This window comes from Amborella trichopoda, chromosome 9 (assembly GCF_054954075.1).
Source record: "Amborella trichopoda isolate Santa Cruz 75 chromosome 9, AtrichopodaSantaCruz75HAP2 v2.0, whole genome shotgun sequence".
Classification (NCBI taxonomy): Eukaryota; Viridiplantae; Streptophyta; class Magnoliopsida; order Amborellales; family Amborellaceae; genus Amborella; species Amborella trichopoda.
This window is the reverse complement of record NC_142344.1, coordinates 49,467,548-49,539,636: the sequence shown is the minus strand read 5'-3', so window position 1 is coordinate 49,539,636 and position 72,089 is coordinate 49,467,548. Positions and strand designations below refer to the sequence as shown.

Genomic DNA, 72,089 nt, shown 5'->3' with positions numbered 1-72,089 from the left:
TAGGTATGTTGTTTGGGGGGATTAAAAGTTGAGACATCATATTAAGTGTGATATATTTTTAGCCCAGTAATGGTAATCAAAGTAGTGCTTGCAAAATTGCCCGATCTAACCGCTAACCCTCCTGTTAGATTGGAATCAACCAGCAGTTTCGGTTTTGGACGGTTATGGTGGTCAACTGGTATTTTAGAAAAAAAGTTAAAAAAAAATGTATATAAATTTTTAAAAATAAAGAATTTTTTTTGTAGTATTTTTTTAAATATTTTTTACATTATGGTAAAGATTAAAAATTGTTTTGGTAATTAATACTCACTTTTCCCATCCCTTTCAGAAAAATTTTAAAATAGTCCTTGGAAAATATAAAATGGGTTAAAATTCATTTTTTTTTTATTAATTTTCAACTTCATTTGAATGAGTTTTGTTTTTATATTTATTTATATGTTTTTCATATTTTGGTAGGTATTTTTTGTATTTTTTTCAACATAATTTTGACAGCCTGGGATTGGGATTTGTACGGTTAGAACGGTTGAATTGGTCGCTTTACCGGTTAAACTGTTTCGGGCCCATGTTCGATTAACTGTTTGCGAACACTGAATCAAAGAGCCAGCTTAGCATTGCTGATTGTCTTAAGTTAGAGACAGGGTCAATATAGCGATGAATCACATAAAATTTAGAGATGGTATACAATAATTATTTTAATCATTTAATATGATATCTGATAGCTTGGGTGTGTCACAAAGTTTGACACCATCCAATTTCACTCCTAATAGTCAAAATTACAGTCCTAATGGTCAAAATTACAAAATTAACTGCGACCGCTCATTATATACTTTTCTTAAATTTTAATATGCTTCCATCCTATTCTATCTACCTTATGTTACTACTGTTGGTTGTTTTCCCTCATTTTTCACGTGGTGGTCGATACCTCGTGCTGAGGTATTTGGCACAACATTTTAACTCACCTCTCTACTTTTTTTTTTTTTAATATATATATCACGCTTAAAACACATATTTAGCACCTCACATTCATCATAACACTCATCGGTCAAGCTTTCACAACGCACAATTCACCCCAATCAATTAAAGAAAAATATGCAAAAAATCATTTACTTTTGGTACGAAATGTCATAAGCACTTTTGTTTTTTAGAATTCAAATTAGGTTGATTAGACTCAAATTTTTTTAATTTTTTTTTTTAAAAAACCTTGTGACACAATCCAGGCCATCTAATTTGATATTGGCTAAAAATAATTATGACTTCATTGTAAGAAAGATAAATAGTCCCATAGTATACAATCCTTTTCTTACTATGACAATCATTGGTGTCTGATCCAAAAGGTTTTAAAAAAAACGGATTGGTAACCCGAATTGGTGTCACCTATACCTGTATTGGGTTGGTGAATTTGTGGATCGGTTTGGAAAATCGGCTGAATTGGCAATTTTTGTCGTAATTTTTTTTCAAAAAATCACTATAAATCTCTAAAAATAGTATTTTTTTAGTTTATGAAAGAAATTACGAGTGATGCATTATGTTCTTTCTAAAAATAAGGTTATTTTATTTTATTTTTTAATAATTTTATAGTTTAAAGAATTACTTTTAATTTATAAAAATCCAGCCTAATCGGTTGGAGATATGACCAATTTTTTAGGGATTAGACTCCTCATGGATACAGTGTCCTGTCTAATTTTGATAACTATGTGACCTTAATAGGAGTTTTGTTCAGATAATGTCTGAATTTCTCTAGAACAGATCAAAAACATCAGAAAACCTCAGATCATACCCCCAAGAACATTGCCTGAAATGTTGCGACCACCACCAAATAGGTCGGGACGGATGTCTAGTGCTATCCTTGAAAAAATTTGAGCTAGGATTGGCTCAGTAATGCAAAGAGCGTCGGTAGAACCTTGACCCCAGCAATGCATATCTGGATGTTCCACTCTCTGGTTTTTTGGAAACCCTAGGAACCCTAGAGTTCATGTCATCCCTAACCTTTGCCGCTTCAAATCCTAGAAACCCTAGGTCCTTAACACCTAGTTCTCTACAATTCTTTTAGCTATGAAACCCAAAACAAAGCCTTAGAATGAAGATTGCCCAAGTAAAAATCTAAATCATCAAAACTATTGGAGGAACATGCTCTACTAACTTCTCAAATTCAAGCAAATAATTAATTTGGCTGTCAGGCTAGAGGGATCAATTTCCAAATAAGTATTCGATTATTTAATCTTAAGTTTGCCTTTCTTTTTGTATGTTTCTTTTCAGTTTTTCCTGATTTCTTTATAGTCGGATGTGATTTCAAGCTAGCTTCGGCGAAGGTGTATAAGAAGAGGAGTTGTTCCTGGAGGTCTAATCCGAGCTAGCAGCTTTGGGTGTTAGGCTAGAGGGACCAGTTTCCAAGTAGATATAATATTATTTATTTTTTAATTTACTTCTTTTTTGTTTTGTGCGTGTTTCTTTTCAAAATTTCTTGGTTTCTTTATGGTCTTACGAGATTTCAAACTGGCTTTGCAAAAGGTGTATGAGAAGAGATTTTGTTCCTTGAAATCTGTCTTTCCATATATTCTAATTTAATGGACCCATTTTTTTTCAATTGAATTTTAATTAATTAAGTTCCAAGTATAAATTTAAAAGTATTTCATCTGAGATGTTCCCAATTTTAGCTGTAAAAAACATATATATATTAGGTTTATGTGGTTTTTAAAGATCTTATAAGAGTTTGTATGAGCATTGTATATAGTGAAACATAAACTCAGTGGGAGTGTGGTTCTTTTGTAGACCATACTAGGCAAATGCTATTTGCCGATACTTGGACTAGACTCAACGTATTAGGCCGAGTTTAAAAAAACCAAGATACCTGGCCATAGGGATCTACTGAGAAGGGTTTACTGGATTAGCCCTTGATGAGGTCAGAGTATGCTCAGATGAGAACCGAAGGATTGTGTGGCTCTTGTGTGTAATGAATAGCTATTAGATACATGGCTAAAACTTCATCATTATATCATCACACAACATGTACATAGATAGTCGTATTGAGATTCACCAATGAGGATGAAGCGTGTACATGTACGAGAGATTACCCTTATATACCATAGAGTCATGATTGCATTATGGTATGGAGAACCATGATTTTTTTTTCATCTCTAGGGGAGAACCTGCAATCCATAAACTGAGATTGTATTCTCTAGTCTATTGGCTGACTGTGGCGGTCCAATCATAAGCCCCTGTAGTAGATTCTGGGTTATGGGAACTGCTGGGTCGGTTTAAGAATGCTAGGTGGATCGTGGTCCGTAGTTGAAGGTGGAGCGCTCCCGTATATTGATAAATTTCTAAATCGAATGGATTCGATTTCTATCAAAATTAATTAATTTTATGTTATATGATTTTTAGAATGTTTATTTGAATTTTTTAATATTTTATTTTTGTCATTTGGATTTATAAATTAAAGTAAATTAAATTTTCAATGTTTTAAATGTAATATGAAATTTAAAGTTATAAAAATTCAAAATAAAATATTTTTAAAATTATGTGAGACCCTCCATAAATATGGGCCCAATTTAGAATATGAGGAAATTGGGTGGGGCCCAAGTGTGGCCACTAAAGGGTAGCACGCCGTAGCCATAGGGACTAACTTGATCACCAAAGTGATAGTTATCCCCTTATTGGTTGGTTTTTTTTTTTGGATATAACCAACTTACATGATAGATTCAAATATTTGAAATATTTAATAAATCGTATAATTAAATATTACCTGGTTGGGTTTGATGTTTTCGAGTTACATTTCATGAACGAGAGAGAAAGCTTCTTTATGTCCACCCATCTGAACATAACTAGAAATCATGGCACTCCAAGAAATAACATCTCTCCACCATTTCTCAAGAGCAGGGCTCTGAATCTTTAAGGATTGACCCGCTGGAAAATGTTCCAGCCGCCATAAAACTGAGACTGTTTTTTAAGAGGTTCAGGGCCTTGAGGTTTTCACAGATGTTTACCGGGACCTCGTCGGAATCGAGGAGTTAAGAAAGTGAACAGTCTAGAGAGAGAAACATGTGAGGAGATATATTGAAACACGTGAGGAAAGAAAAAATGTCTTTTTTAATTTGTTTGGGTTAAAAGTTGGAGTAAAAATAGAAAAGTTTATTTGGGGGTTAGAAGATGTTTGAAATTTTGAATTTAAGAAGAAATGAAAGTTGAAAATGAGGTTTATGGAGATATTTTTCCAATTTTTTTTATTTAAAGATTTCATGAGAATATATTTAAAAAATTGAGAATAAGTCTTTAGCACATCCATTTGAATATTGATAGTGGATCAAAGGGATGGATGACTTACCTATCTCACCCCAAAAGTCTCTTTAGAACGACAATCAAGATTTGGTCTTACGAATTATGGTAACACCTAAGACATATAAAATCTATAAAAAGAGGCTCTCTCACCTCATAAATCTCTACACCTATTTTTTTTTTCTCTCTAAGCGATCTGTCCTCCAAGATTTCTTTATAGGACCTTGGGCTTCAAGATCTCTCCTATGTTTTTTGAAAAGGACACCCCTAGCATCTGTCTCCATAAATTTTCATGCTCCAACCACTTATCTCTCTTGGGTTTACAAGAAGGGACATGCCCCAACAAGCAACATCTCTCTCTTACTTTGATTTCTCTATAGGACCTTGGGCTTCAAGATCTCTCCTATGTTTTTTGAAAAGGACACCCCTAGCATCTCTCTCCATAAGTTTTCATGTTCCAACCACTTATCTCTCTTGGGTTTACAGGAAGGGACATGCCCCAACCAGCAACATCTCTCTCTTACTTTGTTGTTGGGATGCACAAGGCTAAGGTGGTGGTTTTGATATTAGGTGGCAAAGGGGAGGATCCCCTTCATAGTAGATCTTTCCCTCTCTCTTTGATTTCTTTTTCACATCTCTCTAAAGATCGAGGAGGCCTTAGGTAGTTGGAGGCCGTAGGTAGTTGGTTATCCACATGCCATTGAGAGAGTTTTGTCATAAATAGGAGAATCAAGAGACCGATCATAGATCCGAGTACCATCAGAAAAAAGAGATTTAGTGTGAGGTGTATTAAGCCCGGTTGAAGTAATTTTCAGCAATTTTACTTTTTAAAATTTTATTTTTATATTAAGCTCGTCTATTCCCATAAAGTAATGAGTTAATCTATTCTCATAAATGAATGAGTTAATGTTTTGATTTAACGAGTTGTATTCGGTAGCAAGTGAAAAACTGCAGTTCTTTGTTGTTTTATTTATTCGTTTCAAGAGTTATTTATTTGTAATTGGATATTGTACGTGATCTTGAGCACATAGTCCAACTTTTAATATACATATATATCGTATATAAAATCTTGACCTTCATTTGATCTAACTCAATTAGGTCCAGAATAGACCTAGAACCAAATCTGACCCAAGTCTTGGTCATCTGGACTCAGACCAGATCCACGGGGTCCAAAATTTAGGTCTAAATCCAAACTCGTTTTAAGTCAAGCCATCGGGTCTGTGGGTGGACCCAACCCAATTGCCACTTTGCCAAATCCCATTTCACTTGAAACCCTCTTCCCTTATTTGTAAGTTCTAAACAGGTCCTAAATCTAACCATATAAGATCCTTGGCCCTTTTCCTTATCCAATGTGTCTTTTAGCTCCAAAAATTAAGCCCTAGACAGCTCCACCAAGTGAATCAAGAATTCCAACAAACTGGACACGCTGGGCCCTCCCCTGAACTCCCCTGATGGTATGTATACAGCTCAAACAAGCTTTACGCACTTCTTCTCTCTAACTTACAAACCAACCAATTGGTAGACCAACCATTTAATAAGAGACCCTTTAAATAATAGTCCCTTATTTGAAGTACTAAAAAAGGCATTCCATTATATTTTTAGAGCGCGACTAAAATAGAAACTTATTGTACGATGGCTTCTATAGTAATCCTGTTTAATGTTATGGGAAAGCCTTCTATGCTCTCCCTACAGTATAGAAGTTCCATCCTCCTTTTATTATCCAGTCGTCCATTTTTTATCAAAAGTGCCACTCATTGTTTGATCTTAGATCCAATATCTCAAAGTATTTTATTTTTAATTTTTTTAATATAAAATTTGTGATAAGTCAATTAATTTAGATGCCTCATGACTCTTATCCAATCATCCAATATTCAATACATAATTAACTAGTATATACCAAAAAATGTATCATATAAAATCTACCCATAAAATACTTTTAAGAGAGATCACACCTACTTATTACATACAAAAAACAAATATGCTATCTAAATTTATTCAAAAAATACTTTATCTATGGTATAGTGACAAATATATTATATAAACTTATTCATTAAATACTTAAACATCACACCTACTTAGTAGGTGCCAAGAAAATACACGATTTCTGTTTTCTCATTACAATGATATAACTATGGTATGGTGACCATGGTCACTTGGTTAAAGTTTTATAAATTTCTTTAATTGGAAAAAGGATCATAGAAATTTGGGTTTCACATCTCAGCGTTTACAGTATAGAGAGAAGAAGCAAGAATGAAGAGAAGAAAAAAGGGCTGGGCTTATAATCATTAGGGTTTATAGAAAGAGAAGGAAGAAGGAAGAAGGAATTGATCATCGATTTCACAAACCCTAATAGAAGAAGCCCTAACTGATTTTTAGAGAGAGAAAAGGAGAGAAAAGGAAGATGGGATGTTGATTTGAGATATTTTGAAAAAGGTTTTTCTATCTGATTTGGGATGTTGTTTGAGAGAAAGCCCTAACTATAAGATGCCCTAACTTACTAACTGATTTTTAGAGAGACCTATATGTACAATTGCTTGCTCATGTAAGTCTATAGTTTGCATTATATTGTTTATCTTTGTTATCACATAATAAAAAACAAATTATTGATTAATTGGTCCTATAGACACACTAAAAGACTATGTTTTGAGCTCTAATTTGTGCAATAAACAGTATTTTTGTAAAAACAGTTATCACAAATAATCCCAGAAATCTGCATGTATTTGATTTTCTTTACACAATGATTTTTTTTACGAAATGATTTGCTATAAACAGTATTTCATTTACACAATGATTTTTCATAATAACAATTGAAATCTGCATCTATTTGTTTAAGGTTTTTTTAAAAAAGGGAAAAAAAATATTCATACTTCAAATCTGCAATTGTGGTTTTGAGGAACACAGTGGGGACACAAATTTCTATTTTAGGTTTTTTTTTGAAACTAGAATTATTTTTTTCAAAAGCATGAAAGTGGCAATGGCTGCAATATACAAGACAGGGAAAAAAAAAAAATCTTTCAAAAAACAAATTATAGGTAAAAAAAGATACAATTTTTTGCCCTAATTTAAATCGTATTATGAACAAAAATGCATTTTAAATGTTGTTATGAAAACTACACGATTTGTTGCCGACCTTTTCAAAAAGTCGTCGTTTCAAACTGTTTCCATAAAATCGTCGATTTTTTGAAAAATATTGCCGATTAAACAACGATTTCCTAACTATGTTCTCAACTAAAGAAGATTTTGAGACTGCTGATTCCTGAGAGAAAAGTTTGAAGGAAAGGTGATAAGCTGCTTTGAGATCTTTAGAAAAAATTTATATAAAGTTGCAACGTTAAAAGGTAGAATTAAAGATACATCTCAAAAATCTATCGAAAAAGGTTATTTTAATGTTAAAAAACCCTCTAATTGATCATCTCAACATCGAGATGTATGAATATGAAAAAAAAAAAATTTTGAATAAAAAAATACTGCATCCTGCAACACTACATTATCCAGACCATCCATTTTCAAGATTTTGCAACACCACAGTATCTAGATCATCTATTTTCAAGATTTTTATATGTTTATAGATACTTAATTTTAACCATTTTTTAAGTTTAAAATTTTATAAATAGATATGAAAAATAGATTTTGAGATAATCCTGGAGTTTTTTACACCAAAATTACACGTTACAATAAATTTTGGAGGTGCGCCGTAATTCGATTATTTAAAGTTTCAACCTTAAATTTGGGAGCATGCATCAGAGTCATGGAAGATGAACAACACTGCTCGCAGGCTGCAAAAGCAGGCAAGCTTCTAATGCTCATATCATTCATCATTGCACGCATCACAATACTTCCAAAGATTTTAAAACAATAAATCAAGAGTAAATAGAGAATGGAAAAATATAATCAGCAGAAGGATCAAGTGGGCAATAATTAAAGAATAGAAAAACCTAATCACATAATAAAAACCACTAGATCAAAATATTTGTAAAGAGAGAGGGAGGAAAGTACCCAATGACATAATAATAAAAGCGATGAAACCATTTAGAGGAAATAAAATATTTGCACAGAGAGACGCTCTATTTGCAAGTTGAAACAAGAGCAATGCCGCAAGGGGTGAAGAAGATAATTAAATAGGGAAAACCTAGGGTTTGACTAACTACAAAATACCCTTGTTTCTCCTCCTAATGGCAATAGTGTCCTTCCTTTTGCTCGAATGTACTTTTGGGGCACATTTGATTATATGAAAATATGAATGTATTTTTTAGTCACGTTTGGTTCTATGAAAATATTTTGGAAAAATAGTTTAAAATCTCTAAATATGGATTTTCTAGGTACTTTGTCCAGCCTAAGATTTTTTAACATATTTTCCCTTTGAAACCAACTTTTTCTAACTAATACCCCCAATACAAAAAAGTTCTCAATTTTATTTTTTTTATTTTTTATGAAAATACCCTTCCCATATAATTCGTTTTCAGATCCCAATAAAAGGAAACGCCGGACTGCACTTGTACAATGCTGAACTGCTCATTTCAAAACGTCGGACCGCCACTTTAAAATGCTGGACTGCCCTTCAAAATTTTATACTGCGACTTTAAAATGCCAGATTGCCCATTCAGTCGGACCACTATTTCAAATTCCCGGAATGCCCATTAAAAATGTCGAACAACTATTTCAAAACAACAGACTACCTGTTTCTCCAATAGCATAATCCACAGACTGTCACAATGAAATTTGGACCGCTATATCAAACCTCGGACCGTCACAATGAAACATCCGACCACTCTTTCAAAATGCCGGACCGCTATTTCAAAATCGTTAGACCGCCATTGCCCTCTCCAGCGAAAACAAAATGCCGGACCGCTATTTCAAATAGTTGGACAGCCACCGCCCTATCTAGCGAAAATGATTGTTATGCAAGGGAAGAGTATTTTTTGTCAAAAAAAAAAGAAAAAGAAGTGAACTATATGTATTGGGGGTATTAGCTACAAAAATTGGTTTTGGAGAAAAATATGTTAGAAAAAGTTAGGTTGGATAAAGTGCCTAGAAAGTCCATACCTAGGGATTTTTAACAATTTTCTCAAATATTTTTAAGTCCCCTATGTGATATATAGCACGTTTGGCACGTTTGGTTCTATGAAAATATTTTTAAGTCCCCTATGTGATTTGGTATAGGAATTTATTTTCACATTATCCATTTGGCTATGTACCAATTATCATATCCTATCGCACGCCAAATTTTCCTTTTTATGGGGGCTCTTTTGATGGGGCACTCCAAATCCTCTAGTTTGCCTTTTCCTTTCTTCGTCTTGCCACAAAAGCTACCATGGGAGTCCATAGGTTCACCATCCATGAAACCCTGCCAAGGGACCCTGATCTTCCTCAAGGGACAGTGAAGATGGCCTATTCGCAACGGGAGAAGATGACCTTACCATCAAACCCCCTCCATGGCTGCTAATGCGGAACACAAAGCCAAGTGCCTTATCCTTGCTAATACCTCTTACGGCCCCTCCTTTCACTGAGTCTTACTCATCAAGGGATGATATCTCTCCTTACTAAGTGGTTGCGTAACGCTACGAGGATGGAGGAGGTATGTAGCAAAGCGGGGGAGATACCGGAGGACGTCAATGTCAAATTCCATGGGGTCCATGATGGCGATTGAGGAGGTCATTATTATGCTCTGATTTGCGTCTCATCCCAGAGATAGACGTGCTCAAATCTTAGCAAAACCCGAGTTGTTTTCAAAAATGTAAAAAAAGTGGGGTCGTTTGAATTATGTGTTCAGAAAAGTACTAGTATTTTGATATAAAAAAAAGTTTCTAAATTTAATTAAATCTAACAATAAATTAATTTTCAGAAAAAATAAAATAAAACAGAGAATTAAATGAAGAAAAACAAAATAAATTAAACAAAGAAAGATATACTTACCTCTAGGAACACGAAATTCAGAGTTTTGGGCTTGGATCAGGCTACTCTTCTGATTTGTACAACCATATCCTTTTTTGGATGTGCTTTGCTTACTGGAATTGGAAGATCTAAAGAGAAAAACTACGAATTTTAGGTACGTTTACCTAGGCTTTTCTAGGGAGTAGAAGATTTTTCTTAGCTTTTTTAATGATTTTAGAATCTCCAAAGGTTGAATATGAATCTTGGGATATTATGTGATTTTTTTAAGATTTTTATTAACTTATTAAGAATTTTCTAAGGGTTTTTCTATTTTTAGGTATTTTTAGGTTATTTTTCTAATTCCAGGAATTTCTAAGGTATTTTTTGATATTTTTCTTCTCTTCTTCTGATTTTCTTTTGGGTTATGGAAGGGGTATTTATAAGATTCAATTGGTGATTTTTTTTTTTTTTTTTTTTTTAAATTTTTTGGATTCATCTTGAAGTTTATGCCTTATCTAATTAAAGAAAATGCCTTTTACTACGTCATCAAGCCGCGTTTGGGCCCACGGTCCGCACAGGAACTAAAATGTCATTTGTTGGATCTTTTTATCCGTAGGTTCGATTCAGACAATTCTCTGACAATTGGAAAGCTCTCAGGGTCTACTTCAAAATGGAATAGATTTTGGGCCGTTTTGGAGCAATTATGTTGAGTATACATTGCCTATGATCAACTTGGGTTTTTGTAGTCCTTTAAGCTCAGAATCGAGGTTTTTAGGAGTTCCCTTAGCCAGAATTTCGAAGGGGGTATCTACAATTGCCCTTCTTTGGCATTCATCTGGGGCATCAGGTGAATGACAAAGAAGTAGACACTTGAGACATGGAGGGAGAGAAAATATTTTTCGAGGGATCATTCTTTTAAATGACCAATACCATTTGGATAGGCAGTACGCCGATGAATGATTTTGATCGATAGGACATCGAACTGACACTGCTATCTTTGAGTCAGTGCGGTTGAGAGATCTCCGACAATCAGCATCTGAAGTGCTAGTCAACAAGAACCGTGTTATCTTTGAGCCGGTTATACTCAATGTTGTACTCACTCCAATGCTACCAGAGAAGCTGTCAGTGTAGTCATCTTCGACTTTAGACTTTCTTTTTTGGTCTGGTTCTCTAATCGAATGAAACTTTGATGTATAAGAAATGATGGGACGATGAATTTCTGGTTAATTGAACTTCTTGTTCGCCTTTGATTCTAATTCTTGAGGTCCACAAGTTCAGGCATTTGGGTTTGGGAACCTATATGTTGGCCTCTATTTTTCTAATGGTTTGCAAGCATGGCAATCCAAGATTTGGTGGCGGCAGATGCATCATATCCAAGCCTCTATGAAACTCTTTCGTTTTTTAAAACATTTCAGATGGTTTTGAAGATAGATTAAATTTTGAAACAGAAACAGAGTTTCGGGCTACCTTTTCAACAAATAAATTAAGGTTTTTAAAAACTCGTGAAACACAGGGAAAATTTTGAAGATGGATGATAAATTTTGAATAACAAGTTTGGAAAGCAATTACGCTCATGCTACCATGGAACTCTCTCTTCTTTTGTCTTTTTTTAATTTTTTTATTTTTTTCTCTTCTTTTTTTATTTTTTTCGACATGAGCTTGTCGAGCCTCTACGTGGGACTCTCAGGACAAGGAATCACCAATTACTTCATCTTCTTCCAATATTGTCTCTTATGTCACAATTCAAGGGAGAATTTTTCTTGTTTTCTGATCAAACAGGTGTCTTAGATAATATAAGATGTTCCCCTAGAGTGCTCATAATATCCTTTGACTTCCAATTTTGTTCATCCACTATCACTCCTTTGAAGTTCAGATAGTCGAGGCTCTTTAAGTTTACTTAGACTGATGCCTTCAATCCTTCAATTTACTTTACTTTCCAACGCCTTTCTAACTTGAGAAGAGAATAATTTCTAGAGATTTTTGGAGAAGAAATGAAAAGATAGAGAAGTTACTATTTTTCTGTCGCCCCATGGTCCCTTTCGAGTTTTCAGCCCAATAGCCATTTTTCCAACGCTTGGGTTTCCTTTTAGATTGTCTTTTTTTTTATATTTTATTTATCGCTACCAAGGTCCCTTTCTGGTGTTCATCCTGGTGGCCTTTATATTTAATTTATTCACTACCACTCCTTTGAAGTTCAGATAGTCGAGGCTCTTTAAGTTTACTTGGACTGATGCTTTCAATTCTTCAATTTACTTTACTTTCCAACGCTTTCAATTCTTCAATTTGCTTTACTTTCCAACGCCTTCTAACTTGATAAGAGAATAATTTCTGGAGATTTTTGGAGAAGAAATGAAAAGATAGAGAAGTTCTATTTTTCTATCGCCCTAGGGTCCCTTTCGAGTTTTTCAGCCCGATAGCCATTTTTCCAACGCTTGGGGTTCTTTTCATATTTTCAGCTCCTTGGATTTTTTTTTATATTTTATTTACCGTTGCCAAGGTCCCTTTCGGGTGTTCATCCTGGTGGCCTTTATATTTTATTTATCCACTACCACTCCTTTGAAGTTCAGATAGTTGAGGCTCTTTAAGTTTACCTGGACTGATGCCTTCAATCCTTCAATTTACTTTACTTTCCAACGCCTTTTTAACTTGAGAAGAGAATAATTTCTAGAGATTTTTGGAGAAGAAATGATAAGATAGAGAATTTCTATTTTTCTGTCGCCCCGAGGTCCCTTTTGAGTTTTCAACTTGGTAGCCATTTTTCCAACGCTTGGGGTTCCTTTCAGATTTTCAGCCCATTGGATTTTTTTTTATATTTTATTTATCGCTGCCAAGGTCCCTTTCGGGGGTCCATCCTGGTGGCCTTTTTTTTTTTTTTTTTTATCTCTACGAGTTTTTTTTTTGAAGAACATGAGGAGGAGAAGAAGGAGAGTCAGTGGCGTTTGCACTTTGTCCTAAAAAACAGATAGGAACTCGATCATCTTTCTTCTTCTAAGTGGCAGGGAGGTCCTAGTCTTGGTTATCCTTAAATTTTGCTTGTCCCTAGTTGATATCTGATACTTCATTGACAATGGTTGTTGAATTCTTATAGAGTATTTCTTCATTGAATTGCTTCATTCGAGCCTTGATCTTTATATTCAAAGTCACTCTAAGCTTTGTAGTCCTTCAATCTCTTATTGGGATGGCTAAATTCAGTTTTTTTTTTTTTTTTGCATTTTTCAACTCCTTAGGTTGTCAATACCACAGAATAGGATGCCTATGCAAAGTATGGATGCCCCACTGGGCTTATTTGAGAGGGAGGAACAAGTAATCACCCTACTCCTTTTCGGTAATATTTTTTAGTCACAAATTCATGGTTCTCTTGGAGAGTACTTCGCCACAAGGCATGTCGGGAGTCGTGGGATAAGGTGTGGGCCTCACCAGTTGCTCCTGCTCTATTTTCATCATCAAGTGAGGGTACCCTTATCAAGTGGTTTGACGAGGTTTCCCCTATAAGGTATTTTTCTTGAGATCCTTTCCCTTGAGGGAATAACATGATTTGATCTTGAATGTCTGGTCTTTCATCCCACATATGCGAGTTACTAAGAAAATCCCGTGAAAGTGGTTCAGGTAGTCCCCTTGGAACTTTTAAGGGGGTATTTCTTTTAACTCCTGCTGAGATGTTAAATCTCCAAGAATGATCAAATTTGGATCCGTCACTGCTTTGGTGTTGATTGCTAGATCAATCTTAGAGACTGATGTAATTGAATGCTCTAGGCTCAGCTCTTCATCTCAAATAGGTGGGTCTGCTATGAACTCAAGTGAAGGTGGTCCAGGTGGGCCTCTTAGGATATCCAAAAGTTCAAGTTCATTCATTCATTCTTGAGGGTCACCTTAGGGGATAGTTCAACATAATCCTCTAGGCTTGATTCTTTTGTTTCTTCGTGGATTGAACTGTCGAGATTAAATAATTCCTCACAAATGTAGCCTTGGGAGTCCCTAGCTTCAGGATCTCCATTAAGCTAATTAATGACTTAAGCCTCTTGTGGGTCACCCACTGCACTTATTTGAAAGATGAGATTGATTATGTCATTTTCTTTTGCGGTGACATGTATCACAAGGATGTCTTGAACTTTCTGTGCACTCGTAACTTCAATCGGAATCAAGATTTTCCTAGAATTTTTCTCCTTTTCTTGAGTTTCAGAATTCTGGCTACAATTAGTCTCATTAATTGGAATTTGAGAGTCCATAGCTTCACTCGTATCATCTGACATCTCTTGGTCTTTCCAGAAGTTAGCCCCATTAGTGTCCTTAAACGATTTTGGTAATGGTTTTGACTCGGGATCGGCTTCACATTCTTTGATTGTCATCTCTACAGGGTCACATTCAGATGAATCTTAGTTGTAGTCAGGCTCTTATTCCATTATGACTTCATCTCACTCTTGCCCTAGTATGGTTTTCTTGGGCTCTTGCGCCAGTGTGACTGGTGACCAATCTCATAAGGTGAAACCATTTCAAGCATTAAGTCAAAAGAGAAAGGCCGAATGCTTTTACTGAAGTTGAGTTTATACCCCGGGGACGCATTCTTTATGACTATACTGATCTTAGAGGTTTCAAAAATTGTGCAATCAATGACTTTTGATGCACTTATTTAAATATTTGGACAAAATATGTAAACAACTCACCAGAATTGTGTTTGGTGGAGACCAATTTGCCAAGGGTCATTGACCTCTCTCTGGTCCCACGATATTGTTCAACAAATGTTGAAACATTTCATCGGGAGTCTGTTTAGGATTCTTAAACATCACCTCTTGAAACCATGTCAAGGGTTGTCTGGATAGGGCGTACTGAAACATGGTCTTGAGACGACGTGGTTTCTCTTCAAGTTTAAGAATAATTAACAAGTAAGCAGTGACATAATTTTCAAGATCACATTTCCCGTTGAACTTGTTTTCGAATTGAGGGAATTCAAAATCCGGAGGATGAGGTTCGACATCCCCAAGAACATCATTGACGTAAGATCTTTAGCCAGGGTCTCTTTAAATGTGGTTAGTTTTCCTTTTAGCTAGGCGAGCTCAATTGACTCAAGGGTTTTGATCAGAAGCCTATTGGTTGCCCAAAACTGATGGCACAATTTGTGGTGCAAAAGATACAGCTTATATGGGCGGCACTAGACTAGGGGCAGAATGAACATGCGAGATGGTTGGATCCGGATAGAGAGGTGGTGCAAACATAGGGGCTTGGTTAACAGGATACCCCGGGTAAGGATGACTGAAAATCGGTGGTGCAGCCAGAGGGTATGTAGCGAGAGCTCGAGGGATATTGAGTTGGAACAGGAGCCGAATAGGCTGCTTGTAATTTATGGTATGGAACTGGAGCGGCCTGAAGAGGCTGCACCATTATATGACTATACATAACTTGTAGAGGGTCAAGTCTGGACTGACTATGGGATGGACAGTCCTGTGGTCAAGCTAGAACTACATGAGTTCGAGGATGAAAAGATTAGCGGTGCTGGCTCACCGACGAGGTGGAACTCACATGACTTTGTTGGTCATGGGCTAAAGAGGTTCTCTTATTCTGACCTGACTGATGACTCGATGCCCTAGGTGGGGCATGTGGCTCAATAAGGCCAGCAAGCTTCAAGAAAGCCTTGACCTTGGGTGTTACATGTGGCTCAACAAGGCCAACATGCTTTAAGAAAGACTTGACCTGGAGTAAGTTCTTGAGCTTCTTAAATGAAAATGTGTCATAGAACTCGAGGAGTTTTTGATCAAACTGATGGAATTCAGGGTGCATGCCCTTGTTGGGTGAACAATGATGGCTCGTATTTTGACTATTAGAACCCCTGGAATCCCGACGCGATTTGATCAAACTCTCACCTTGACAAGGTAGACTCGGGTCTACTTGACCTTGTAGGTCAGGCGAGTTAGTGGGAGCTGGGGTGTTGCCTATAGTGTAAATTTCACCAGTACCTCTCTCAGACTTGGACTTTTGTAGAGGTGGATGGAGTGCCCCTAGTTGGGCAGCATCAACTCTAATACTAGACATATGTGGGTGGTGTGCCCCTAGTTGGGCAGCGTCACTTTTAGACTTCGATGATGATGTGGGGTGAGCTGCCAGTTTAGCGGCACTTCCCTTAGACTCGGGCATTTGTGGATGATGCAACCTTAGTTAGGTGGCATCTCCCCTAGATTTGGAAGATAAACCTATTGAGCGACATGTCCTTTAAAACTATAGTATTGAGGGAAATGTTCCCCTGAATGGGCAACATATCGCTTAGACTTAGACTTAGAAGATGAAGGAGGGTTCAACTCTGGTTCTTTAGAACCGGGTCAAATATCTTGACTAGTGAGGGTGCCTCGGGCCATGCAGACCTGCTGGACTGCATGAATCGATTGACTTACAGATGAGTTAGCTATGCTACACCTTGGGTGTGGGACAATGGACCCACTAGAGCCTGCTCTCAATCTTGATTTACAGATGGGTAGATCTTGACTTACAGATATGTAGATTTAAGGTTAGCTATGTTTATGATATATGTATGTTCCAAACTTTTGCACACACATTCTTTTCATCTCAATAATAAATCCCCCCCAAAAAAAAAGTTCAATTTGAACCCTAGATATGGTCAAAATGAGTCTCCTCAAGCAACGAATCTAGACCATTCATTTTGTGAATTTCAAGATCTTAGTCTTTACAAACTGAAAATCCTTTTTTTTTCTTTTATAACATTGTACATCTAATGATAATAAAGACATCTAAAAAAATTGGAAAATAAAAATCCTTCTAAAGTCTAGATTTAAGCATCTCACCAAAATGGACAGCCTATGTTAATTAGACTAAAAAACTACTTTCAGGGTTGTATTTTCAAAATTTTCTTTTTTGTGACCATTCATTAGAATGAAAAGAGTATATATTTCAAATTTTGGATCAAACAAATGGCCTAACATACTTTTTGAAGGTTGTTGAATCATATTACTATCAGCCGTTGCATGAAATCAATGCCCTAAACACACACACAAAAACACACACACACACACATATATATTAGGGTGCACCTCCAAATTTTATCAGAACATATAATTTTGGTGTAAAATATTCTTAGATTTATGTGAAAATTTATTTTCATACCTAATTATACAATTTTAAACTCCAAAAATGGTTAAAATCAAGTAGATCTATAAACATATGAAAGTCTTGAATAATGACGTTCTAGATAATGCGTTACAAGATGCACTATTTCTGGAACTTAAAATCATATTATTATTAATTTTTTTATATTCATTAATCTCGATGTCGAGATGATCAATTAGAGGGTTTTTCAACATTAAAACAATATTTTCCGATGGATTTTTTATCCGCATATGTAATTTTACATTTTAAGGTTGCAACACGTTTTCCATATATCTAGGAAAAAGCTGCTCTGTGCCTACTAGCTCACAACTACAAATGAGCCTAACAACCCATATTCAATTTGGGCCAATGCAATGATCATGATTACATTTTGTATTTGAATTTTAATTTCTTCTATAGATCCAAATCACTTGAAATTTTGAACATGTATTCTAGAATACAATAAAATGGAATCGTGATCATTGGATCGTCCCATATATATATATATATATATATATATATATATATATATATATATATATATATATATATATAGAGGAAGTGATTTCATACAACGGTTGTAGAGTAATATAATACAATAATCTTAAAAAACGATATTAGGGCCAATTATAAAATATGCACTTTTTTAATTCTAATGAACAATCACAAAAAAAAAAAAAAAAGTTGATGTTCATTACCAAAAAAAAAAATGAAAACACAACCTAGAAAATATTTTTTTAGCCCAAATAACATAGGCCGTCAATTTTGATTAGATGCTTAGATCTATGCCTTAGAAGGATTTTTTCTCTTTCAATTTTATTAGATGACTTTATTATCCTTAGATGAACAATATTGAAAAAGAAAAATATGATTTTGAGTATGTAAAGTCTAAGATTTTGAAATTTAGCAAATGAATGGCTTAGATTCGTTGTTGGAGAGGACTCATTGTGCCTACTCGTTCACAACTACATATTAGATGGAATGCATCTCCTCAACGATAATAAACTCGAATGCATATAATTCAATAACTATATCAAGTATAAATGGCCTCAAAACTATAATAATGGAGATATTGCCTCTTTTATAAAGCAAATAGCATTTGATGTTCCACGAAGAGAACGATGGAGGATACAATAAATTTTGCAATATTGTAAGGACTATGGGATTTCTGGAGTTCGATGAGCTGAGTAATACGGTGATGGTGTGAAGAGTTGGGACCAGTGGGCAAAAATTTGAGAACTTTGTTGCTCTGAGGACTAGGGAGAGGGTGGGCTACCCCCACCATCGTGGTTCCCAATTGGGTTACGGCCATAGGGTACATCATGGGGCTCACGGCCCTCCTAGGCAGTGGATGGGCTACCTCCACCATGGTGGTTCCCGATTGGGTTAGGGCCACTCGGTACATCATTGAGCATGTGGCCCTTTGGAACAGAGGGTTGGCTTCCTCCACCATTGTGGTTCCCGATTGGGTTAGGGCCGTAGGGCACATCATGGAGCATACGACCCTTCAGTGCTGAGGGTGGGTTTCCCCCACCATTGTGGTTCCCGATTGGGTTAGAACCGCTAGGCACATCATGAAGCATATGGCCCTCCGAGACAGAGGGCGAGTTTCCCCCACCATTGTGGTTCCTGATTGGGTTAGGGCCGCTGGGCACATCATGGAGCATACGGCCCTTTAGTGTGGAGGGCAGGCTTCCCTCACCAATGTGGTTCCCGATTGGGTTAGGACCGTTGAGCACATCATGGAGCATACGGCCCTTCAGTGCAGAGGGAAGGCTTCCCCCACCATTGTGGTTCCCAATTGGGTTAGGGCCGCTGAGTACATCATGAAGCATACGGTCCTCCAAGATAGAGGGTGGGTTTCCCCCACCATTGTGGTTCTCGATTAGGTTAGCGTCGCTAGGCACATCATGGAGCATATGACCCTTCATTGCTGAGGGCGGGTTTCCCCCACCATTGTGGTTCCCGATTGGGTTAGGGCCGCTGAGCACATCATGGAGCATACGACCCTTTAGTGTGGAGGGCGGGCTTCCCCGACCATTGTGGTTTTCGATTGGGTTACGGCCGCTGGGTACATCATGAAGCATACGGTCCTCCGAGACAAAGGATGGGTTTCCCCCACCATTGTGGTTCTCGATTGTGTTAAGGCTGTTGGGCACATCATGGAGCATACGACCCTTTAGTGCGGAGGGCGGGCTTCCCCCACCATTGTGGTTCCCGATTGGGTTAGGGCCGCTGGGCACATCATGGAGCATACGACCCTTCAATGCGGAGGGCGGGCTTTCCCCACTATTGTGGCTCCTGATAGGGTTAAGGCCGCTGGGTACATCATGAAGCATACGGTCCTCCGAGACAGAGGGCGGGTTTCCTCCACTATTGTGGTTCCCGATTGCGTTAGGGCCATTGGGCACATCATGGAGAATATGGCCCTTCAGTGCTGAGGGCGGGTTTCCCCCACCATTATGGTTCCCGATTGGGTTAGGGCCGCTGGGTACATCATGAAGCATACGGTCCTCCGAGACAAAGGGGGGGTGGGTTTCCCCCACCATTGTGGTTCCCGATTGGGTTAGGGCCGCTGGGCACATCATGGAGCATATGGCCCTTCATTGCTAAGGGCGGGTTTCACCCACCATTGTGGTTCTCGATTGGGTTAGGGCTGCTGGGCACATCATGGAGCATATGGCCCTTTAGTGTGGAGCGCGGGCTTTCCCCACCATTGTGTTTCCCTATTGGGTTAGGGCCGCTGGGCACATCATGGAGCATAGGGCCCTTGTGAGGAGGGCGGGCTTCCCCTACCATTGTGGTTCCCAATTGGGTTAGGGCCGCTGGGTACATCAAGAAGCATACGGTCCTCCGAGATAGAGGCAGGGTTTCCCCCACCATTGTGGTTCCCAATTGGGTTAGGGCCGCTGGGTACATTATGAAGCATACGGTCCTCCGAGATAAAGGGCGGGTTTCCCCCACCATTGTGGTTCCCGATTGGGTTAGGGCGGCTGGGCACATCATGGAGCAAACAACCCTTCAGTGCTGAGGACGGGCTTCCCCCACTGTTATGGTTTCCGACTAGGTTAGGGACGTTGGGCATATCATGGAGCATATGGCCATTCGGGGCAGAGGTCGAGCTTCCCCCACCATTGTGGTTACCGATTGGGTCAGGGCTGCTAGACACATCATGGAGCATGCAGCTCTCCAAGCCAGAAGGCGGGCTTCCCCCACTGTTGTGCTCCGATTGGGTTAGGGCCGTTGGGCACATCATGGAGCGTATGGCCCTTTAGGGCAGAGGTTGAGAGTTCCCAACCATTGTGGTTCCCGATTGGGTTAGGGCCGTTGCGTACATCATGGAGCATACGGCCATTCGAGCCAGTGGTCGAGCTTCCCCCACCATTGTGGTTACCAATTGGGCTAGGGCCGCTTGGGACATCATGGAGCATACGGCCCTTCGGGGCAGAAGGGGGCTTCCCCCACTGTTGTGCTTGTCGACTGGGTTAGGACTGCTGAGCACATCATGGAGCATACGGCCCTTCAGGGTAGAGGTCGAGCTTCCCCCACCATTGTGGTTCCCGATTGGGTTAGGGCTACTGGGCACATCATAGAGCTTACTGTCAGTCCTGGCAGAGGTCGAGCTTCCCCCACTATTGTGGTTCCCGATTGGGTTCGAGCCGTTGGGCACATCATGGAGCATACGGTCCTTCAAGGCATAGGTCGAACTTCCCCCACCATTGTGGTTAACGATTGGGCCATTCTGGGCAAAGGTCGAGCTTCCCCTACCATTGTGGTTCCCGATTGGGTTAAGACTGCTAGGCACATCATGGAGCTTGCGGCCCCCCAGGACAGAGGGCGGGCTACCCCTACCATGGTGGTTTCCGATTGGGTTAGGACCACTGGGCACATCATGAAGCTTGCGGCCCTTTGATATAGAGGGCAAGCTACCCTCATCATTGTGGTTCCCGATTGGATTAGCCACTCCGAATTCACTCCGCTGCCAATATTCGCTGAAGAAATTAGCTTCCTGTTCTTCAACCTCAGCTTCCCTTCGTCCATGCCTGCATTTCTCAAGGTAGTCCCCTCTCCACGTACTGAAAATCAAAAGAGAAACAAATTACTATATTTGACTCTTTATTCATGCTAACTTAGCCTTGCAAGTGAGACACTCTCATGCATGCATGCTATCTATGTCAGGATGTAAAAGATTACATCCATACCATATTTAAATGCGGATAATACGGTCACATATAATTTTGTTTAAAACTATAAAATTGTACCAACCTATATATATTATAAAATAAAGTGGTCCGGACATAATTTTTTCAAAAGTAAAAAGGAAAAAGAATAAATATAAGAGCCTATTGTAGCGATCAAAAGTTTAAACAATGAGGTTGAGAGCAAGTGAAAGACAAGAGATAATGGGCATGTCAAAGGCATTGTAATAGACAATCTCTTTCTCGTTCTGTTTTTCTCTTTTTCATGGGAGACACACAAGTAATAAAACTAAAAAATATATAAGTCTTCGTATATAGTGAGAAAGAGAGCCTCAATCTTAAGAACAACTGAAAAGATCGGACTCAAGGCATAGATAGTCAAAATAGTAGGTTTGAGTTTTATGCCTACCACCGGTAGTAGCCCTTCCCCATCTACTCAAAAATAAATAAAAGTAAAATGAATGAACAAAAATGTTTCAATATAGAGATTCTTAGAAAAAAGGAAAATAGAGAAAAAGAGGTGGACAACAAAAGAGAGAGAAAGAGATGGTACATTCGTTGCAGAGAACGAGGAAGATAAAAACTTACCAGAAACACAGTGAAGGACAAATAGAGAGCTTCATCATGTAAACAAAACTCTTTAAGGAATGGACAATCTCAAAACTGTGACTTTGCTGGTTCTCAAAGTTAATACCCATTTTTATAGAGAATTAGGAGCAAATATTTGCATAAAATCGAGTATGCAGATGGTGTATTTAGATAAAATCGTGGTTTCTCTAAATGGGAATGAATCTTTCAAAATATGATGATCCAATCTTTGCATTGTTTCCAAAAAATACTAGATAAAATCATGGTTTCTCTAAATGGGAATGAATCTCTCAAAATATGATGATCCAATCTTTGTGTTGTTTCCAAAAAATATGAAAAAACTTTAACAACGCAGGTACTTTCTAGAAATCTTTATTAGATAACACGTTGAAAATTTCAACTTTCAAATTTTCATGACATCAGCTAGGAAAATGTTTTGATAGGGCTGCAGCCCTAATAAAATAAGTAAAGCCTCACCCTAAAACTCACGGAAGATTACAATTGTTGCGTTGGAAATCTTCAAATTAATCATCATCCTTGACCATTACAGTTGTGAAAAAAATTAGGATTCCAAGCTCTAAAAATGATATCTATTATAAAACAATTTGTCCATTTCGTCGAAAAAATGAGTATTAATAGATAGCAAGCTTTGTACTTTTTTTTGAACTTCAAAATTTCATAGTCGGCTTAAATATTGAATTTAGAACCATCATGAAGATTTATGATGCCCAAAATGCTTTCCGAATGAGGATATGAGATGAAACGTCACTTTGTTTTCGCAAAGCCGGGCGTTATTGAAAATGCATTCCATATTTCAAGCTCACCTAGACCAAGATACTCGGCCCTTGGTTGAAGCTAATTCCTCAGCCAAGCCATAGTAGACACGAACGAGTTATTTACACTATTATAAAAATAAAATTCAAATAAGTAGTTAAAAATTAGATAAATTAAAAAGGTAAATAGAAATCATTGAAAAACTAATTGTTTGTTTGTTCTAAAAAAACCATGCTAGAAAGCCAAAAGTGAGCATAGAAGAGAAAATTAATCCTGAATAAGATAGAACATTAACAAATGCAAAAGAACCATTTAAAAACAAACTTAAAAAGGGAAAGTACCCGTTCACATCAAGTGGACAGACCCTTCCAATGGTTAAGATCTCATATGGTCATATCCAATGACCAAAAATTAGTCTCACATTTTATTTAAATAAGATATTTATTTGAATTTTTAGGGAAACCTTTTTTTTACAAATATAACTATATACAAATGATTAAAAAATATTTTAAATAAAAATAACTAAAATACATCTAAATATATTATGGTCAACATATTTGGTTCAAAATACTTTTTAATTATTTTTACTCAATGTTACTTATAAAAATAAAGGTAAAAAAAAAATTGTAAGTAAATTTCATTGAAAATACAAAACGAGATCTATTGCTGGTTCTTGGATAAGCATGGTTCAACCTGAACAATTAGAAGGTGTGTATGCACAGGATAATAGTATATAAGTGTCCAAAACTTATTGAGTACAATTAAGAAATGCTATATATATATATATATATATATATATATATGAAAAATGATTCAGTGAGCCAGTGGGCTCACGAGAAAAAATGAGACTAATGGCCCTAACCCAATCGGGAACCACAATGGTGGGGGAAACCCGCCCTCAGGACTGAAGGGCCATATGCTCCATGATGTGCCCAGCGTCCCTAACCCAATCGGGAACCACAATGGTGGGGGAAACCCGCTCTCTGTCTCGGAGGATCGTATGCTTCATGATGTACCCAGCGGCCCTAACCCAATCGAAACATCAATGGTGGGGGAAGCCCGCCCTCCGCACTGAAGGGCCGCATGCTCCATGATGTGCCAAGCGGCCCTAACCCAATCAGGAACCACAATGGTGGAGGAAGCCCGCCCTCCGCACTAAAGGGCTGTATGCTCCATGATGTGCCCAACGGCCTTAACCCAATCGAGAACCACAATGGTGGGGGAAACCCGCCCTCTGTCTCGAAGGGCCGTACGCTTCATGATGTGCCCAGCGGCTCTAACCCAATCGGGAACCACAATGGTGGGGGAAATTCGCCCTCGGCACTAAAGGGTTGTTTGCTCCATGATGTGCTCAGTGGCCCTAACTCAATTGGGAACCACAATGGTGGGGGAAACCCGCCTTCTGTCTCCGAGGGCCGTATGCTTCATGATGTGCCCGGCGGCCCTAACCCAATCAGGAACCACAATGGTGGGTGAAACCCGCCCTCAGCACTGAAGGGCTGTGTGCTCCATGATGTGCTCAGTGGCCCTAGCCCAATCGGGAACCACAATGGTGGGGGAGACCCAGCCTCTGTCTCGGAGGGCCGTATGCTTCATGTTGGGCCGAGCCACCCGAACCCATTTGGGAACCACAATGGTGGAGGAAGCCAGCCGTCTGTCCAAAAGGGCCGCATGCTCCATGATGTACCTAGCGGTCCTAACCCAATTGGGAACCTCCACGGTTGAGGTAGCCCATCCTCTGCCTTGGAGGGCCGTAACCTCCATGGTGTGCCCTGTGGCTGTAACCCAATTGGGAACCACCATGGTGGGGGTAGCCCACCCTCTCCCTAGTCCCCAGAGCAACAGAGTTCTCTGATTTTTGCCAACCGGTCCCAACGCTTCCGACCATCACTGGATTACTCGTCTCATCGAACCCCATAAATCCCATAGTCCTTACAATATTACAAAATTTATTGTATCCTCCATGGTTCTCTTCGTGGAACATCAAAAGCTATTTGCTTTAAAAAAGAGCAATTTTTCCACTATTACAATTTTGAGGCCATTTATACTTGATATTGTTATTGAATCATATGCATTTGAGTTTATTATCGTTGAGGAGATGCATTCCATCTAATACTGCAATTTTGAAGCCAGTTCTGCTTTAAAAGCTATTGAAATACAATTTTTAAGACAAGTTAACAGATCAAAAATAAAAGAAGTAAAACAGTAAAAAAAAGAAAAAAGAGAGAAGAAGAAATAATACCTAACCGGGCCGAGATTCTCGAGCCTTCGAGGGCTCGCCTGTATCAGAAATGGTCTTCTTTGCCTCTCTGATTCGGATGTTGATAAGCAAATCTCTGGTGTAAAGGGTTAGATTTAGGAACCCTAGGTCTAGGTTTTCTCAGTCTTAGGGTTTAGGACTTCAAGAGGCTTGGGTTTCTATCTTATTAGGGTTTTCATTCTAGAGATCTTTCTAAAGCTATCGGTCTTTTCTCAGGGTCTAGAAGAGAATTTTCTTTGTTTTATAAGGGTTTTGTGATATTCAGAGGTTGAATATGAATTCTGAGACTTTCTCTAATTTTTTGAGATTTTTCCTAATTTTTCAGGAATTTTCTAAGAGTTTTTCCTATTTTTGGTAATTTTCCTAATTTCAAGAATTTCAAAGGTTTTTTTTATCTCTTTTTCTCTCTCCTTTTGGGTTAGGGAGATGGGGTTTTTATAAGATTCAATTGGTGATTTTTCCTAATTTTTTTTGGAGTTTTTTCAGAATTTTTTGGATTTATCTTGAAGTTTTAACCTTATCTAATTAAAGAAAACACGTTTATGGCATCATCAAATGTGTTGATTGCATCATCAACCTACGTCTGGGCTTGTGGGGCCCGTTACAGCCTATCCCGCAGCCCGACAATTAGGTCTCACTGGGACTAAATTTTCATTTATTATGTTTTTTAATCCGTAAGTTCAATTCATGCGATTCTTGAACCGTTGGAAAACTATTCACCTCTACTTCAAATTGGGATATGATTTGGGTAGTTTTGGGGTAATTAAATTGGGTCTACTAGGATAATGTAGTCTTAAGAGTTTGGAAAACCATAAAATTTACTAGATTTAAAATAAGGTTTCTATAAGTACTGGAATCACCAACGATGTACTCCCTTTTTTGATCGTACAAAATTCACCATATGTCCAAGCAAAAGGCCGACCATTTAGGTTGAAGTCTGGAAGTGAGAAAAAGGAGTCAGGTCCAAGTAAGTGTGTAGTTGGCAGTCAGTGGTTACGACAAACGTACTTACCCAGTGAGGAAACTTGGCTTGTGAGTGCATGCCTGATTAGTATCTTCAATTAAGCTCTATTGTTAACTCTATGTAATAGTCTATTTTCTTTAAAAGATGTCGTTTGTAGTAAACTATCAAATAATATATAACTTATATGGCTGTCAGGAATGTTTCAAGTGGTGTGATGGGCTCGAGGACGAGAATGGACGCTGTGTACGAAGGTTGGTTATAAAATAACCAGTAAATTCATGTTAATTCTATATAATAGTAAATTTCGCTCGATTAAGCAAACGATTTACCTTTGATGTTAATGATTACAGGTTCTTCACCACGGATGACTTACTCCCTCAGCTGTCAATTCTTTCTGATGACTTCTTTCTCTAGGACGTGCCTCTCTCCCTCACAATGCCTCATGTCAATTCTACCTATATATATAAGCATGCATACTTTTGTAATCCTGTGAGAGCTTCAACTCCATCTTTATCAATGTAATCAGCAGTGATCTTGAGCACAAGTATATCCATACCACGTACAACTCCTCCCGTAACAAGTACCCCAACAACGCATCACTACTGTGGATAAATTTTTTGGTGTCCAACAACTTGATTAAGCATGGAAATATAAATGTCGCAATTCCACATTCAAGCGATTTTCATTGAAAATTTGTTGGACTATAGACCTAAATTGTAGGTGCTATATGGACGTCACAATAATTATTGATCAGGGCGGTTGATGACATGTTATTGTTTGGGCACAAAGTCCAAAATAAAATTTCTTAAACTTGTTAACGCACTTTCATCTATACATCTAATAGCTAAAGGGATTGTGACCTCATTATACCAAAAAATAAATGGTACTGTGAGAAATATGTATTTTGTATTTCTGTAATAGTAAAATGTGTACATGTACCCTCAATTTATAGGGTTACAAAGCAATATGGGATAATTAACCGAGTAAATAACTTTTCTAATCTGAGTACAAAAAGAAGGAAAGTAAATATTTTATAGAGACAATATTTCATATGTTACTTTAATTTCACACTTCCCCTCAAACTCAAGATGTTTTAACAAAAATCATAGAGAGTTTGGATAGAATCCGAGAGAATTGGGGTGCAATATATGTTTTAGTGAAAAAGTCAGCAAGTTGCTCAGAGGATGCAATATATGGAAGAGAGATAGTGTTTGCCAAAAATCCTTGCTGAATAAGGTGACAATCAACTTCAATATGTTTGGTGTATTCATGGAACTCTGGATTTTAGAAATGTAGATGGCGCTCTTATTGTCTCAGTAAAGTGGTGTGGGAGATGTGAATATAACACCCATATCAACAAGCAACCATTGAACCAAAATAATTTTAGTTGTGGATTATGTCATTGCCCTATATTCTTTTTTTGCAATAGGTTTCTGCTTCTTACTTTTCCAGGATAAAAGAGAGTCGCCAAGAAAAATGCAGAATCCTATGGTTGATTTGTGGTCACTTAGGTTCCCAGCAAAATGTGAATCTGTGTATGCCCGAAGTTCTAGAGGGGAAGAAGAAGAGAAAAATTAAGCCGAGTGTCGAGTATCCCGGATATATTGAATGATTCGTAAGACTTTAGCCAAGTGAACGGACCAGAGAGCGGTCAAGAATTGGCTAACCAGATGCACAACATAGGCAATCCAACCAATTAGTGATAAAATGTTGGATCTGGGAGTAGTTCACCATCGGTTGCATGAAGTTTGATAATCAATATCAACTCTGTTAGTATCATCCTTGACGCGAGCTTGCGAGACAATATCTAAGGCATACTTGTGTTGAGATAGCAAATAGCCACAAAGAGAATAAGCAACTTTTAGACCAAGAAAATAACGCAATAACCCCAATTCCTTCATTTCAAAGATATTGAGTTTTTGTTTAATCTTATGTATGATGTCCTCATCATCACCAGATATTATCATATCGTCCACATAGAGTAATAGAAGTACTCGGCCAGTAGGAGTATCAAACACAAATAGGGCTGTATCATGATGGCTCTGATGAAATCTTGTTGACATGACTGCATTACAAAAATTTTCAAACCAAGTACAAGGTGCTTGTTTGAGTCCATATAGTGCTCGTTGCAGCTGACATACTCTATTATGTGAATCTATAACCCTAGGGGGAAGCTTCATATATACTTCTTCATTGAAATCACCATTAAGAAATGTATTTTTGACATCTACCTGATATAAAAGCTATTGTCTGACAGATGCAACAGAAATAAGTGTCCGAACAGTTGTCATATGAGCTACTGGGATAAAAGTTTCAACAATGTCAATTTCATATTGTTGATTGTAACCGTTTGCAATCAGGCGAGCTTTATATCGTTCAAGACTACCATATGCTTTTTGTTTTAATTTTATAAACCTTTCGAGAGCTAATAACATTCTTTCCTTTTGGAAGAGGGACCAGATTCAAGAGTTCATTCGATCAAGAGCATTTAGTTCTTCTGCCATTGCATGTTGCCATTCCACCTGGTTGGCAGCTTCTTTGTTGATTTGTGGCTCAGAACAAGAATGAATAGAGGCAAGAAAGGCTTGATGCCGAGGTAAATAGGTTCATAATCAGCAAATTGAGAAGGCGGAACATAAACACACATACTATGACATACATGAGGTATATGTCCACGATTAGCAGGGGCATGCACTTGACTAGGATCTGGAGCAGCAACATATTGGTCTTGCTCCTGGAAATTTGTGTTAGAGATGAAATCCGATGACTGAGGTGCAGAAGGTGATAAATCATTATCAGAAAAGGGAATAATGAAAGCAAAATCCAAAGAAGAATTGAAAATAGTGGATGTCGAGTAAAAAGGAATGTGTTCATAGAATACAACATGTCTAGCTACTCAAAGTTTCTTTGTTTCTAGATCATAACACCTATACCCTCTTTGAGAATCAGTATACCCCAAAAACCAACATTTCACAAATTTGGCTGATAATTTGTCTCACTTAGATGGAAGCAACAACACAAAACAAGTACAACCAAAACACGAAGAGCAGAGTAATCAGGGGGGTGAGAAAAAAGTCTCTCAAAAGGTGAGCACCCAGATAGGATAGAAGAAAGCATAATGTTTATTAGGTGGGCAGCAGTGCGAACTGCTTCAGCCCAAAAGGAATTTGGAATAAAGTTAGAAAAAAGAAGAACCCTTGTAGTTTCCAAAAGATGACAATTTTTACGTTAAGCAACACTACTGTACTCCCCACGATAATAGTATAAGCGTTGTGGTTTCCAAACGACGACAAAAGTATAAGGGCATTATTTTTTATGTTGAATATTTCTATCTGAAAGAAATTTTTGAAGCATCTCACTAATGTACTCCCCACCATAATCTGAGCGCAAAGTTTAATTTTAGTCGAAACCGAGTTTCAATATAGGAGTAAAATTTGTAAAGACATCAAAAAATTTAGTGCGACTATTCATAAAAAATACCCATGTGTAATGAGTGTAATTATCAATAAAGGAAACAAAATATCTTAAACTCCTTTCTGAAGAAATAGGAGAAGGCCCCCCATACATCAGTTTGCACAAAATCAAATTTAGAAGTAGAAATTGTACTACTACGCTTAAATGACAAAGAGTGTCATTTAGCAAGCTTACACGGTTCACAATGTTGGACATCAACAGACACTTTATTAGTGGTGGGACCAAGAACACCATGAGAGAATAAAAATTGTAATCTAGAAGCAGAAACATGACCAAGATGTTGATGCGATAAAGTACTAGCATCAAAAGTAGACATGGCACTGACAGACGAACTTATTTCCAAATGAATGTAGTTCAGAAAGTACAAGTTACAAGTTTTATGCCCAGTCCCAATCAATTCCCCTGACTACCTATCTTGCACATAACAACCAGAGGGAGAAAAGATAACATCACAATTAGAACGAGTAATTTGACCAACAGAAAACAGATTAATGGTGATAGATGGAACATGATAAACATAAAAAATGTATAATTTATCAATGGTATCAAAGCAGTGGCAATAGAGCCAACTTGAGAGACTTTCATAATGGCTCCATTGGCAGTGAGAGTAGTGTTAGAAAATGATTTACAATTAACTTGAATAGACTCTTTAGCAGTCATGTGCCAAGAAATGCCTGAGTCAATCAACCAAGAAGTAGAAATATTATTACCTGCAGTGGGTAGGCTGGATTGAGAAGGAAGTCGGGATTGAGAGAGCATAGACTGTAACTGCTTAAATGTAAGAGTTATTGAAGAACTAGCAACAGTAGCTGGCAAGATAGTTTGAGCATGAATGCATCAGTCGAATGATTGACGTGATTCTGCAGTGACTGTAATACCAAGTTTATTCTTCTTCTTTGGGCATGTGTATTTCAGATGCCCAAGTTCTTTACAGTAATTGTATTTAACAAAAGATATATCCTTGTGGGGTATATAAGAAGCATTTTCTTTAGAGTCCCTGTATTCGAAATTTCGAGTGGCAGTAAAAGTTGATTCTTCCTTTGAAACAAGATTAAGAGACTTAATTTTTAGTCTCTTCAACAAGTAACTTAGAAAGAGCATGGGTGAGAGTAGGAAGATTGGCTCTATGCAGCATAGCATTCCTGACACTTTCAAATTCAAGCCCATCAATAATTTTCTATGCAGCATAGCATTCCTGACACTTTCAAATTCAAGCCCATCAGTAATTTCAGGCTCCATAAGGGCTAGGGCATCCCAAAGCACCTTCATGGCAGAATAAAAATCTTGAATGGACTAGTCCCCTTGACGGAGTGAACGATGTTCCTGTATTAACTGATACTTCCTTGCCCAACTATTTTGATGATATATTTCTTCTAGAAAGACCCATGCATCTCTAGCATTCTGAAATGTACTTAAATTGAGGCCAATATTACTTCTACAAAGCCCATCAACTACGCTATAATCCTTGAATTGTTGAACCCCCATTCAACTAGTTTTTCTGGATCATATGGTTTCTATCTAGTTCCATCTATATATCCTAAGAGTCATTTACCATAAATCACATTTTTCATAAAAGAAGCCCAAAGGTATAGTTATTTCCATTGAGTTTAACAGGTACAAGTTGAAACGAGTCCGGCTTTTCCATTACGGATAAACCCGAACGCAATGGCAATGGAAATGGCGACTAGTGCCACGACTGAGAAACAAACGACGAAGACCTCCAGATCCAATGGCGATGAATCTTCCCCTGACACAGGAATGCCGGAGAGCAATGCTTCTCGAGTTTTGATTTCTGCTGCTTTGATGGAGATCTCAGAGCCCACAATGACTACTTGCTCTGGTTTACAAGAGAATTTATGAGGCGATACTTGGTTCTTTATCTAATCGCAGTTTCTCTCTCTAGTTTGTTGGAGACATCTGAGCCTGTGCAATACTCTTGCTTTAGTGAAAAGAGAGACCAACACCCGTTGCGCAGTGGAGAGAAGGGTTGGGGCCTCTTTTCGCAGAGGTTTTAGATGGCGGTTTTGGGATTTGGATTTAAATGGCAGTTTTGGGATTAGATCAGTGGTTTTCCAAATGGTAGTTTTGGGTGTGGTTTCAAAACAGCGGTTATGGGTGTGGTTTGAACTTGTAGTTTTGAGAGTTGGTGGTTTGGGCAGATGGTGGTTTTGGGCATATGGTTTCAGATCAAGACAGCAGGGGTAGTTTCAACAGGTGGTTTTGAGAGTAGGTGGTTTTGGGCAAATGGTGGTTTTGAGCAGAGTTTCAAATCTGGACAGCGGTATTCAGATACCAGTATTCAGGCTCAGATCAGATTGGTAGGGTGGTATTTTTGGCTGTATTCAGATACCCAGTTTTAGAAGGGTGGCATTGAAGGAACAACCAAACCTTGCACGTGAGAAATACATACAATTTGTATTTCTTTAATAATAAAATATGTACAAGCACCCTAATGCTTTAATTTGATTGTTTAGAGCCTAGGCTCTATACATACCGCACCCTTAAAACAATTTTATATATTAAAATAATAGGAAAAATTAAAAGAAGAGCAACCTAATGAAAAATCTATTTTTTTTTAAAAAACATTTATGGCATCCTTGTAAAGAGCAAGAGAGATATTCAATGATATTAAAGATTTAGGTTGCAGCTATTCAGTGCGATACTTAAATTTTCTTGAGCATTTTGTGTAGTTTTTATGCATAAAGAATTTTGCTCAATTTCATATTTTATTTTTTTATTTTTACATTTTATTGGTGTATGCAACATAGCATTTTGGATGAACAGCTATTTTTTTTGAGAAATAGTCCTATAGCTTGGTTCACAATTATTGTATTTATTATTGTTGTTGTTGTTTCATCTTGTGCTCGCAATAGATCTACGATATGTTTTGTGTTGTGACAACATAGTAAGTATTATTGTTGGATTTCTTTAAAGTTTCAACAAAAATTGTTCAGCATATTATTTTGAGGGATTATAAAGAATGAGACTTTTACCTTTCATACATGGACGTCACAATTACTTACAGCCTTCTGATATTAAATCTGGTAGCCTGGATGTGTTACAAAGTTCGAGAAAATTTCTTTTAGACTTTGAGCATGATCAATAAAATAATTACAGCCACCCAATATCACATCCAATGGTCAAGATCAATTGTGACCACCTTGTACCAAAGGTAAATGGTCTCATTAAATATTTTTTCTTATTTTAATGATACTAGTGAAGCAATAAAATTATTGTTTAGTGGCTTAAGTATATATATATATATATATATATATATATATACAATAGCTGCAAATCACAATCCTATGTTTTATCATCTTTACAAATCCGATTTTTTCGCTACGTTTTTTTTCAACTAAATCCGAAACCTTATTTTTTTAGGAATACGTATTTTTTACCCGACTTTTTCCTCCAATTTTTTGAAATAAAATTGACTTATTACCATTATCTCCCGACTTGCTAACTATGGTTGCCACTGCCCCAAACAAACATCGCTCTGCCTCAAAATTGCAGTATTATATACACCAAAATAAGGATGACTCAATAGCCTTATAATTATGGGAAAAGTTTATGTAGAGCCTTGGCTCTAAACAATCAAATTAGGGTCTACCTCAAAAATTTCATTAGAAGAAGTTGTTTTGATACCCAAATATCATCAAATTGATCATCTCGACATCAAGATGGATGGGCATGAGAAAAAAAATGAATTTCAGGTTTTGGAATTAGTGCATCTTGTAATGCATTTTTTTACCATTAATTTTCAAGATTTTCAAGTTTTCATAGATTTGCTCAATCTACACTATTTTCAAATCTTTAAATTTTATAATTACAAATGGAAATATATTTTAACGCTATTACAAAAAATTCGAGTCTTAAAACCATATTTCTGAACACTATTTGAAGGTGAGCTATAATTTGATTGTTTAGAGCCTCGATCAGATATTAAGTTTCCTTTCTTGTAAAGTTTCCGGTTTCTATAACTACCAACAATTATAATAGCCTCAAAATTGGAAGGATTGAATCACCTTCTCGAGAATAAAGCCAAATGAATGAAGATGACTCCATAGCTTTATAAGTTTAATACAAATTGTCCCGAAGAAGCAAGCATATGATGATTCATACACAACATAATATGGAGGAAACTATATATTCTCCAAGCATACTAGGAAGACTACCATCAGAGAGAGAGAGAAGAAAATCATTTAGGGGTTCCAAATTTTTGCAGTATTGTAAGGGCTATGGGATTTCTGGGGTTCGATGATCGGAAGAGTTCGTTTATGGTGCAATGGGTTGGGGCCACCGGGCACCTCACGGAGAATGTTGTCCTCTGGGAGGGAGGGTGGTCTGCCCCCACCATTGGTTGGGTAAGGACCATTGGGAACATCACCGAGCAAGTGGCCCTCCAGGACCGAGACAGAGGGCGGGCTGCCCTCACCATGGTGGTTCTCGATTGGGCAAGGACCGCTGGGCACATCGTCGAGTATGATTCCATAGCCACCACCAAGCTTTGAACCCACTCTGCTGCCGTAACTCTCTGAAGAAATTATCTTCCGGTTCTTCAACCACAGCTCGCCATTGTTCAGACTCTTTTTGCTATTGAAAGCACTTTCGCCAATCCGAGATCTGAGAAAAACCAAACAAACTGCTACTCATGGTACCTAAGCCTAGGGTTTGCAGGTGAGACTCTCTCTCTCTGACATGTAAGTACAATTATCTTTGTCGATACATAAACTAATGAATATAGGAAATGGGCTGTAGTCATGGTGGTAGCATCCCCACATCCCGTTACCACATTTTGGTATGCATTGCTAACCATAAAAAAATGTAATTCTCTAATCTAGTCGGGGTCTGTCTTCCCCACTGAATCACCCAAAAACAAATAAAACTAATGAAAGGATTGTTGTCTTAAGACTTAGAGATTTACGTAGGGACCATAAAAATTTTTCCTTAAATACAATAAAGTTTTTTCTAAACTACAAAATGCTCCACTTATAGTGGAAATTACAACAAATGTCGGGCAAATTGTGTATAAGTACATTATGATCCTGCAGGTACGCACACTCTTTTTCACCACATATGTGGTGCATTTATGCCCTTTAAATGCATTTGAGACATTATTTTTCACCACAGATGTGGTGCATTTGAGACATTATTTTTTTCAATTACGTAGAAGGTGCAATCAGCAATTTTTCTTATTGAGGTTAATCTATCAGTTGAAGAGGTTATATTCTAAAGTTTGGATCCTTAAATTAATCCTAGTAAAGATTTTACTCGAGGGAGTAAATAGATAGTACCCTAGCCACCACGTTGTGGTTATCGTTCCCATCAATAACACCACCCAACTAACACCTTCAAAAAATCTAATTCCTAATTTACTAGAAAAAAAGGGGTAGCAGTTTGAATTACTCAAAAAAATAAAAAATACTATTTTTAAAAAATTTATTTAATTATTATTACTTTTTTAATTCAAGTCATTATTTTCTTTACAGCAAATTAATATGGGAAATTATAGAATGAGACGATTTACTTTTGGTACAAAGTGGTCACTTCAATCTTGACTTTTGGATGTGAAATTGGGTTGTTGGAATTATTCAATTGACCAAGCTCAAACTTCAAAAGAAATTTTCTCGAAGTTTGTAACATATCCAAGCCATCAAATTTCACATCGGATGGTTTTAAATAATTGTGACCACCTTGTATAAAGTTAAATGATCTCATCGTATACAATCCCATTTAATATTTCCTATTACTTTTTTGAATTCTTTTCTAAGTTCCAAATTCTCTAAAAGAAGGTCGTACTTTTGGATAATTTTTCTAAGTTCCAAATTCTCCAAATTCACGCATATAAAAGCCTTTCTTAAATTTTTCATAATTTTTTTCTCGCTCCTATTTATTCTCCAAAAGATATTCTCTTGTATTTAATTATAATTAATAAAAAACATATTAGAGATTTCTAAGACAAATGAACAAAGAAGGAAGTAAACGCATAATACGTGAATTATCCATGAAAACATTGAAATAAATTCTATAGAATCATAAAAGACTTGGACCGTATTGAAAGAACCGATGGTTTAAATTTACATCACAAAAAAAAAGAATCATAGAATTATCATGGATGACGTATCTTATAATATCATCTAATTTAAAATATATTATTGACAACTGTGCAAAAAATAGTACCATTACATCACGGATTGTTGATTTTTTAAATACTGGGTGTGACCGAATTAAAAAAATAAGACATTATTTAAAAATAAGAACAAATCTACAATGTCTTATAATATCATCGAATTCAAAAAATATTATTTACAACAATAAGAAAAAATAATACATTACAAAATTTATAATACAAATAAATTAATAAATAAAATACAAGAGTTGGTTATTATTATATAATTATTAATTATAATATTATAATAAAAATAAAAATAAAACCCCTATAAATTTTAATATTATGATATTAAAATATTTGAAAAAACTTTTACCCTAAAAATTGTAAAATAAAGATATCAAAATTCAAAGAAAAAAAATAAAAATAAATTAAAACCTCTTTTAAACATTCAATATAAATATAAATGATATATTTACAAGTATATTTTCTTAAAAAATGATGATTAAGTTTCAATCTTTTTCTCTCTCTAGATCGTCTCTATCTATCCATGTCTTTTACCTGTGACTTTGTCGAACTCCATTCTTTGCCTTTTCCCTCCCTAACTCATTTCCCTCTCCAACTAAAGTGACCATTTAGCTCCAGAAGCAAAACACCAAGTTAAGGACAATTTCAGTTTCTCTCACTGGAAAATATACATAACTATCATTTACTTTTTGTACAAAGAGATCACAATCATTTTTGTCCATTAGATTTTAACGATGTTTGTAGGAATCTTAGTAAATAGACACAATTTTTTTGAAAAAAATATTTCGAACTTTGTGATTCACTCACAGCCCTCCAATTTGACACATAATGACTAACAATAGTTGTGATCTCCTTTAAAGATAAAGATAAATGATCTCTTTATAAGCAATTTCTTAAGGGAAAAGTTTATATAAGGTTGTAACCTTAAAATGTAGAATCACAGATACACCTCAAAAATCTGTCGGAAATAGTGTTTTAATGTTGAAGAAACCCTCTAATCGATCATCTCGATATTGAGATTTATAAATATTAAAAAAAAATAAAAAAATAAAAAAATAAAAAAAATTGAGTCTAAAAAATAATGCATCTTGCAACAGATTATCTAGACCGTCCATTTTCAAGATTTTCATATATTTATAGATCTACTTGATTTTAACCATTTTTGAAATTTAATTTTTTTTAATTATGTATGAAAATAGATTTTAAGATAGTAATAAGAATTTGTTATAATAAAATTACAATAAAATTTTAAGATGCTTCTTAATTGAGTTGTTTAAGATTGCAACCTTATAGAAACCGCACCCATTTTTTAATTTAATTATAAATAATTAAGTAAAAAAAGCTTTTTTTTAGTTCTTAAAAACCTAATCTAATTGTCAGTTAAATAGAGCCGGTCACGAGTCAAACATGGAGGCGGAGTGGGTACAAATCGTCGTTTGATGTCCAAATAGAACTGAAATCACTTTAACCCTTAAGTTTTTACCGTGTAGGGTCTAATACTCGTTCCACCTTTTGTCACAGTTTTCTCAGTCATCGTTTAAACGAAAATTGTTTGGTGCTTCCAAGCCCGCAACTGTTGCTATGCGCACTCGAAGATCTACACCGTCCACCAAAACTTGGTCATGTAAATAATAGTCCTCCAAAGAAAAAATAAAAATCAATGGTTCTAATATTTTCTCTACAAAATATCATTTCTAATCTTTGAAGTTTATTTATTTTTACAGATTAAGAATATCCATGATTATATATGGGTGTGGTTTGTATAGAGCCTAGGTTCTAAACAATCAAATTAGAGCCTACCTTCAAATAGTGTGCAGAAATGTGGCTTCAATAATGGAAATCAATGTGATAGCCTTAAAATATATTTTTATGTTTATTTATAAAATTTAAAGTTACAAAAATAGTGTAGATCAACAAATCTATAAAAATTTGAAAATCTTGAAAATTGACGGTCCAAGAATCTGTTACAATATACACTATTTCCAAAACTTGAAATCCGTTTTTTTCACATGTCCATGCTTCTTAATGTCGAGATGATCAATTTGAAGATATTTTGACATCAAAACAATTATAGTAAAATTTTTGAGGTAAGCTCAAATTTGATTGTTTAAAGCATCGACTCTATATAAACTTTTCCAATTATATATTCCCTAAAAATTAAATCAAATTACATTTCAAAAATAAATTATTAAAGGGCCCGCATTTCTACATATGAGTCCGTGGACTCGTAGAAACCGTGTCCTTTTGTTGAAAGTTTCAGACTCGTGAGTTGGTAGAACGTAACCATTCTCACACATCAGCACCTGTTTCTTGTTGGGCAGAGTTTCGTGAGGTCCCACAAGACCATAAGACACATTTAGTCGGGCATGAAAAACACATAGGTAGGGGCATCTTTATGACTTGAAACTTTTTGGATGGTCTTCGATTCCATTTTCTGAATAAAATTTAAAGAGACAAAGTTTGAATTTCTAATGAACGGCCACGAGTCAAGGAGAAAATGACTCCCAGCGTTTTTAATGCCCAAAATATATATTTTCCAAAACTAACTTTGAAAAGAAAAAGGTTTATATAAAGTTGACACTTTAATATATAGAATTAAGGTGCACAACTAAAATCCTAATAAAAAAAGAAAAAAAAGTTGTTTTGATGTTAGAAGGGTACTCTAAACAATCAAATTAGAGCCGACTTTTAAATAATATCGAGAAATACTATTTCAATACTGAAATTCTTTGTGATAGCCTTAACATATAGTTTGAGGAATTAACGCATATATTTCTTAACATTTCGCGGACTTAAATTATCATTACCATCCGATTCTTGTCTCAACTATTTAGGGTCGGCTATATGAATCTTGCTTCGGCCTTTTACTCTATCAAGGGTGTAATAGTCCCAATTATACCATATCTCTTCTCTCTATTTTTATCCATGTCTTTTTGGGCTTTTTTCTTGTTTTTTTCATAGCATTTTACTTGAATCTTTCTTCTTATTTTTTTTAGAGTGTTTTACTTAAATCAAATCACATTTCCTAACCGATGTTGTTCTAGGGCGATGTTGCATGTGGCCAAACTACTTAAGTCCACTTTCTCTTATTTTATCACCTATTGAAGCTACCACCAAGCTCCCTCAAGATGCATTTATTCTGAATTCTATCGTTTTGGTCTTGCCACTCATCCATCTCAATATCCTCATTTCTGCCACACTCATTTTATGATATGTTATTTCTTGACCACCAGTATTCCATCTCATAAAGCATGACTGACTTTACAACCATCCTATAGAATTTTTCCCTTAGTTTCACTCGTATGTAATGTTAACAAAGAACAAGAGAAGCACATCTCCACTTCGTCTACCCAGCTTTATGTGCAATATCTTTCTCAAATTCTCAATTCTCATAGATTATCGTCCTAAAATATTGATAATATTCTCTTTTACGATCTTTTTGGCTATCATCTCAGCTAATTCCTCATTTCTATTCCTATTATTGCCAAACTCTTTTGGGTACTACTAGTTTTCGTAAAATGGTTTGGTATTGTGGCCACATGTTGTGGACACTCAAAAGGTGCATAAGCACCTTTTAATGGTTCCGATTGAACCATCCTCATTCAAGGGCTAAAAATAATTTCTTTTTAATTTTTATTTAAAATAATATTGATATGAAATTTGGGTTTTAGCCTCATTTTTAAAAGTAGAATTAAATAAAAAATATTGACCAAAATAAATTTAGAGGTATTTTGTTTACTTTTATAATAAATATTTTAATATTCTATATTTTATGTTCATGTCTTTTATTTGATATTTTTTTTTTCCCAATATACGAATAATTTGGGACTTCTTTTTCATCTGATATATTTCTCAGTCAAAGACCGGTCAGAATTTTTTGAGTCGAACAGCTTGAACCAATTTTCTTGTAACCGCCCCAAGTAAACAAAAAATCATGCCTTGAGCTTAACAGTGGCAATGGGCAGGGCCAGCCAAGACACGGCCCTTGTCCTTATGGGGTTGGCGAATGCCTAGCCCTGGCATACTTGGAGCCTGGGCCTGCCAAGCCAAAAACAAAGATCGGGCCAGTCCGAACTGGGCTCGCACCAGCCCCAAAGAAAAGATGAACGTTCAAAAATTGGAGGTGGTTTCAATTAAAAAAAAGGTCCATCCACCGCCGATTTGTGCGCACATGGTCTTACTTTAGGGTTCCCATCGTTTGTTCTTGGATTGATTCAAGGGCTCGGTATGACGGGCTCTCCACACCCCGCTAGAGACGAGTCACACTGATTTGACTTTAGAAACCAAAATTTTTTACTTAGTCCTTTGTACCTTTGGTTTCGTGCGTAAATATTCCTTGGGACATATAAATATATGTAAATCGTATATTGATTTGTATAAATGCATATGCAAATAAAGTATTATGGTAAAAGCTTTTGGTTTATTTAATTCATGATAAAATAAAACAACACCTATTGAATTGTGAAACATATTTTAAATAATATAATATAGAGCAGATCCTATTAGACCCTCCCCCACCCATGTGTGTAAGACCCTAAATGATCACTATTAAATTTGGAGCAGATCTATACAAAAGTCAAGTTCTACACCTATGTGATAATGTTTTTAGAGATCCGTGCCAACTTTAATAGTGATCTTTTAAGGTCTTACACACATGGGCAGGGGAGGGTCCTATAGGATCATTACTCTATAATACATTTATAAAAAGAGTAATGATCCCTTAGGTCCCTCCCCCACCCATGTGTGTAGGACCCTAGATGATCACCATTAAAGTTAGCACGGATCTCTAGAAAAGTTATCACATGGGTGTAGGATTTGAATTTTCTATAGTTCCGTACCAAATTTAATGGTGATCCTTTGGGGTCCTACACACATGAGCTGGAGAGGTTCCTATAGGATCATTTCTCTTATAAAAATGAGTAATGATCCTACGAGACTCTCCCACACCCATGTGTGTAGGACCCCAACGGATCACCAGCACAGATATCTAGAAAAGTCAAGTCTCACACCCATGTGATAACTTTTTTAGAGATCTGTGCCAAATTTAATAGTGATCCTTTGGGGTCCTAGATATATGGGTGTGGAATGGTCTCATAGGACCATTACTCTTATAAAATTTATAATAATATATCTGACTTATGGCCTTTACCCTACTATTACTGTGATGTGAGTGGCTCAAATTGTTTTGTCCCAACCACCTTGGCCGGAACTTATACGCATCACTTGTACATGAATAATCTATATTATATATTATTTTATAAATAATAATAATACTTATTATATATTATTTTATAAATAATAATAATACTTATTATATATTATTTTATAAATAATAGTATATATTATTATATATTTTAGCTGTATATTATATTAATTAAGTATATATAATATTTAACTATATTTATATTATTTTATATATGATATATTGTTTATATTAAATAATATATATTTATTATATTTAATATAATATATATATCTATTAAAGGTTTTATGTAAATATTCTCACACCAACCAAGCGCTACCAAATATATGAAATTGTTTACACAATACTTTTTAAATATGCTACCAAACATGGTAAAAAGAATACTTATACAAATTTATGCAAATATTTACATGGGTAAAGTATTTACTTATGTAAATATTTCTCGAGGAATATTTACATGCTAACCAAACATGCCCTAAAGGTGTGGTCTCTATGAGGCTGAGGTCGTAAACAATCAAAGGCTAAAGAGTCTTGAAAGATGATTTCTAAGCAGCAAAAATCTTTGTGATGACCTGAGTATATATTTCTATTTCTAATTATAAAATTTAAAACTTTAAAAATAGCGTAGATCGAACGGATTTATAAACACTTGAAATATTTAAAATTGATGGTTCAGATAATGTATTACAAGATGAACTATTTTCCATACTTGAAATCCCATTTTTTTTATAGGTCTATATATCTCGATGTCGAGATGATAGGTTTGAGATTTTTCTACATCAAAATAACCCCTTATAGTGATTTTTGATGTGTGCCTTCATTTGATTGTTTAGGGCCTCAACTTTATATAAACTTGTTCTTTTTTTTGAAGAAACAGAAATAGTGGCCAATTGAGATTAGGTTCGGAATTTGATGGTCGAAACTAGTCTTTCTTTCAAATATGGATATAAAAAGAAAGTACTTGTGACTCAGTTTGGAAATTTAAGTTCCAAAACTAGTGCAGTTACAGGAAAAAAAAAAAAGAGAGTTGGGTATTGAGAATCAAATTATATTTTTGACAAATAGCATAAAAACCTCAGTTTGGAACTCGAAGTGCCCAGCAGGGTATTTGGGAAAACATAAAAATTCTCGTACAAAAGAGATGAGCATAAATATAATGGGTGTGGTTTGTATAGAACTGAGGCTTTAAACAAAGTAAAACGCACTTTCAAATAGTGTCGAGAAATGTGGTTTTCACATTGAAAATCTTTGTGATAGCCTTAAAAAATATTTTTACCTTTAATTACAAAATTTAAAGGTTAAAAAATAGTGTAGATCGAGTAGATCTATGGAAACTTGATAATCTTGAAAATTAACGGTGCAAAAATGCATTACAAGATGCACTATTTTTAAATGTTGAAATCCACTTTTTGCTCATGTCGATTCATCTTGATGTTGAGATGATCAATTTGAGGATATTTGGGCATCAAAACAACTTCTTCTAGTGAAATGTTTGAGGTGAGCTCTAATTGGATTGTTTAGAGCCTCGGCTCTATAAAACCTTTTTCAAAATATAAAATAGCAACACATTTTTTCTAATGCCTCTGGAGGGTATTTATTAAAGGGCGTGGTTTGTATAAGGTGAGGTCCTAAACAATCAAAGTAAGGTGCACTTGTAAATAGTGTCCAAAGATGATTTTCAATAGTAAAAATCTTTGTGATGGCCTGAAAATTTACTTTCGTAGCTCTTTATAAAATAGGATTGTATACAATGACGAGAAGATGAATTTTTTTATTTTTTTTTTGTAATTTCAATTTTCAATTTTGCGATACGAAAATCTTATCATATTGATAAGAGGGTTCCTGATTGCTAGTCAGGAATAAAGGTCGAATAATTTATCTATCTGAATGATACTACAATTAGAAATTAGAAATTATGTCAATAAAAAAAACTCCTTTTTGGTTACTTCGATTCCGATCAGCTAAATACTTGTTGGTTTCAAATAATTGAACCTAGCGCTTTACTGTATTTGATTTAAGGAAATGGAAAGTAGAAGAAAGGAAATTGTGGAGCTGAAATAACTCACTTGGAATACCTTTTGAAGGATTACGTGGTACGATTAAATCGAATAAAGCCCTCATATAATGAATACTTAACTTCTTGCAAACTATCAAGTAGACCATTTATTTTTGGTACAAAAAGGTCACAATTTTTCTTAACCCTTGGATATGACATCTAACATATTAAAATATATCACAACTTTCGAGAAAATCTTTTTCGAACTTTGTATTCAATTAGTGATATATCACCACCCATCCGATTTTACATCTGATGGTTTACAATAATTGTTACTTTCATGTATAAAACATAAATGGTCTCATCATATGCATCCTTATAAAATTTAAGCTTAAAAAATAGTGTAGATTGAACAAATCGATAAACACTTGAAATTATTGAAAATTGACGCCTTAGATATGCATTACAAAGTGCACTATTTTCCAAACCTGAAATCTTTTTTTTTCACATCTATACATCTCAATATTGAGATAATCAATTTGAGGGATTTTCATCATCGAAACAATCTCCGCTAGTGAATTTTTTAAGTGTACCTTAATTTGATTGTTTAGAGACTCAACCTTATATAAACTTTATTTTTTCTTTATTGAAACCCTCCCTCAAAATATAGAGGATATTTATAAAAACCCTATATTTATATTTTTGATATTCATATTTCATGGGAAATATGAATTGCAATGATAAATAGGATCAAAACATTAGAAAATTGGACCAATGGGTAGAATTGGTAAAACTAGTGACCAAATATTCCCCATTGGTTCCGTGAGACTGTCCATGTGGACCACAAAACAAGAATAAAATAAAAAAGTAAAAGAACAGAAGACAATATTTGAAAATTTATACTCAAATTGTGTTTTAAGTCATGCATTAACTATTTTAGATTGAGGATAATACTCCCCACAACAAAACCCCTAACAAAATTAAGCCAAATATATGTACAATTTTTTTTTTCTGAAAATCCTAGTGTTTTCTTAGGAAAAAAACTTGACTAAAAAATTGAAAACTACAAAAATATTGTTTAAACTATGCAACATCACTGTAGATTGAAGCTAAATATATGGTTTTCTTGAAAGCCATAGGTTATTTTAAATACTGCCAACATTTTTTATGCTAGCTCTCATCGCATATGGTTTTTTATGGGAAAACTTGTTACATATATGTTAGAGGGCTACAATGTGGGCATTGCCCTCTTTATGTAATAAAGTGGCAAGCAACATTGTTTGTAAAGGCTGTCAGCTTGGAAAACATCATAAATTACTTCTTTTTAATGCCAATAAATGTACTTTTTGTTTTCTTGAACTCATTTATATTGATTTCTAATGACCATTTGATATTACATCTCTTTCTGGTTCTCGCTATTATATTAGTTTTGTTGATGATTTTACCCGTTTTACATGGATATATTTTATAAAATCCAAATCTGAAGCACTTCAAGTTTTCCAGTCCTTCAAAGAATTCATCGAAAAACATTATCAAGTAAATTAAAGTCCTTTGTAGTGATAATGGTGATGAATATACTTCTCATGATTTTAGATCCTTCTATCAAACTTATATTATCAAACAACAGGTCTTTTGTCCACGTAGACCTGCCCAGAATGGTATTGTAGAGCAAAACACATACACATCAGTGAATTGGGGATGTCTGTAATATTTAATAGTGGGATACCGATGCATTTTTGAAGTGAGGCATTTCATACAACTGTGTTTGTAATTAATCAGTTATCGACCTCTGCCAATCCAAACAATATGTCCCCATATCAAATGCTCACAGGAAAAGTTCCCGATTATTCAATTTTACATGCTTTTGGTAGCATGTGTTATGTTTATATTGATAAATTTTTAAAGCGAAATCTCTCTACAAAGACAGAAGAATGTGTGTTTGTTTGGTACAGTGATGAGTATAAAGGATATCGATGTTACTCTCCTGCTAGCAGAAAGATACATGTTTCTTGTTATGTGACCTTTGATGTGGGACAATTATTTAAGGAAGCACAAAAAATTTGTCAGAATGATGACTCGTAGCCTTTACCTTCTTTTATTATATCGCCTGCAGGGGACACATTATCAGCTAGATCTCAATCATTGCTACATAATAGTTCTGAGACCTTGATAGATGTAGTTATTGGCTAAGTATCGAGTGATGGTGGCAATGTTAATCCCTCCATAGAACGTATTTCAGGTACACCAACCTAAAATAATCAGCCAGGTTGTTCATCTAGAGATGTTCAACCACGAAGGTTCTTTCCGATATAAGATTGGGCATCCTATAGTGAACACTCCCCTGAACATTATTCATTTCTCTTTGCACTCACTAAACATACATAGCCAAATAACTACAGATAAGATATAAAAAACCCCAAGTGGATTGAAGCTATGAATGAGAAATTACTTGCTCTTCATCAAAATCACACTTGGGATCTTGTACCTAGACTAAAACATAAGAATGTTGTTATATGTAAGTGGGTCTATTAGATCAAGTACAAGGCTGATACTATTGAAAGATACAAAGTGAGATTGGTGGCTAAAGGTTATAATCAAAAGTATAGGTTAGACTATGAAGAAACGTTTAGTCATGTTGTGAAGATTAGGACTGTAACACTAGCATTAGCAATAGTTAATCTCTGTGGTTGGAGATTACATCAGTTAGATGTCAAAAATGCATTTTTGCATGATGATCTCCAAGACAAGGTCTACATGGAGCAACTAGGGTATGGAGAATCCAAGGAGTCTAATCTTGTGTGTAGATTAAGGAGGGCAATATATGGCCTCAAACAAGCCCTACGAGCTTGGTTTGAAAGCTTCTGCAAAGCCCTTCTTACATGGGGTTCTTCTCGAAGTGTTGTAGACAAAAGGATTCTCCTATATGTGAAGGGTACCATGGGTGATAGTATTTTCTTTCCTATTTGTGGAAGACAGGTTAACCTAATCCCCTATTCTGATGCAGATTGGGCTGGAGATTGTATTTTCTTTGCCTAATCTCTAGTGTTTTGAAGTAGTAAAAAGCAAATTATTATTTCACGCTCAAGTTCAGAAGCAGAATCCCGAGCAATGTCTTCTACAGCTGCTAAAATCACTTGGTATCACCACATTCTATCAGAATTGGGGATAAAAATTCAACATGCAATTCTACGTTGTAATAACCAAAATGCAATTAAGCATGCCTTTAATCTAGTTTTTCGTGCATGGACCAAGCACATTGAACTGGACTATCATTTTATTCAAAAAAATGTTGAAAGTGAAGAGATTACTTCTAAGTATGTTTCAATTATAGAACAACTTGCTAATATTTTTACAAAAGGTCTTCCTACTTCACAACATCTTCGATAACAAACAAGTTGTCCATGTTTCACATTGATAATAGTTTGATGGGGACTAATAAGAATGATGAAAATGATCTAGAGAATGATATATCTAATGAATGATAAATGATAAAAAAGGATATGATCATGATAAGGATTAACATAATATATTTCTTATATGTACAAATTTGTTGTTCTAGTCACATATTTGATTGAGCCAATCAAGGATTAATATACAATAATTATAAATAGAACTCACATCCCTCTTTATGGGTGTAGAGAATTTTACAGAAATATTGCTCTCTAAATGTCTTCAAGCTTTTGATATCTTGATCTCATCAAAAATATATTTTTGATCCAATACTTTAATCTTTTAGAACTATTGTACATCAAGAAGAGATGAACACTAAGCGACATATTCAAGAGGATTCATTGAATAAGCAAGAGAGAAAATGATTAAGTGAGTGCGCATCATACTATGATTTGATTTCTGATTTCTTCTCTTTTTTCATTATTATTACAATTACATGTAGTATTTACAATTACATTGATTATTAAGAATAAGAATTCATTCTATCATTAATTAATGAAATCTATTCATTCTAATATTCTGTTTTTTCATTATCATTACAATTACATTCATTATTTACAATTACATTGATTATTAAGAATAAGAATTCATTCTATCATTAATTCATGAAATCTATTCATTCTAATATTCCATCATTCTACTCTAATTAGTTAGATATATATATATATATATATATATATATATATATATATATATAGGAAAAGTCTTCCCAATGCCTATAGACGAAAATAAACAGTGATTTTGGCTATGCTCATCACCGTCCAAAGTTCATCGCAAGGTCATGATTGTCCGGTAGTGTTTCAATTCTAAATTTTTTTATAACTATGAATTATTTGAAATTTGGAGCTTGTGTGCATCTTAGTGAGGTGCACTTAATAAAAATATAAAACAAGTATTTCGCAAAGTACAAATTGATCAAAATACCCCTATAATATTTTAGGAGCAGTTTGGTCAATTTGTATTTTACGAAGTATTGTTTTTATATTTTTATTAGATTATTCTATTTTTGATGAACATATGTTCCAAATTTTAGATCATTTCGATTTGTAGAAAAAAATAAAAAATGAAACACTACCAGACTACTGTGACCGTACGATGAAGTTTGGATAGTGATGAGGGTAGGCGAAATCGCTGTTCATTTTAGCCTATAGGCAGTGAGAAGAGTTTTCCATATATATATATATATATATATATATATCTATATATATATATATATATATATATATATTTATAAGGAAAAGATGGGATTAGCCCACTAGCTCATATGAACATATGAGCCCAACGGTTTAGATTGAATCTGGGCCGATCTGACGATCATGGATTTCCGGTAGTGATTGAACTTTATTTATTTATTTATTTATTTTTTACAGATCCAAATCACTTAAAACTTTAGGTGTGTGTTCTTCTCATCAAAGTGCACCTAATAAAAATATATAAAAAAATTATCCGTGAAAATAAAAATAATCAAAATGCCCCCTGAAACTTTTCGAGGGTATTTTAATCAATTTATTTCATGTAAAATATTTTTTTGATATTTTTCACAGATTCACCTATTTTTTATGAACACACGTCTAAAATTTCAAGTGATTTAGATTTCCAAAAAAAAAAAACTAAAATTCAAACACTACCTGACATCCATGATCGTCAAATCGGCCCAAATTCCATTTGGAACGTTGGGCTCATATGTTCATATGAGCTAGTGGGCTAATCTCATCTTTTTCCATATATATATATATATATATATATATTGTAAAGCTTTAAAAAATGGTAAATTGGCCACTTACGGGCCATACTTGGATCGATCCCCCACCAATTTTGGACCCTCAATAAGACGAATTTTTAGAGATAGATATGAGTGTTTTGGAACCCTTGATAAGATATTAGATATAGATAATATATAATTTCAATTCGGAATGAGATGATGGGTACCTCCAATACGGGATTCTGGCACATTTAGACCAAACTTTTATTATGCTTAATTTAAAATGGACAATAAGGTTCAAAAGAAAAATCAAAACAAATAAAATCTAGATTTGCAATATGATCTATTTCATAAAATTTCAGTTTTATTGGGGTTGTTGCCCTTCATTTCAATGGGGACAATTCTCATTGCTTGAAATTTGTCCGTGGTTAGGTGCCTCGATCTCGCCCTCAAGATCCAGATGATCTGGAGGCACACTTCTCGGGTTTTGCGGGAACCTGGGACTTGAGATCGCTCTCTCGGGTTTTGCGGGAACCTGGGTTTGGCACTTACTCGAGCTGGCTCGCGTGGGTGCCCTCTTAGATCACGAAGAAAGGCCCCCAGTCCTACAACTGGTTCGGAATTGCCTCCCTTGGCCTGTATTCTCTTGTTTTTGCAATCACACACATATGGTTAATTTTACAAGACAAGTGGGCCAAAGGATCCCACCTTGTCTTTGGGTGAATGTAGACAAGGAGTGCACATTCAAAGGAGAAAAGAGAAGAAATGATGAGATGAGGGTTGGGAGAAGGAAGAAGAGAGAAGAAGAAGAAAAGAAAGATACATTTGATCGGGTGACTAGCTTAGCATAATGCTTAGATTGGTATGATGATTGACCTGACATGGTAGCAAGATGGGCACGGTAACGAGACCGGCACGACGGCAGTACTACTCGATGATAGAACACCAACATCAACCAGCCCGGCACAATGGCAAGTTCGACGTGGCAGCAAGACGGGCACAGTAACTTAGGCCGGCACAACGGTAGTACTTCTTGATGACGAGACACTACCGTGACAGTGCTAGACTTGTCCCTAGGTCAAATGAGAGAGGAAAAAGAAGAAGAAAAAGGGAGATAAAGAATAAGAAAAGCAAAGAGAGAGAGAGAGAAGAAGAGAGATATAAGAGAAAAGAGAAGGAAAGCAGAAGAAACGTGAGAGAAGATGAAGAGAAAAAGGAACGAGCAGAGAAAAGAGGGAAAGGAGAGAGAAGAGAAGAAAGAGAAAGGAGAGAGAACAGAAGAGAGAGAAGAAAAGAAAAGAAAGAGAAAGAAAAGAAAGAAAGAAGAGACAGCGATGGACTTCCGCCATCCATGATAGAGAAAGAACATGGATGACGATCAACTTTTGCAGTCGATGATAGAAAGAGAGAGAGATAGGAATGAAAAAGGAATATCATGTGCGGTGATGATCATTGCTGTGCACCACATGGGAAAGGGGAGATTTGGATAGAGGCCCGGCCCGCCACTCGGGTTAAGGCCCGACTCACTGCACATATATCCAGAAGATAAAGAAAGACTAAAAGCGTCATACTCGGCGATGAGCATCTTCGTGCACGACTAGAAAGGAGAGAGAAAAGGAATATCAAGGTGGGGGAAAGAAAGACAGAGAGAGAGAGAGAGTTTTGGGAAAGATAAAAAAAGAAAGTAGAGAGAGAAGGTGAACAATGAGACATGAAAAAGAAAGAAAGAAGAAAGAGAAAAGGAAAGTGAAGAAAGAGATTAAGAAAGAGTAAGAGGAGAAAGAAAGAAAGAGAGAGAAAGAGATTAAGAAAAAGAGAAGAAGAATAGGGAAAGATGAGAGAAAGAAACACGCATGGCGTTGCCACCACCGTGTGTGTCAGAGAGAGAAGAAAATAGAAAGAGAGATTTGTGCATGGTGTTGCCATCGCCGTGCATGTTAGAGGAAAGAAAGAAACATGCACAATGTTGCCACCACCATGTGTGTCAGAGAGGGGAGAAAACAGAAAGAGAGATTCGTACAAGGAGTTGCCATCGTCGTGCATGTTCAGACGGAGAGAGACAAAGAGAAAGACAGAGCAGAGAGAGAAGGGAGAAGAAAGGGATTCATGCACGGGGTTGCCATCGCCGTGCATGTTCAGACAAAGAGAGACAAAGAGAAAGATAAAGCAGGACGAGAAGGGAGAAGGAGAGAGCAAGAAAGACGCACGACGTTGCCACTGTCATGTTTGTTAGAGAGAGAAGAAAGTAGGGAGAGAGATTCATGCACGGCGTTGCCATCACCATGCATGTTCAGACAGAGAGAGACATAGAGAAGGATAGAACAGAGAGAGAATAAAGAAAGAAGGAGAAGAGGAAGAAGAAGAAAAGAGAGAAGAAAACACACACGGCGTTGTCATCGCCGTGTATGTGAGATAGAGAAAACTAGAATAGAGAGAGAGAGGTTCATGCATGGCGGTGCTATCACCATGCACATTTAGTCAGAGAGAAACAGAGAGAAAGATCGACAAGAAGAAGAAAGAGAGAGAATGAGACACACACAACACTATCATCGCCATGTGGGTTAGAGAAAGAGAAGGCAAAAGATGACATGCATTGCTCAATAACTGTGCGTGTCTACAGAGAAGAAGAGAGGGAAGCCGAGAAAAAAAGAAAGAAAAGAAAGAGGAAGCAAGAGAGAGAAAAAAAAGGAGGAAAGAAGAAGATAGAGACGAGTTGAGAGAAAAAGAGAGAGACGAGAGGAGGAGAGAGAAAATTACCTTACCGAAGGATACCAACCCCTTTCTTCTCTCTCTCCTCTCTCTCTCTCCAAGACACACCCATGAATTCAAAGAAGAAAACCGAACTTTATTGATCAATTGAAAGTCTGAAGGGGAACCAGGGAAGGGCTAGGGAAGCCTTTTACAGTTAGGTTTAGCATGTATTTATAGAATTGGGCCCAAACATGGGTGAATGCCCAAAACTATCTCATTTGATGATAATTACAATTATTTTGAATTAAAATAAATTCTAAAAGTGGTGTAAAATGACTGATTTGCCCCTACCTCATAATTCATGGAATTCTAAAACAGTTTCTGTTACTGCCCTAGAACGTACGTGAACTTATGTGGATGATCCAGGATTGGTCTAGTGCTCGTTTGTCAAAAAGATGATTGTTTTCTTGTAGGGCACGGCATGGCGATTGATTTGATACCAACTTCGAGCCATGCATCAGTTTTTAAGCCACGATCATGCGATTTGAAATTTGGATGGATCTTGAAAACTTTGGATCGATAGTGCGCTTGTTCCTTGATGTTCCTTCGTGATTTCTTCACTGGATCACACTAAGCATACCGTGTGGATCGTGTGGCAATAAATGCAGCTCGATTTCGTGCCCGGACGAAGATTTCGCAACTTTTAAGTTTTGATTGGAATCTGAAATTTCGGCTCCGAAATTTACAGTCACTTTATTGGCTTTGTGAGTGAAATCTGACTGTTCATCATGTACAGGGATTGAAATAGAGCTAGCCCTAGACCTTACGCACACAATGGAACTAGTCTCACGTCAATCTGACCTACGAGAGCCATGATTTTGCCACTCGAGCGAGGCGTGTCGCTGCTCATTTTCCTGCAACTTTCTTCATAAATAAGCAATTTCTCTCTAGCTTTTCTTCTTGTTCGGGCGTCGTCACGGGGCGTGCCATATATCAAAATGCTCGTCTTGATGAGATGAACATGCTCATAAATTGAGCATGATCCGACTTTGGACGAATGAAATATGGCATCCGAAAGTCACTGCCCGAGATTGTAAAAATAACCACATTTAATGGTGATTTGGAGCAGGGAGGGCACATGGGAATAGTGTGCGGCCTACTTATTTTTGGTCTTTTACCCATAACTTTGCCCTGGAGTGCCCGATTAAGCTGAAACTTTACCCATAGGGGTGTTCCGGATCCAATGGCGGTGGTCCCATAGCAATTTGACGAGCCAAAAATAAAACTCTAGTTACGGAGTCTATTTTAGGGTGCAAGAGATTAATTTTTTTGAAATTGTTTATTTGTCTGCACTGCCATAGACATATCAGATTGCTACGAAACTTTGCAGGTGCCCTTTTGAAGTGCTTGAGAACATTCTGACTCATTATGGGGCAATTCTTAGACTATCGAGAATTCCATTGTATGTCAATGTCTTCGTATTTATTCAGCATCAGGGACCAAGGTGTTGAAAAATGTCTTCAAACAGCTTGCCCCGCCGAATGTTGTGCTTAGGGAGAAACTAGAAGGACAACATTCGAAAAATTTCCTTCGGCTTTTTTTTTCTTTTTTCTTCCTTGCTACAGGACCACGTGAATGTCGAGGAGATCCATGCAATGTTGTAACTAGGATGCTCAGGCATTTGGATGCAATGTACAGGTCCATCCGTGGAGACTTTAGGGGGAGAAGAGACTTTTCTGATGGATCCTGTAGAATTCTTCACCCTCAAGGGACTAATTGTGATTCTGACAGCTGAGGATTTTGTATGGACCTCGTTGATCAGAATGAAGCCCGTTTGGCGTCGAGTGCCATGCTGAAGGGCATTTTTCCCATTTTGGTTTGGTTTTGTTTGTTTTGTTGTTGGTGGTCTGCTGAAAGGGCTTTGTTTGGTGACCATCTGCGTGGTGCACCAGATTGTACTTGGTGGGTAGGGTACCTCAGTTTATCGAGGTGACCAGCTGGGGGTATAACCCCTGCCTACTGCTTGGAGATTTGTTTGCATAACAGGTCCAAGTTCTGGTTGACTCTGGTCTTTTTGGGGCATCTCTTGGAGTGTGTTTGTGACCTCGTGGGAATAGTGCTCTTCCTCATGAGACTTGTCTTACCTTCTTGGCGAGTCTTCTATCTTTCGAGTCCTTTTTGAAAATGGACTCAGGCTGTCGGAATCTTGCTTGATGCTCGTAGTTTTGGGTCCTGGTATAATGACACTAAGGATTTTATTTTGAATGTAGGCTGAAGCCGCCTGTTGAGGTGAGTGTTGCATCAACCAGTTATTGGTGCAAGCGTCCTTTGCGGATTTTCACTTGGACTTGGGAAGCGGCGCCGTAGAGCAAGTTTTCACCAACTTCTTTTTATTCGAGCTTTTTTACCCATGACATTTCGTCCATGTCCACGCTTATTTTTTCATTTTTACTCACGGTGCTCTTTTGGGTTTTCACTGTGCCCGGGTTTTTATTTACGGAACACTATTACTCATAGTTTCGTGACCTTGCCCGTCCGTCATTTACTTATGGCGTTCCCTTGTCCAGGTATACCCCATGCCCATTTTTTTTATGAATTCCTGTTTAAGGTCATGCCATCAGGACCTGTACGAAGCCTTTTAATGTCATGCAACCAGGATGTGCACTACAGTTTAAGGTCCCAAAGCTATATCATAGTAGAGATAGATGGCAGTCTGTTGAGGCCATGGAGTGAGTATGGTAGTGGTCTTGACTTATTTTGGGGAGTTGGCACGAGGCTACCTATGAAGGATGGATGATGTATGAATGGAAGGTGGAAAGTGGTGACCCACTAGCTGACGACGAGTATGGATGGTAGGATGGTTCGCCATTTTGTGAACTCGGGTGAGACTTATTGGGGAATGATGAATGGTCATGAAGGAATTCATTGGGGAGTTGATGAAGGTGATGTACGCACACGGACGGGTCGGTTTGGGAAGACGTATGTGAAAATGCACTTAAAGGGCATGTTCGCGTGTGTGGGGGTGAGTAAAAGGTCATGCCTCTGGGACCTGTGCAAAGTAGTTTAACATCATGCGGCCAGGACGTGCACTATGGTTTAAGGTCATATTGCTTGGACTGTGGTTATGCAGTTAGAGTCATGCAATTAGGACCATGCACTTTAAGGTCGTGCAACTAGACCTCTGCTACAGTACAAGGTCATATAGTTTGGACCATGGTGGGAAGCTTTTTAATGTCATGCTGCCAGGACGTGCACTCCAGTTTAAGGTCATACAACTGGACCGTGGCTACGCATTTTAAGGTCATGGAGCATGGACCATGCAATTTATGGTCGTGCAACTAGACCTCTGCTATAATTTAAGGTCATATAGTTTGGACCACGTTGTTTAAGGTCGTGCATCTAGACCAAGGTTGTGCAATTTAAGGTCATGCAGCTCAGACCAAAACTGTGCAGTTTAAGGTCATGCAGGTCAGACCATGGTGTGGGTCACCCAGTAGGTGAAGCTTTATGGGGAATAGGTTTGTGGATTGCTATCTGACTCCCTGGGGATAGAATGATTAAGGCCATCAGGGGTTTAGATGGAGAAGCACACTTCACTAGGGATTAGGGGACAAGTATGACTCCCTAAGGTGAAGGATGGAATTCCATGGGGAATAGGTTCACGGAAGGAACTCGACTCTTGAGGATAAGATAGCTTGGTGCGAGACTGACCCATAGGGGATTAAAGGGGTAAACATGACCTTAACTTCGTTGGGGATCAATGGGCTGTAGTATGGGTGTAGTTCCTACTAGGGATGAGGGACAGTGGATTTCTCCTGACTCCATTGAGGATGACCAGTCATGGTCTGCGTCGAACGGCTTGGATGCAACTCCTACGGCTTTGATGCAACTCCACTAAGGATAGTGGTAGAATACTCACAGCGATGATCAAGTTTAGACATGCGTGGCGCTAGCCACAAACAACAGCAACATACACAACGATAATCATTGTCACACATAGAGCTAGCACGAGCGGCCTGACATGCATGGGAGTGGCCACGGGAAGCAGTAGTACTGGCGCGCGCAGCGTTGGTTGCACACAGTGGTAGTCACGCTCGGCGATATGGAACACATCTGTCTTTTAGCCTGCGTTGGGGCCTTGGGCTTGGGCCCAATCCGGTCCTTCTGAAGGTCGATGCTCGACGTTGCACAGGCAGCAGTAAGCCTCTATTCGAGCCTACGGTCTGAACCCGACCTGGTCCATCCCATCTGAAGGTTGGTGCTCGGCATTGCGTGGTCGGTAGTAGGCCTCTATTCGGGCCTTAGGTCTAAGCCTGACCTAGTCTGGCCCATCGCCGATTGGCCTTTAGGGACCTGTCAGGTATTCTTGCTTTGTGAGGGGTACATTGGTGAAGCTTTCCTATATAAGGGGATTAACCCCATTTTTCACTGTTTTTATCTCAAGTAAAACAGTAACCATGAGAGAGAGGAAAGGACTTCAAGTGAGAACTACGGTGTCAGTAATTCTTGAGATACTGGAGAGGTGGGAAAGAGGCAAGTGAGGGTCGCCGAGGAATTCCGTGGATTCCTGATTGTTTCTCGACGGCTTTCCATCACCGGGGAGTAGTGGAAGAGTAGCAGCGGTGAGCAGAAGTGTTTTCTGGCATCGGGAAGTAGTGGAGCAGGTGTCACAATTGGTTTCCAGCGAACGGGAAAACGATTTCCCGGTGGGCAACCGACGGTCGCAGGGAAGTAAACAGCCGCAAGCAGCCGGACGGTTGTGGAGAGACGAAAGGTTGCCACGGATTCGAGTCATCGCAGGAAAACGAGGAGTCTAGGGAAAGTGCACAATCGTCGGGGAGACATAGGGTCGTGGGAAGGTGAAAGGTCACCGTCAGGAGCGAACACGTGCGACGATAGTGAACACAGCCGGTGTTACACCCTTTGTCCAACACAGTCAGTGTTACCCCTCTTAGTCACAGCCGACGTTAGTCCTCAAGAAGAGAAATCGCCGCTTGGCTTTAAAGACTCACGTGGCGCTTATCAGTGCCTCAATCGTGCATGGCCAACGACATGACGCATACGGCATTTATCACGTGTGGCAGTGGCTGCTCACTTGACGATCCTTTCATGAACGGCAGTAAGTTGCTTCTGACTGTGGTTATGCTCGGTGAAGAGTTACGCGCGGCGATTGTCATACACAGCGATGAATTCGGTGAGCAAAGGGTATTGCTTGCAGTGTTTATGATGCCTGTTGGAAGCTAAGTCCTCCAGCACAACAGTAAAGTCTATGTTGTTCTGTGAAAGGGGCCTCACTGTGAAGAGAGTAGGCTCTCCACCATAGGCCAGTTCCTTGCCAGAGAAGTCTGCTTCATATGTCTGGTATACCCCATCAAAGCGCTTCCACCTTCTCCTATTGTGAGAGCCACTTTTGGCCTGTAATCGTCATCTTCTTCTCAGATGCAAGAGCAATGCTTCTGACATGAGAGCAATTTTTGGCCTATAACTGTCCTCTCCTCATATGCAAGAGCAACGCTTTCCTCAGATGCAAGAGCGACGCTTAGGGTCAACCTTCTTCTTTTCCTTATATGCAAAAGCGACATTCCTATACTGCAGCTGAGCTTTATTGATCAATTGAAAGTCTGAAGGGGAATTAAGGAAGAGCCAGGGAAGCCCTTTACAATTAAGTTTCGCATGTATTTATAAAATTGGGCCCAAACAAGGGTGGATGTTCAAAGCCTATCTCAATTGATGATAATTACAATTATTTTGAATTAAAATAAATTCTAAGCATAGTGCAAAATGATTGTTTTACCCCTAGCTCACAATTCATGGAATTTCAATATAGTCCCTACTGCTGCGTCAAAACATACATGATCTTCCGTAGATGATCTGAGATTGCTCTAATGCTCATTTGTCCAAAAGATGATTGTTTTCTTATAGGGCTCGAAAAGACGATCGATTTGATACAACTTCTAGCCATGGATCATGTTTTTAGGCCACGATCATGCGACTTGAAATTTGGATGGATCTTGAAAACTTCGGATCGAAATTTGGATGGATCTTGAAAACTTCGGATCGATAGTGCGCTTGTTCCTTAATGTTTCTTCATGATTTCTTCACTGGATCACACTAAGCATGCCGCCACGATCGCATGGCAACAAATACTGCCCGATTTCGTGCCCAGACGAAGATTTTGCAACTTTTGAGTTTTGACCGGAATCTGAAATTTCTGCACCGAAATTTACAGTCACTTTATTGGCTTTGTGTGCGAAATCTGACTATTCCTCATGTACAGAGTTCGGACTAGAGATAGCCCTAGACCTTACGCACATGATGGAACTAGTCTCGCATCAATCTAACTGCGAGCTCTGTCATTTGGTCGCTTAAGCAAGGCATGTCGCTGCTAATTTTTCTGCAACTTTCTTCACGGATTAGTAACTTCTCTCTAGCTTCTCTCCTTGTTCGGGCATCGTAACAAGGACGGTCCAAACGCGATCCGACTCAGGACGAATGAGATATGGACACTACCCGAGACTGTAAAAACAACCACCTTTAATGGTGATTTGGTGTCGGGAGGGTGCACGGGAATAGTGGGCGGCCAACCCATTTTTGGTCTTTTACCCATAACTTTGTCCTGAAGTGCCTGATTAAGCTGAAACTTGACCTATAGGGGTTTTCGACCGTGTCGGATCCAATGGTGGTAGTTCTATAGCAATTTGATGCTCTAAAAATAGAGCTATAGTTACGAGGTCCGTTTCAGGGTACTAGAGACTGATTTTTCTGAAATTGTTTCTTTGTCTGCAATTCCTTAGACATGTCGGATTGCAATGAAACTTGGCAGGTTGCCTTTTAACGTACTTGAGAAAATTTTTACTTGTTCTGGGAAATTTATGAGACTGTCGAGAATTCCACTGTATGTCAAGGCTTTATTGACCGACGTCCTCTTTATTACGCATCAGGGACCAAGGAGCTGAAAAATGTCTTCAAACAGTCCACTTTTGGGAGCCATTGAAAAACATCCACATATTTTCGAGTATTTCAAGACTCGACATAGTTGGCAAGGTAACTCAACCTCGGCTTGGCCGAGGCAATTTCTAATCTATTTCTTCATTTTTAAGTCTACTTCTGAGCTATTTGATCTCCAATAGACAATTGAGCTGGTGCATAGTTAATAAATTTCATTTTTGTTTCCAAATAACTTGATAGAGCAAAATGGTGGACCATGATTCATGTAGTCGATCTCAATTAGTTGAGAAAAAACTCTAATGATGATGACAATAATTTTTATTTCAAATAACAAATAAAATTGGGCTAAAATTTTGAGTGCAGCCCCACTTAGGTGCACCTGAAAAAAATATAATTCAAAATTAGAAAATGGTGAACTTACCTGCACAACATAGATATTGGTTATTTCAAATTTTTCTAATATTTTAGGTGTGAGACGGTGACAAATACACATGCCCAAAATTGCAAATCTCTCATATATAGAAAGTAATTAAAATTCAAATAATAACATACATTATCAACTGTTTGATCAAGATCAATCTGCCAGGAGGTGGACCAAAATTATTAAATAAAATTGCTTTCGCATTTTTTTCACAAATTTATGCAATGAACTATCTTTACTTACCCCTTATAATGTTAAACCATGAATGCTATGCTTTAGATTTGAACCTATATGGCATGAGCACAATTTTCTTCTTCTTTTCCTTCTTCTTCTTCTTCTTCTTCTTATTGTTTTCTGGTTTTTTTTTTTCAAAGAACCCCTATGTCCTGTCGGCTAACCCATCTAGATCGAGCACTGGGTCAGCGATAAGTGCTGCAACAAATCTAGCAACTGTAACTTTAGGCACCGAAACTGATGGCTCCATCATTACTCCATCAAGTGCTAACACCGTAGTTGGGATCAAGCCCACTCTTGGCCTCACTAGTAGAGCTGGAGTTATTCTTATATCTCCTTGACAAGAAACTGTTGGGTAAGCTTTCTGTACATAAATATGAGAAGCAATTATGTAGCACAAACCCCCAATATTCCTTAAAGGACAGCATGCTTCCCTCACTGTGAAAGTATATATACAGAATAGGATCATCACCACCGTTTGCTTCAGTGATAGGTGGAGTAATATTGATCTTTTATTTTCTTTTTAGGAAATTGTTCTTATTTATATTGGTCTTTCTATTTGAAAATTAATCGTGAAATTATGGAGGAACAGTTTGTGATTCTATGTCATACCCACCATACAAAGTGCGTGTGGCATAGTTTCCCTTTCACCAGTTATGTGTGCTATTGCTAGAACAGTATAGGATTGATTACCTCCTTCCAATCCACTCAGTATATTCAGATTCAATAATTGTTATTTAGAATGCTACATATTGACTTTGAACAATTTCGTATACATTTTGGATTAACATGTTGAAAATGGCAGGCCAATTTGTCGGACTGTATTGGATGCAGTGTTTGTTTTGGATGAAATTGTGGTTTTGATCAAAGGGACAAGAAAGCCACAAAAGCAGCATCCAAGTTCATACCTGCTGGGGGATACAAGTAATTTCTCAAGGCAGAGGGTCTTAGCGGGAAAAGAATGGGGATCCTAATTTCTCAAGGCAGGGGGTCTTTTCATAAGGATGTATTTCTCTTTGTTATCCTAACACTGCACTTATTTTATTTTGATTTTTGTCTTCTTTAAAATAAAACTCATCTAAAAGATGAATATTAATTGAAAATACCACTTATAAAGAAAATATGAGGTTCAGATAGTATGAGAATAACTAGATTGTAGAAACTCAAAATTCAAACACCATTGAAAGCTAAAGTTCCATTTTTCTTCTGTTTTTACTTGTTTCCTTTAAATTTCTTCTATCTTATGTTCTGTTAAAAAAAATTCCTAAGAGTTTTCGAATTATTATGGGGAATTATCAAATTTTGATAATATGCTATGGAATAACCGCATCAGAAAATTCTCAAATAGATTTATGATATGCTTTTTGTTGTGTCGCAGGCAAAAGGGAGCCATTCTGGTAGATAACATAGAAATATCAAATATTAATGTCATTTTGAATGTTCGAGAGAGCAGAGAAGGGTTGGCATTGCTCTATGAGTTCAAAAAGGCATTGAATGCTTACTTGTCTGAACTACTGGTTTCTCCTGTTAAGACATTGGCAGATGTGATTGCTTTCAATATAAAGCATTCAAAAGAGGTATCTCTTGCCCTCTCCCCCATCCCCTTCCCCTTCTCTACTTTAATTATAGAACTTGATGATGTTCTATCCTCATTTAATCTCTTTTGAATGTTAGCCCTGGATCAAATTGATTTCTACTTTTATTTTAACATACTGGGGTGTTCACTCTTTTCTTTTAGCAGGCTGAAATCCATCAAACGGGTAAACGATTCCCTACCCATTTTCATTAATTAAAAAAGAAGAAGAACAATTAGAAGTATATTAGATGACTCTTTGATGGGTAGTAATTGTTGCATCAAAAAAAGACCCCAACAAGAGCCGTTTTGGTAGTATTTTGGTATATCAGGTTGTTGGGATAAGGCTTTGATAAAGATGATGATATTACATCAGAGTGTTCGCTCTTCTTCAACACATGTACCATTTTTAGATCCTCCTTGTGTGAAGGATGCCTCAAATTACCAAAAATAAATATCACAATCAATATTTTACTTTTGTTCATGATTTGCAGTAGACATGAATACACCTTTTCAGTTGGTTCAAACCCGAGCTTAAGCATGATCTAGCAGGAGTAATTCAATCCAAAAATAACTCTGAATTGTTGAGGACAATGTTAACCAAACTAGTGCGAAAGTATATTCCTTCATCTGACTTAAACCTCCAAAGTGGATGATTGGCTTGTTACAAAACTATGTATGGGTCAAAAAGTAATAGCGCAGGATACATCCCTTGAACATACAATTGAAATTCCCAGTTAGAGGGAAAACATGAAATATGTTGGTTTGTTTTCTTGGAAATATGGAATAATATATTCTATTGAGAAAGATGATTTTGTATTATGTCCATGACTTTCATGTTCCTTTTAGCACTAGTCAGAAAAATAAAAAAATGGGGGAGTGAGGACTTCTATGTAAATACTGAATATTTTGGAAGCAGACCATAATTACTGCAACAAATAATGGGATGGACATAAATTTCCCTGAAAAATTAAAAATTTTATAAAAATCCAAAAATATAATAATTTATTTGGAATATGTTTCTTTATGTTTTTATAATTTTGGTAAAATATTGTAGTGTTTTGGCCGTGAATACTTATTTTTACATTTTCCCTTCTTTTTTGATTATATCTAAAATAACCCTGATCGCAAAATTTATTCTTTTAAAATCCATTTTATTTTACTACTTTTAAACCTCATTTAGATGTGTTTTCTTTAATTTTACTTTAAACATGTTTTAGAACTTTTTTGTATATTTTGGGATTCTTTTGTATTGTTTTATTTTTAACACTTTTTGCCCTGGCCGGCCAACTCGGGCCAAGTAACCTGGGCTCGACTCATGCCCGACTTCCATCCCCAAGTCGTGGTTTTCCAACACTGATCCTGATAAATGGTTATTTCGCACAGGAGAAGCTGAAAGAGTATGGACAAGACATTTTCAAACCGGCTGAGAGCTTAAACCGGTCAAACAGTAGGCCAGTGAAAAGGGCCATATCAAATCTCAAAGAGTTATCAAGAAATGGTATTGAGAAGGTGATGAGGGAGAAGAAATTAGATGCTATTCTGGCTCCTGCTATTACTCCAGTCTATACCATATTAGCCATTGGAGGTTATCCTGGGATCACTGTGCTTGCTGGCTATGACGAGGAAGGTGTGCCATTTGGGATTTGTTTTGGTGGACTCAGGGGCTCAGAACCCAAGTTGATTGAGATCGCCCATTCTTTTGAGCAAGCAACACACATTAGAAGGCCTCCAACCTTCAAGTCTTGATACAAATGGTTGTGTTTTGCACTTAATTGTACGACCCACTTTTATTTGAAGATAAATACAATGCATCCTGATGATTGGTATTAATGCATCTAAATTGGTCACTTGTCTGAATATTAATTCTTTGGGTTTTTTTTTTTCCCTTTATTTTTGGAGTAGTTCAGTGTTAGGAATAGAACTTGGGATGTAGCGTTGCTTGATATCAACTAATAACCACTCAAGCCCAAGCCTATTCCCATTGTGCTTTTAATGTTTGAATACACACAAAAAAATAAGTTCAAGTGATATTTTGTTTCTTTTCTATCTATAAAATTTATGATACGCAAACCATACAAAGAGATCATTTACTTTTAGTACAAGGAAGTCATAATCGCTCTTATCCGTCAGATTTCAAGTCGGATAGTTTTTAAGTGTTGTTGATTAAACTTAGAATTATAAATAAAAAATAAAAAATTCTCAAACTTTGTGAGACACCCCAAAGTATCAAATTTGACATGTAATAGCCAGTAGCATTATTGACGTCCTTGTACCAAAGATAACTGGCTCATTGTACACAATACCTTTATGATATGAATACTCTTAAGATACTTAACTGAATCTTTCTTTCGCGGTAGATCGATGATTACTTGAACTTTGTCAATCCAAATCCATTAATATTTCCCGGCGAATAGGTTCCATAAACACTTGGTTTTATCTTAGTATAATTTGATTGTTAGTATATGCACTAGTATTACTTTTATTCTATGGCATTGTATACTATGAAATCATTTATTTTTTGTACAAGTTCACAGTCACTTTTAGCTATTGGATATGAAATTCAATAGATTAAAGTATATCATAACATTTGAGAAATTTTATTTTTGACTTTGTGCCCAAATATCCTCAACTATTAGATTTCAAATATAACAATCAATATTAATTGTGACTTCCTTGTATCAAAATTCAATTCATACATTATGTCACTACAATGCACTATTTCATGTTCCATGTTTACACTATGCAGGATGTCACTTTTAGTTTAATGATATAACTTCAAGAAAATCTCAAACCAATGAATAACCAAAAAAAGTCATGTCCTAAATATAAAAATATAAGGGAATCATCCTATTAGAGAAAACAACAAAACTCTACATAGCTTTGTTACGCATGAAACTTGGGCGAGAAAGAACTACGTTTCTTCCAGCTCAGTTTACAGGATACAAAATCAATAAAAATTAATAGAAAAGGTCCATGTCATATTATCAATGTTATCAAACTCACTTCACTTCGGTCGAAGAGGTCGGAGCCTTTAGATTTTAAGCATAAGCCGAAGCGAAGAGAAGCATGATACCGTTGCTTCGGTCAAATTCGGGCCACTTTAGATTAGTTGGCCTACTTTGGGTCTGCATCCGTCAAAAAAGAAATACCTATATAAAAATGTTTTTTATTTTTTAATTTTTATATATAAATATCTAATTTATTTATATTAATTTTTTTTAAAAAAGTTCTAAGTCCCTTAATCGGTCCAAATACCGAAATACTTCATTTTCTCACCAAACCAAAAAAAACTCCAAAACGAATCTGACAACATTGCATATTACATATGACAAAACGTTGGCCTAACAACTTTCCATCATAGTCCGACCATACTAGCAAGACATTCGCCACATAGCCAAGGAGAAAATTAGAGAAACTTTAGAAAACAAAGAAAAAGGTTTTAGAAATCGTTTGAAAAAAAAAAAAAGACTGTTATGCAAACAAATGAAAGAAAATGAAAAGAGAAAAAGGAAAAGATGTGAGAGTAATTGATAAGCTGGGCACACAGGTCTAACACCAAGAGTTGAGGTTTGAATGGGAGCCATTGTTTTGGTCGTATAAGCTAGAGAAGATTGTGTTTGGAGTTGGAATAAGATTTAAAAGTACTAAGGCCACGATACGCTGGTCTGAGCTCCACCTAATGGTACATTGTACGTACGATTTTGAGGTTTTTATTTTTAAAAAAGTATATCATTTGGATAAGGATCTTATACTCATAATAAGACTGAAATTTAAAACATTATGTTGTAACACCCAACACCTTGAACACCTATGCCTTCAGTCCATTTCTAAGTTTTAAGGATTTTTGTGAGTTTAAGGTTCCAAACTTTGTAGCTTTGGCCAGCTGTCAATCCGACGCTCCCGCTTCCTAAAGCAAGAGTTGTTCCCGCTCTCTAAACCGGGAGTTGTTCCCGCCCCCGGTAACTATGGTTCAAACTAGGAAGGGAGTCCTTGGAAGGGAACAAAATTACGTTTTAGGTCTAGGATAGTTCTGGGGAAGTGATTAGGACTGACTGGCCCTATGGTTTAAGTTTACGGGCTCCAAGCAAGCCCATTAGCCAATGTAGGATATCAAGCTGGTAACTGTGTTTTCTACTAAAGTCAGCCGTAAACCAATAAATATTTGAAAATTTCAGCCCAAGATATTAATACACATAAAAGAAATTTCCAATTGAATCTAAAGGGATAAAATAAAGGAATCGGCTAGTTTTGAGTTGTTCAAAATAGGGAACGAAGCAGTTCGGAAGTCCAAAAATGGCAAAACTCACTTCAATACATAGAAAAAAAAGAAGAAAAAGAGGGGGATATTCTTTTAGTGGTAGTATACCATATACCGCAATTATACGTTGTGGCTTTTATTCTCACTGACACATTTAAAAACTACTAAATAATTTAAAAAAGGTGGATTTCATTCAAACTGGCATCTTCAAAAACTACTAACTAATTTAAATCAGTAGGGGCCATCTTCCCTACTGAATTACCCAAAAAAAAAAGAAGCCTTAATAGAGAATCTCGTCTTAAACCATGGCATACAACCTCCTTCAAGCTAAATATATGCATGCCATGGCAGTATAAGAATTCCACTCCCAAACCATGGCATAGAGCCGAGTGGAAGTCTTAGAGGAGGGAGAGGAGCTGAGCTCGTGGTGGTAGTACACCCCATATCTCAGTTGCACGTTGTGGCTTTCACTTGTAGCTTCAAAACCCACTAACTAATTCAAAAACAATTAGGGGCCTATTATCCCTACTTACATACTTTAATAATAATATAAATAATAATAATAATAATAATAACAATAATAATAATAATAATAATAATAATAATAATAATAATAATAATAATAATAATAATAATAATAATAATTATAATATTTGAGGAGAATCTCGTCGTCAAACCCTCATAAATTGGCTAGTGTTTGTGATCTAGCCATTCCTCCAATGGTCTATTGCAGATCAACATTGAGAAACTCCCTCTCCAGTCCAATCTCCACCATCCATCTACAAACAAGGCCAGACCTGAAAATGGCAGCACGCTGGACCACAATAGGAGAACCATCCGCTAGTGTATAAAATATTGCAGCGTACACTGACGGTCCACAAACAATGGGTACTTGCTGAAACCAGATTGCTCTGCCCCTCTTGCTTGTTATCTCTCCCTCTTTTGCCTTTGAGATCAAGGAAGCCACAGTGAACCAAATTCAAGAAGCCTTCAAGCGCAAGAAGCTCACATCAAGAGACCTTGTCGAGTTCTATCTCCGAGAAATTAACGCGCTCAACCTGCTTCTACGTGCAGTGCTCGAGGTGAACCCGGATGCGTTGGACCAGGCCGACAGGGCTGACAAAGAGAGAGAGAGACCACACAAGGAGAGTGCACCAAAGGGTTACATGGGATACCGGTGCTGTTAAAGGGTAACATAGCAACACGAGACCAGCTCAACACCATGGCTGGATCACTTTCGTTGCTTGACTCGGTTCGATGGTGCCACGAGATGCGGGAGTGGTCAGGAGGCTGAGGAGGGTGGGTGTTATCGTTCTGGGGAAGGCAAGCCCTAGTGAATTGGCACATTTTAGGACGTTTAAGGCCCCTAATGGGGAGTGTACTTGGGGGTCAACCGAAGGTAACACACAGATCCTTTATTTAGAACAAATGGTTTGGAAATTTCCTCACGCATTAGACTCGCTAGGATCATTAACCTCGAGTCCGATTGCCTTACCCAGTCGAATCCTAAGCAAAAAATACATGCAATTTATGCCTTCTTTTAGGAGTAAGCTTTGTAAAAATACGCTTGCACTAAAAAATTCAAATAAATGTTTTATTTAAATAAAAGAATAAAATGTGAGACTAACTTTTGGTCATTGGATATGACCATACGAGATCTTAACCATTGGAAGGGTCTGTCCACTTGATGTGGACGGGTACTTTCCCTTTTTAAGTTTGTTTTTAAATGGTTTCTTTGCATTTGTTAATGTTCTACCTTATTCAGGATTATTTTTGTCTTCTATGTTCACTTTGGCTTTCTAGCATGGTTTTTTAGAACAAACAAGCAATTAGTTTTCCAATGATTTCTATTTACCTTTTTAATTTATCTAATTTTTAATTGTTTATTTGAATTTTATGTTTTTAATAGCGTAAATAACTCGTTCGTGTCTACTATGGCTTGGCCGAGTAATTAGCTTCAACCAAGGTCCGAGTACCTTGGTCTAGGTGAGCTTGAAATATAGAATGTATTTTCAATAACGCCCGGCTTTGCGAAAACAAAGTGAAGCCTCATCTCATATCCTCATTCGGAAAGCACTTTGGGCATCATAAATCTTCATGATGGCTCTAAATTCAATTTTTAAGCGAACTATGAAATTTGGACGTTAAAAAAATAGTACAAATCTTGCTATCTATTAATACTCATTTTTTCGACGAAATGGACAAATTGTTTTATAATAGACATCATTTTTAGAGTTTGGAATCCTAATTTTTTTCACAACTGTAATGGTCAAGGACGATGATTAATTTGAAGGTTTCTAACGCAACAATTGTAATCTTTCGTGAGTTTTAGGGTGAGGCTTTACTTATTTTATTAGGGCTGCAGCCTTATCAAAACATTTTCATGGCTAATGTCATGAAAATTTGAAAGTTGAAATTTTCAACTTGTTATCTCATAAAGTATTTTAAATTTCTAGGAAGTACCCGTGTTATGAAGATATTTTCGTATTTTTTGAAAACAACACAAAGATTGGATCATCATATTTTGAGAGACTCATTCCCATTTAGAGAAACCACGATTTTATCTAAATAAATAATCCGCATGCTCGATTTTATGCAAGTATTTGCTCCTAATTCTCTATAAAAATGGCTATTAACTTTGAGAACCAGCAAAGTCATAGTTTTGAGATTGTCCATTTCTTAAAGAGTTTTGTTTGCATGATGAAGCTTTCTACAGTTTCTGCACTGATTTTCTTTGCCCTTCACTGTGTTTCTGGTAAGTTCTTGCCTTCCTCATTCCCTGCAATGATGTACCACCTCTTTCTCTCTCTTTTTTTCCCCACCTCTTTTTCTCTTTTTTTCTAAGAATCTCTCTATTGACACATTTTTGTTCATTCATTTTACTTTTATTTATTTTTGAGTAGATGGGGAAGGGCTACTACCCGTGGTAGGCATAGAACTCAAAATGTCATGATGTGGTACCTAATATTTTGACTATGTATGCCTTGAGTCCAATCTTTTCAATTGTTCTTAAGATTGAGGCTCTCTTTCTCACTCTATACGAAGACTTATATATTTTTTAGTTTTCGTACTTGTGTGTCTCCCATGAAAGAGAGAGAAATAGAGCGAGAAAGAGATTGTCTATTACAATGCCTATGACATTCCCATTGTCTCTTGTCTTTCACTTGCTCTCAACCTCATTGTTTAAACTTTTGATCGCTACAATACGCTCTTATATTTTGAAAAAATTATGTCCGGACCACTTTATTTTAAAATATGTATAGGTTGGTACAATTTTATAGTTTTAAATAAAATTATATGTGACCTTATTATCAGCATTTAAATATGATACGGATGTAATTTTTTACGTCATGACATAGATAGCATGCATGCATGAGAGTGTCTCACTTGCAAGGCTAAGTTAGAATGAATAAAGAGTCAAATATAGTAATTTGTTTTTATTTTGATTTCAGTACTTGGAGAGGGGACTACCTTGAGAAATGCAGGCATGAACAAATGCGAGCTGAGGTTGAAGAACAGGAATCTAATTTCTTCAGCGAATATTGGCAGCGGAGTGGATTCGGAGTGGCTAACCCAATCTGGAACCACAATGGTGAGGGCTGCCTGCCCTCTATATCAAAGGGCCGCAAGCTCCATGATGTGCCCAGTGGTCCTAACCCAATCGGAAACCACCATGGTAGGGGTAGCCCGCCCTCTATCTCGGAGGGCCGCAAGCTCCGTGATGTGCCTAGCATCCTTAACCCAATCGAGAACCACAATGGTAGGGGAAGCTCGACCTCTGCCTCGAATGGCCGTATGCTCTAATAAATACCTAGCAGCCCTAACCCATATGTTAACCACAATGGTGGGGGAAGTTCGACCTATGCCTTGAGTGACCGTATGCTTCTTGATGTGCCTAGCGGCCAAAACCCAATCGGAAACCACCATGGTAGCGGTAGCCCACCCTTTGTCCTAGAGGGCCACAAGCTCCATGATGTGCCTAGCGGCCTTAACCCAATCGGGAACCACAATGGTAAGGGAAGCTCGACCTCTACCCTGAATAGCCGTATGCTCTATGAAATACCCAACGACCCTAACCCAATCGTTAATCACAATGGTGGGAAAAGTTCGACCTATGCCCTGAAGAACCGCATGCTCCATGATGTGCCCAGCGGACCCAATCGGGAACCACAATGGTGGGGGAAGCTCGACCTCTACCCCAAATGGTTGTATGCTCGATGATGTGCCCAGCGGCCCTAACCCAATCGGGAACCACAATGGTGGGGGAAGCTCGACCTCTACCCTGAAGGTCCATATGCTCCATGATGTGCATAGCGGTCTTAACCCAATCGGGAAGCACAACAGTAGAGGAAGCCCACCTTCTGCCCAAAAGGACCGTATGCTCCATGATGTCCCTAGCGGCCTTAGCTCAATCGGCAACCACAATGGTGGGGGAAGCTCGACCGCTGGCTTAAATGGACGTATGCTCCATGATGTACCCAGCGGACCTAACCTAATCGGAAACCATAATGGTGGGGGAAGCTCGACCTCTGCCCTGAAGGGTCGTATGCTCCATGATGTGCTCAGCAACCCTAACCCAATCGAAAAGCACAACAGTGGGGGAAGTCCGCCTTCTGCCTTGAAGGGCCGTATGCACCATGATGTGCCTAGCAGCCCTGACCAAATCGGTAACCACAACGGTGGGGGAAGCTCGACCTCTGCCCCGAATGGCCATATGCTGCATGATGTGCCCAACGTCCCAAACCCAATCGAGAACCATAACAGTGGGGGAAGCCCGCCCTCAGCACTAAAGGGCCGTATGCTCCATGATGTGCCAAGTGGCTCTAACCCAATCGGGAACCAAAATAGTGGGAGAAACCTACTCTCTGTCTCGAAGGGCCATATGCTTCATGATGTACTCAATGGCCCTAACCCAGACGGGAACCGCAATGGTGGGGGAAACCCGCCCTCAGCACTGAAGGGCCATATGCTCCATGATGTGCCCAACGGCCCTAACCCAATCGGGAACCACAATGGTGGGGGAAACTCGCCTTCTGTCTCAAAGGATCGTATGCTTCATGATGTACCCAGCGGCCCTCACCCAATCAGGAACCACAATGGTGGGGGAAGCCCGCCCTCCGTACTGAAGGGCCGTATGCTCCATGATGTGCCCAGCGGCCCTAACCCAATTGGGAACCACAATGGTGGGGGAGCCCGCCCTCCGCACTAAAGGGCCTAATGCTCCATGATGTGCCGAGCAGCCCTAACCCAATCGGGGACCACAATGGTGGGGGAAAGCCGCCCTCTGTCTTGGAGGGTCGTATGCTTCATGATGTGCTCAGCCGCCCTAATCCAATCGGGAACCACAATGGTGGGGGAAACCCACCCTTAGCACCGATTGGCTGTATGCTCTATGATGTGCCCAGCGGCCCTAACCCAATTGGGAACTACAATGGTGGGGGAAACCCGCCCTCTGTCTCGTAGGGCCGTATGCTTCATGATATGCCCAGCGGCCCTAACCCATTTGGGAACCACAATGGTAGAGGAAGCCAGCCCTCTGTCCCAATGGGCCGCATGCTCCATGATGTACCCAGCGGTCCTAACCCAATCAGGAACCACCATGGTTGAGGTAGCCCATCCTGTGCCTTGGAGGGCCGTAACCTCCATGATGTGCCCTGTGGTTGTAACCCAATTGGGAACCACCATGGTGGGGGTAGCCCACCCTCTCCCTAGTCCCCAGAGCAGCAGAGTTCTCAGATTTTTGCCCACCGGTCCAACGCTTCGGACCATCACCGGATTACTCGTCTCATCGAATCCCATAAATCCCATAGTCCTTACAATATTGCAAAATGGTCTCACTATAATTTTTGTTGACGGTTATGGAAATGAGATAATGAGTTTCCTATCTTGTATATTACAAGATGTTAAGTTTTCGGTTTCTATAACCGCCAACAATTATAATAGCCTCAAAATTACAATACTGGAAGTATTGAATCTCCTTCTCGAGAATATAGTCAAATGAAGATGAACTCGTAGCTTTATAAGTTTAATATAAATTGTCTCAAAAATGCAAGCATATGATGAATCATACAAAACATAATACCGAGGAAGACTGCATACACAACATAATATGGAGGAAACTATATATTCTCGTAGCATACTAGGAAGACTACCATCAGAGAGAGAGAAGAAAATCAATCAGGGGCTCCAAAATTTTGCAGTATTGTAAGGGCTATGGGATTTCTAGGGTTTGATTATCGGAGGAGTTCAGTTATGGTGCAAAGGGTCGGGGCGCCAGGCACCTCATGGAGAATACGGCCCCCTAAGACAAAGGGCGGGCTGCCCCGACGATGGATTGCCTAAGGACCATGGGGAACATTCTGGAGCATGCGGCCCTATGGGAGGGAGGGCGGCTTGCCCCCAAGATGGTGGCTCCCGATTGAGTTAGGACCATGGGGCACATCACTGAGTCTGATTCCGTAGCCACCACCAAGCTTTGAACCCACTCCGCTGCGTAAATCTTTCGGTTCTTCAACTACAGCTCACCGTTGTCCAGGCTCTCTTTGCCATTGAAAACATTTTCACCTCTTTGAGAACTGAGAAAACCCAAACAAACATATTACTGTTATGCTTGCTATCCATGGTACCTTATCCTTGGGTTGCAGGTGAGACTGTCTCTCTTTAGCATTCACGTACAACCATCCTTGTCGGCACATAAACTAATGAACATTGTAAAGGGGCTCGAGTCATGGTGCTAGCATCCCCACACCCAGTTACCACATTGTGGTATACTTTGCTACAGCTGACACCCCCAATTAACACCTTAAAAAATGTAACGCTCTAATCTATTTAAAAAAAAGTTGGGGCTTGTCTTCCTTACTGAATTGCCTAAAAACAAAAAACTAATGAATGTAAGGATTGCAGTGCTAAGACTGCTTAGGGATTTACATAGGGACTATAAATTTTTCTAAAATACAATAAAGGTTTTCTAAAATACAAAATGCTCCATTTATAGGTAGAAATTACAACAAATGTTGGTCAACTTGTGTTATTTTGGTTTTTTTACAAAATTGCCCCTCCATCCAAAATTTCTAAAACCAAAATATAATTTTGTTTTTTGTTTTTTTATTAGACTGCCCTAAAGCTTGGAGCATTGCCCTACTAACAAAAAAATTCAAAAAAGAAAGTAATGAAAATTTGGATCGAGGATTCCATCCTCGAGTCAAGGATAAATTCTGAAAAAAAAAAGAAAAGAAAAATAAAGCAGGTTTTGACTATAAAGGAAACATTTTGTATTTTTAAAAAAAAATTAGAATCCATAAGTAAATCAGTCTAAGAGTTAAAAGGGCGAGTTTCTTGGAAAGAAGTGAGAGAGGGTAGAGAAAGGAAATGTCATGAACAATCTAGTAGATTCAAGACACATTCTCTATCTCTTCTCTTTCTCTATATCTCTATGTCATTGGTACACAAACTTCAATATCATGAACAAGTAAGAAAACCAAAGTCTCGAAAATAGGAGTTTCTTTCTTGCCACCAAGTGGTAAGAAAGAAAGGCTATAAGTACAGAGAGAGAGAGAGAGAGAGAAAGAGAGAGAGAGAGAGAGAGAGAGAGAGAGAGAGAGAGAGAGAGAGAGAGAGAGTCTCAATATAAATAAAAATATTCGAGAGATCGAGAGAGAGAGAGGGAGATTGCATTGAATGAGGAATATAGGAACTTACCAGAAGCCCAATAGAGAAAAGCAAATGAATGTAGAAAGCTTCATCATGCTAGCAAAGCTATCAATGTAGAAAGCTTCATCATGCTAGCAAAACTGTCAACCAATGGACAATCACAAAACTAACTTTACAAAGAAAAAAGTTTATATAAAGTTGACACCTTAAAATATAGAATTAAGTTACACAACTAAAATCCCTGAAAAAAACACATTGTTTTGAAGTTAGAAAGACATTTAATTGGTCATATCGACATTGAGATATAAAGATGTAGAAGGGAAAAAAAAGATT

General features: G+C 37.4%; 1 pseudogene; it reads left to right on the top strand.

The window, feature by feature from the left end:
• Positions 1-31,156: 31,156 nt before the first annotated feature.
• LOC18441701 (putative amidase At4g34880) lies at positions 31,157-61,594 on the top strand (annotated as a pseudogene).
• The last annotated feature ends 10,495 nt before the right edge of the window (positions 61,595-72,089 follow it).